This window comes from Camponotus vicinus, unplaced genomic scaffold, assembly GCF_025532165.1.
Source record: "Camponotus vicinus isolate PSW18456_S1 unplaced genomic scaffold, iyCamVici1.0 SCAF_10, whole genome shotgun sequence".
Lineage (NCBI taxonomy): Eukaryota > Metazoa > Arthropoda > Insecta > Hymenoptera > Formicidae > Camponotus > Camponotus vicinus.
In genome coordinates this window covers 12395942-12468030 of record NW_028141946.1, presented here as the reverse complement: position 1 = coordinate 12468030, position 72089 = coordinate 12395942, and the positions used below count along the sequence as shown (strand labels likewise).

At 42.5% G+C, this 72089-nt stretch overlaps 6 protein-coding genes, 1 long non-coding RNA gene and 2 pseudogenes across 7 annotated transcripts; 4 read left to right on the top strand and 5 right to left on the bottom strand.

The window, feature by feature from the left end:
• Positions 1-5956: 5956 nt before the first annotated feature.
• Positions 5957-11218, bottom strand: LOC145960063 (uncharacterized). Its single transcript, XM_083079334.1, has one exon. The coding sequence runs from the start codon at positions 11216-11218 to the stop codon at positions 5957-5959; it is 5262 nt and encodes a 1753-aa protein (XP_082935460.1).
• A 4202-nt stretch (positions 11219-15420) lies between these two features.
• LOC145960062 (ATP-dependent DNA helicase PIF1-like) lies at positions 15421-23045 on the top strand. The gene is made up of 5 exons (XM_083079333.1): positions 15421-15430; positions 17991-18155; positions 18246-19094; positions 22691-22885; positions 23002-23045. Exons 1-5 carry the CDS (start codon positions 15421-15423, stop codon positions 23043-23045), a joined length of 1263 nt encoding a protein of 420 aa, XP_082935459.1.
• A 12429-nt stretch (positions 23046-35474) lies between these two features.
• LOC145960061 (histone-lysine N-methyltransferase SETMAR-like) lies at positions 35475-36050 on the top strand. The gene has a single exon (XM_083079332.1). The coding sequence runs from the start codon at positions 35475-35477 to the stop codon at positions 36048-36050; it is 576 nt and encodes a 191-aa protein (XP_082935458.1).
• A 7090-nt stretch (positions 36051-43140) lies between these two features.
• LOC145960060 (uncharacterized) lies at positions 43141-44660 on the bottom strand (annotated as a pseudogene).
• A 116-nt stretch (positions 44661-44776) lies between these two features.
• On the bottom strand, positions 44777-45964 carry LOC145960059 (matrilysin-like). Its single transcript, XM_083079331.1, has one exon. The coding sequence runs from the start codon at positions 45962-45964 to the stop codon at positions 44777-44779; it is 1188 nt and encodes a 395-aa protein (XP_082935457.1).
• A 4983-nt stretch (positions 45965-50947) lies between these two features.
• On the bottom strand, positions 50948-55078 carry LOC145960058 (uncharacterized). Its single transcript, XM_083079329.1, has one exon. The coding sequence runs from the start codon at positions 55076-55078 to the stop codon at positions 52271-52273; it is 2808 nt and encodes a 935-aa protein (XP_082935455.1). The 3' UTR covers positions 50948-52270.
• A 1403-nt stretch (positions 55079-56481) lies between these two features.
• On the top strand, positions 56482-58339 carry LOC145960791 (uncharacterized). Its single transcript, XR_014435469.1, has 3 exons — positions 56482-56635; positions 56893-57142; positions 57212-58339. It is a non-coding gene; the product is annotated as an uncharacterized LOC145960791 (long non-coding RNA).
• A 991-nt stretch (positions 58340-59330) lies between these two features.
• On the top strand, positions 59331-60520 carry LOC145960057 (uncharacterized; annotated as a pseudogene).
• A 1967-nt stretch (positions 60521-62487) lies between these two features.
• LOC145960056 (uncharacterized) lies at positions 62488-66342 on the bottom strand. The gene is made up of 4 exons (XM_083079328.1): positions 65411-66342; positions 64454-65100; positions 63105-64297; positions 62488-63039 (listed from the first exon to the last, which is right to left on the bottom strand). Exons 1-4 carry the CDS (start codon positions 66340-66342, stop codon positions 62488-62490), a joined length of 3324 nt encoding a protein of 1107 aa, XP_082935454.1.
• Positions 66343-72089: the final 5747 nt, after the last annotated feature.

The following is a 72089-nucleotide window of genomic DNA, read 5'->3' as shown; positions in this document are numbered from 1 at the left end:
CGATGCCCAATCATGGGAGAAGAGGGGGTGGGGAATTCTAACCCCCCCTCCTCACCCTTGCGCTTATTGCGCCGAGGCGGGGAGGAGGGGGTCACCTCCATAGGCGTGGAGCACGTTGGGGACGAGGGTGGCACGAACCCCTTCGAATCCGCCATGCTGGCCACCCTCCCCTTGAGCTCATCGAGCTGTCGTCGGAGCTCCTCGACCTCACCGCTCAAGCGGACGTTGTCCCCTCTTAGACGGCGGCTCTCGTCCCTCTGACCTGGGCTTCCGCCAGGCCAACATATTGCCCGGTTGTCGGGGGCCTTCCTCTCCCTCGGGAGCTCTTTTTCCCCCGAGACGCGGGATTCGCGGGCTTTGAGTGCGTGGAGGTAGCATCATCGTCCTCCCGAGCACGCTTAGATGTCGGATCGCACTCGGTGAGGTCCACCTCCATCGGAGCAACCTCCGAAGAGGATGCCACCGACGCCCCGCTCCCTCTTCTCTTGCGACCCTTCGAGCACAAAGACCCGGCACGGTCTCTGACGGGGGCAGGAACGGCAAACTCGTTGCCGCCCTCTCCCGTTTCCTTCTCCTTGAGCAGAGTCGAAAGCTCTGTGGATTTATCCGCAGAGCCGTATTCCGACCCGCTCTGGGCCGTGGTGGAACAGCCCCTGCTCCGATCGCGAGCTATGTCACCAGGTGACATCTTCCGCGACCGAGAACCCCGTAAAGAGGCTCTTCGCACCTCGTCTCGGTCCACTATGACCACCGGCTGAGACGCTCCCCCATCCTCAATAATTTTTTGGTTCCGGCAATTCATTCTTGTTTATCTCCCGGGTGCAGCGCGGCTCCATCCACCAGGGTATACCCTCACCGGCCGAGAGTGTCCCGAAACATGACCGGCAACACTCCCGACCGGGCCCCAAGTTCCCCCCCATTGTTAATTGCAAATTACATATTTTTTCTTCGAAACAACTATGTTTTCTTTACACCAATTGATTCCTCTCATTATTTTGTATATAAAAGTATTAAGGTAAGATAATCGAAAAACGAATATTTTACAAGATATTTACAAGATATTTACAATATTTTACGGTTTATGTAAAATTAGGAAATCATTTCAAGCCTCATAACTCGGAAAGTACTTAATGAAAACTAACTTAATTATAGTGTTTTGGAAAGCTCTCGAGATGAGCTACAAGAATATGTAATAAAAAATAGGAGGTACCGTTTAAAAAATTCTAGGTGACCTTGCTCTGGGAGCGGATAGGCCTAGAACATTCATAGAGTTAAAGAGACCATTTCGGTCACTGATCTGTGCCAGGTCCTTAACGATTCGCTCGACCCGATTCATATATATGCCCTAAACAAATGTGTCACGGAGTAAGTAGGCGACCTCCTTCCAGATAGCCCAACCATTTAAGGAACAGTATATTGTCTATAATTTATTGCTGATATTTATTGTTTAACATATTCCTGAAGAATTTTTTTAAATTTTAGATTTCCTTTTTCGAAAAGAAGGTACAACAAAGAAAGATTGAAAGAAATTTTTAACCATTTAGAAGAGTGTAAAATGTATCCCAAAATTTGCAGTATTATATATTACTAATGTCTTACAATAACTTATGGAGTACCAAAGAAATGGAATTGAATAGTCTTCTGCGTTCCATAGCTGGACATTCTATAATTTACTGTTTTGTCTTGGATAGTATAAATAGAATTATTTCAACACAATTACTACGGTAAAATTTAATAAACCAAATTGCCATTAACATTATAAGTTAAAGCAAAGATTGCACAATTACCATGTAAATTTTTTTCAAGCATTTCAATTTGACAAATATAAAATATAATTTTAGCCTAATTTGACAAATATTAAATATAATTTTAGCCTAATTTATCATTGGTTAAAACAGTATCGGTTAATACAAGTGTTACGTCCAGCCGACTCCACGTTTCCTTCCTTCCGCGAAGATGCACCAATGATAAAATATATTTTTTATCTCGGGCCTAATAATCCGCAAATATCCGTCATGAGAAAATTCAGAAAATATCTCTAATTGAACTCTATAATCTATTTTAGAATTTATAAGGAATAGGAAATCGATGATACAAATTTTATCATAAGCACCTAAACAAAAAAAGAACCAATAATGAAACCTACATTATCAAGAAATTAACAAATCTAATCAACAGTAGCTAGATAAATCTCACAAAAATTCGAAGCGTTAATAAGAAACTAACGATAAATAGACACCTAAACAAATTTTGTTAATTTAATCGAAGGATAAGATACGGAAAAGTAAATCAAATCGGTTATAAAAAGAGAAGCTCGCAAGGAGCATCAGTGACTTCAGATCAGTCAATTCAATCGGTCATTTTTGATCAGTCTGTTCAGTTCGTCATTGGTCCATCCTCAATTTGCATGATGCTGTCACACTTTCGATCATCGAACAAGCATCACAAGCATCCCATCATCCTCGATGCTAAAGACCAAGAGTCCACTGAGAGTCGCAATCACCACTAACGTCTTTTATTGCAAAATTGTAAGTCAATCTAATCTTTAAATTATTTCCTTTCTCTTTTCTTTACTTATATTTTTATATTTTAAAATCTGACGTTGACTCTTAATGGAATCCTCTTTCTTCCCCTCTTCTACACATATCCACAATTGATTTTGATTTGTTATTTAAAAGAGAAAAAATTATTGTAATCTCCAGTCGAGCATAAAAATAAAAATAACATCAGCCCTTATTCTGTTCGACTGATGACCTCCGGATTTATGTAACATCCGCGAGGAAACACACACACGCTCATTTCATATGATAGCATCCTTAATTATAAAATATAATTATATTCTTATTTTTATGGTTTTACTTATGTTTAAATTTAACCATTTACTTTATGAATATATTTAAGATTTTAATAACTTTTCTTTATTCTTTAACTTCCCTGCTCTCATTCTTAGCTATTAAGGATCGCACTTGGTCGCACTCCGAGTAAAAGGAATTAAATTCCCTTATCGAAAAGGGGACTACCGAACGAACGTTCGAAACAGAGTAATAGCAATTCAAAGAGAGTCGTTTCAGGCCTAAAGTCTCCGCTACAATGACTCTCAAGTGTATCTATAATTCAGTCGTACAGTCGTATCGATGGTCGCTTGAGGTGATAATTTCGGTTGCAAAACAATCGTAGTCGCAGTCATTTGAATAGGTTCAATTTCTATTCGAGCGACTGCGACTACGACTGCTTTGCGACCGAAAATAATGCGAAAATAAGGAAATAACCATCTGAAGCGACTATCGATACACTCGAGAGTCATTGTAGCGGAGGCTTAAGATTCGTTCGACCCGAGTCGTTCATTTCTTACTGTACGACTTTGGGAAAATATCATTGTTATACCCTTTCTTTGACCCATCCTTCTCCGGGCCTGGACGTAACACAAGCAAAAAACATATTTATATACATGACAAAGGAAAAGCTGCTTTTAGAAAGGCAAGTTATTATCATCGCACAATATTTTCAACCTTATGTATCTTACTCAATCATTGATACATGGTTAGATAATGTATTGTGCAAAATGTATTGTCCTGCCTTAAAAATAAAAATCCTCAGTATTCAGTATTCTCGACGTCTTCTGAGCAATTTACTTTTTGGAGAGAAAATTATATCGACGACTGTTCGAGATAGCTCGTTGTGAAAGAGCTTAGAGCACGAGGAGGCGAATGAGACGAGAGGAGTCGAGTATGGAGACAGAATAGTCAGCGGAGTCGCTTTTGCATTTAATATATATAACGTCACAGTTTAATTTAACGATAAGTATGTACAAAGAAAACTACTAATAAATCACAAGCTAAATCAGCGAGCAGTCGATTTACCACTCCGCAAGCAACGGATCAGAAAATTCGTTAAAGTCGCGAGCAACGAGAATACGTGAGCTTAGCAGCAGAACTTTTGAAAAAGGCCCCTCGATCTTTTTAACGGCGGTTTATACAGGGTGTCCCATTTTAATGTCCCACCCCAAATAACTTTCTTATTTTTAATTTTAGAAGAAGATGTTTCAGACAAAAGTTGTATGGTTTCAAGGGGGACATAAGGTGGTGTCATTAGTTTGACCTTGAATAGTTACTTGAAGGTCACGTGAAGGCCACATTCAATTTTTTAAATGGAATCGCCTACTTTTTATTACATATTCTTGCAGCTCATCTCGAGAGCTTTCCAAAACACTATAATTAAGTTAGTTTTCATTAAGTACTTTCCAAGTTATGAGGCTTGAAATCATTTCTTAATTTTACATAAACCGTAAAATATCTTGTAAAATATTCTTTTTTCGATTATCTTATCATAATACTTTCATGTACAAAATAATGAGAGAAATCAATTGGTGTAAAGAAAACACATAATTGTTTCGAAAAAAAAATGTAATTGTTAATTGCAAATTACATTTTTTCTTTCGAAACAATTATGTGTTTTCTTTACACCAATTGATTCCTCTCATTATTTTGTACATAAAAGTATTAAGGTAAGATAATCGAAAAATGAATATTTTACTAGATATTTTATGGTTTATGTAAAATTAAGAAATGATTTCAAGCCTCATAACTCGGAAAGCACTTAATGAAAACTAACTTAATTATAGTGTTTTGGAAAGCTCTCGAAATAAGCTACAAGAATATGCAATAGAAAGTAAGGGGTTTCATTTAAAAAATTGAAGGTGACCTTTACGTGACCTTGAAGCAACTATTCGAGGTCAAACTAATGACACCACTTTATGTCCCCCTTGAAACCATACAACTTTTGTCTGAAACATCTTTTTCTAAAATTAAAAATAAGAAAGTTATTTGGGGTGGGACATTAAAATGGGACACCCTGTATAGGCTCCTTCTTCGAGAAAGATCTGGATCCTTCCCGAGAGTAGCGGACGTCCTATTATAGTTTTTATTTTTATGACTTTTCGTTTTGAACATTGTCAGAGGGCAAAATTGTTATCACGGGCCTCTGTCAAGCAACTCGCGGTGGTCGCCAGCGATTGGGCGCCAGTGGCGTAGTGATGTGGCGCGATAGGCGCGAGGTGACGGCATGGATAGAGCTCGCGATTCGCCAGCGGTTTTGGCTCTCTATACGTCACTGACGCGCCAAATATGATAGTTAGTAATGCGCAATTTCTTGCTTCGGCTTAATCCTCACCATTCCGCCCGCCTTGCCAACTGCAGTTGGCGAAGTGTTAGTTGGATAAGCACCCGGGGCACGCCTGCCTACGGTACGTCCCTGCGTCTAGTCAATGAAGTGCGTCACGCCGCACGTGTTACGCTAGTATTAATAGTAATGGCGGGTTACGCAAGGCGTGTGTGAAGGATCGCCGCTGTTAATTTGACAGGCACGTATCGCGATCGGTTTTAGTGATTGTGCAGTGGGTGCCGTTGAGTGCGTGCAATCGTCCGACGTGCGGGGAGCAGAAGATCGGATAATCAAGACGGCGTAAGTACAGATTACAGCTTAACATAAATTTAATCGCCGGATTCGCGAATACGCGCGAGCTTGAGTAGGCTCGCGGGGGAAAGGGATCGCGCGAATCACGCAAAGCAAGTAACAGCTGTTCTGTTCTATTTATAGCGCGTTGACCTATATTTCCGAGAATCATTTTTCCCTTTAATAGAAGCGTTTACACTAGAAACAAGTTATTATTTGATACTTGTAATTAATTCGCGGCTATCATTCGAGATAATATTTAGCGTAAATTTGACTTGAATGATATATAGTAGCTGGTTGACGGATAATTATACAATCGAGTAGGAATGATTAACGACTTACTTTAAGCAAGAATCAAAGAGTAACGAGTAAGACAAGTTTTCAAAATTTTTTTTTTTTGAAGTAAGCGCGGATTAAGATGCAAACGAATAGTAAAATCTTTAGACGGTGGACATATTGACCTACGCAAAACAGTAGAATATTGGATTACATTTAACGCATAAATCTAATTTCCCCTTTTCTTTTGCAGGGTTTGGGACAAGTGGCCTCGCGGATGCGGCCGAGAATCGGGCACGACCGACGGACGCGGTTCTTCCTCTCCGGTTTCACAGTCAGGCAGGAGGACGATCTTGACCACGGGACGTTTGAACTCCGAGGATGCAGTTCGGACGGTGACCACTCGGATGAAGCCGTCGGTGCCGGGATGGACATCGGTGATCCTGGCGAGAGGCCAACAAGTGGGAGGCGTGTTCTCGTTCCTGACGAGGCAAAGCCGGCCGGTCCGGATCTCGCTTGTCGACGCCATCCATTTTGGCCGTTGGAGAAGGGAGTGTATATACTCCTGCGACCATCTTTCCCAGAAATGGTCGCGCATTTTCTGGAGGAGCTGCCATCTCGAGAGACGATTGACGGGTGTATCCGTCAAGTTGACCTCAGGCACGGCATTGAGTTCCGTGCCGATTAAAAAGTGTCCCGGCGTCAAGGCAGTCACGTCGTCGGGATCGTCGGACAGTGCCTGAAGCGATCTCGAATTCAAGCATGCCTCCACTTGAGCGAGTAGCGTGCTCAATTCCTCGTAAGTGAGCGAGGTCTCGCCCAGCACTCGGCGAAGGTGGTGTTTCATCGATTTGACGGCGACTTCCCAAATACCGCCGAAGTGCGGAGCAGAGGGAGGATTAAAGCGCCAGAGGATCCTCTCGTTGGCGAGCTGGTCGGCGACCAGTCGCAGCTCCGGGTTGCTGGCGGAGAAGAACTCTCGGAGCTGCTTGTCTGCACCTATGAAGTTGGTGCCGCAGTCACTTGTGATGCTGCTGCATAGACCTCGGCGAGCAGTGAACCGTCTCAGCGCGGCAAGGAAGGCATCGGCAGTATAATCCGAGACCACCTCCAAATGAACGGCTCTTGTGCTTAAACAGACGAAGATAGCGAGGAAGCCCTTGTACGCGCGGTGGCCTCGACCCTTCGACGTCCTCAACATCAGAGGTCCAGCGTAGTCGACGCCTGTGTTGAGGAATGGCCTCGCAGGAGTCACTCTTCGGGAAGGCAGGTCATCCATCAGCTGTTGCGGTGTTGCCGCCCGCCATCGCACACAGGAAATGCAGCGATGCAGCACGGACTTGACTAAAGCTCGACCTCGAGGAATCCAGTAGAGTTGGCGGATGGAGCCGAGTGTTAGCTGCACTCCACCATGCAACGTCCGTCGATGGAAGTCCTCGACGAGGAGCCTCGTTAGGTGCGAGCCGTGCGGTAGGATCACCGGGTGCTTCGCGTCGTAGGCCATCAGGGAGTGCTTCAGCCGTCCGCCGACTCTAAGGATGCCCTGTGTATCTAAGAAAGGGATAAGTTTAATTAAAAGGCTTCCCTTTGACATAGCCTCGCCCTTAGAGAGAGAGTTTAATTCTCGTTTCCAATGTGCAGCTTGAACTGCCCGGATCAAGGATCGACGAGCTTCGTCCAATTCCATTGCGGATAGACTGCCCAGAAAAGCCGTGTGCTGCGGTGCGCCGATGTTGGACCGAGACTCCCTGACTCGGCGTTGCCAGCGAAGGCACCAAGCTGTCACCCGAGTCAGACGAGTGAAGGAGGAGAATCTAGTGATCTCCTCTGGTTCGATAAGTAGCTGCCGAGCGGCGGCGGCCTGAACCCGAGACCGCGCTTCAGGGAGCTCATCCTCCTCCAAATCGGCCTCTGTCGTCCGAGGTAGGGTTCCGGTTTTCAACCAGGGAGGTCCTTGCCACCAGAGCGGATGAGCGACTAGTTCGCTTGCAGAGATACCCCGCGAGGCACAGTCGGCAGGGTTATCAGTTCCAGAGAGGTGATGCCACAATGCCTCCGGCAGGGTCGTCTGAATTTCGGTGACCCGATTGGCCACGTAAGTTTTCCACCGAGAAGGATGCCTTCGGATCCAATTCAGGACGATGGTGGAATCTGACCATAGGTGTACTGGCGCCTCCTCAGCAAGTATCCGACGGACGTGAGCCATTAGACGGACGAGGAGAGTGGCGGCGCTTAACTCCAGGCGAGGTAAGGTTATCTGTTTGATAGGCGCTACTTTAGTCTTAGCAGTCACAAGTCTCACCTGATTCTCCTGGTTTACAGTTGTTGACCGCAGGTAGACGACGGCGGCATACGCTCGCTCTGAGGCATCAGCGAAGCCGTGCAGTTCTATGGCGGTTTTTCGGGGCTCCATCGGCAAGTAGCGAGGCACGCGAATCTCAGCCAGTCGAGGCAGATCTCTTTTGTAGTCGCTCCAGAAGCGGGAATAGTGCTCATCCAGCGGAGTGTCCCAATCCACTCCCATCAGCCAAGTAGACTGGAAGAGGATTTTCGCTCGCACGACCACAGGAGCTAGCCATCCCAATGGATCGAACAGGCGCGCTGTCAACGAGAGGACTGTTCGTTTGGTCGCTATAGGCATCTCGACGGCCGGGATGGAGAATGAGAAGGCATCGGTGCTAGGATGCCATTGAAGACCCAGCGTAGCGTGGCTCTCGGGGGGTTGCCACGAGCGCGAATCGCGCTGCAACCGGTGCTCCGCCAGGATATCTTGAAGAAGACGGTCATGGTTGGCCGACCACTTGCGCAACGGGAAGCCGCCCGCCTTGCACAATTCGACCAATTGTCTTTGGAGCTCCCTCGCTTCTTGGAGGGAAGAGGCTGGTGCCTCTTCCCTCCAAGTAAGCACGTCGTCCATGTAGGTATCCTGACGCAGAGCGACAGCTCCCAAAGGATACTTATCCCCTTCGTCGACGGTGAGCTGCTGTAGAGTCCTCATGGCTAGAAACGGTGCACATGTGAGTCCGTAAGTTACGGAGTTACTCTGTAAGTTATTTAACTCGTAGTCTTTAGCCTCTTCCGTGGTGTCGTAACGCCAGACGAGCCTTTGCAGGTGGCGATCTTCTGGGTTCACCAGGATTTGGCGGTACATTTTCTCTATGTCCGTGGCCAGGACATAGAGATGCCGGCGCCAGCGGAGAAGCACGTCCCCCAATGCAGGCAAGAGATTCAGGCCGACCAAAAGATGGCGATTGAGGCTGTCTCCGGTGGCCGTGGTCGCAGAGCCGTTGAAAACGACCCGCAACTTCGTCGTTGAGCTGCCTTCGCGTAACACGCCATGATGCGGAAGGAAGCAGCTCTGGTCATCTTCCTGGTTGGTCCTGGCAGTTGCCGACATGTGACCAAGGTCCTCGTACTGCTGCATGAAGTCGGCGTACAATTCCTGGAGTCGAGTGTCGCGCCCAAAGCGGCGCTCCATGTTGTTGAGAAGATGCACGGCCGTGCATCTCGTCCTCGAGAAATCCGGGAGTGGTCTTACCACCGGAAGGCGTACCACGTATCGACCATCGCCGCCTCTCTGGTGCGTGAGAGCGAAGTAGTCTTCGCATTTTTGTTCGTCGGTGGAAAACGGGACTGGCACAGTCACGACTTCCTCCTGCTGCCAGAAACGCTGCACTAAGCCGGCAAGTTGATCGTCTACGCGGCACACGTAAGTATGTGACTGCTTGGTGACAATCGTTGTTCCGACAGTCCCCGACAATATCCAACCCCAGGTCGTCTGTTGTCCTACAGGTTCCTGCGGTCCGCCTCGACGTAATCCAGGAAGGAGGATAGCAGCGTAGACATCCGCGCCGAGCAACAAATCCACCCGATCGGTGGCGAGGAAGTCAGGATCGGCCAACTCTAAGCCAGCGAGGTGACTCCACGGACGCTTCTCAGCTCGACTGCAGCCGTCGTAAATGGTGAGCTGAGGTAAGATGAGCGCCGACACCAGTAGGGGCGATCTACCGTTCTTCGAGGAGACCTCCAAGTTAAGCAGGCCACGGGCGACGCCTGTCATTTTTCCGCCGACTCCGAACACGGAAATGGAGGTATGTTTCCGCGGCAATTTCAGTCGCTGAGCAAGCGACTCAGAAATTAGAGACGACTCGGAGCCCTGATCGATTAACGCGCGCGCGGTATGCAAGGTTCCATGCCGATCGGCGACGCAAACGCGGGCAGTGACTAGGAGCACTGCTGTTGGAGGCTTCTTGACCGGCTGATAAGAAACGTGCGAGGACTTCACGGTCGCGGCGGTCAAACACGCATCGTGCAGTGACGTGTGGTGCTGAGCGTTGCACACCGAGCACTTTTTTGAAGTGCAGTCGCGGAGCTGGTGTTTGCCAAGACAATTGAGGCACAGTCCATTGGCCTCGACGTGGCTTTTCCTTTCGTCAGCGCTCTTAGCTTTGTACGTGTCGCACAGCATAATAAAATGGTCGCGCTGGCACATAGTACAGCGGCCTTGCTTGCCTTCCTGCTTGCGAGCATGCAGCGAACGCGTTGGCTTGATGGCAGGACTGGAGTTCGTTTTTGACGGACTGGCCTCCGCTTTAATAGGCTGCAACGACTCGAGCGTGCGTAACCGGCGATCTAAGAACTCCTTGAGTTCGTCGTACGTAGGCGGCTCCAGGTTGTCGCCCAGAGAGTTCTCCCACTCGCGTCGCGACCGAGGGTCCAAAAGTTCGACCACGAGGTGAACGAATAAGTCTTCACCTTTCGTTATCGGTCGGCCGATACTCTCAAGCGAGCCGACGGTATTTTTCACTCCGTGGTATAATTTTCTCCGATCAACAACTGACTCACCCTTTAATTTCTGGAGCGAAGTAAAACTCGAGATGTAGCTTCTTACGAGGAGACGCTTGTTCTCGTAACAGTCGACGAGGGTTTTCCAAGCGCGTTCAAAGTTCTCACTCGTCGTTGGCAAACTGCGTATCAGTAGTTCTGCTTCTCCTTTCAGGCAGGCCTTCAGGTAGTGCAGCTTCTCCACCTGAGTCGTCGAGGCATCCTTCCCGATCAGAGACTGGAATAGGTCGCGAAAAGAGGGCCAGTCCTCATACTTCTCCGTAAAGGTCGGCAGCTGGATCCGAGGCAGCGTCGTGCGGGGAGCGGGTGCTCCAAGAATGGCTGCCGATGGTCCCGCTTCTTTGGCCTTGGAGGAGTGCATCAAGTCAAGGAGCGTCGCCTTTTGAACCAAGTAAGCCTCCTCGGTCAGGGTGGATACTTCTTGCTTGAAGTATTCGTGCCCCGCTAGCGCTTCCCGATGAGCGAACAGCCTGTCGTTCTGGGCATCGAATTTTGTCCAAAGAGTCTCCAGGTTCTGAAGGCGAGACTCGACAGCTCCAAGCGTGATCTTGGTGGACCCCAGCTTCCGCAGATTCTCCACCGTGCGGGAGATTTTGCCATACAGCTCCATTTGCACGCTCGCCAGCACTTCCATTTCGCGACTCATTTTTTCGTCCTGTCCTTTAGGTGGTCACACTTCGGAGCACAGAGGAAGCACACCACTTAACTTCGAGGTCACTATCGTCACTCACCCACTGATTGCACCGATCACCAGGATTGGAAAGATCCGGCTCGAAGGACCACTCAATGTTCGAGATAGCTCGTTGTGAAAGAGCTTAGAGCACGAGGAGGCGAATGAGACGAGAGGAGTCGAGTATGGAGACAGAATAGTCAGCGGAGTCGCTTTTGCATTTAATATATATAACGTCACAGTTTAATTTAACGATAAGTATGTACAAAGAAAACTACTAATAAATCACAAGCTAAATCAGCGAGCAGTCGATTTACCACTCCGCAAGCAACGGATCAGAAAATTCGTTAAAGTCGCGAGCAACGAGAATACGTGAGCTTAGCAGCAGAACTTTTGAAAAAGGCCCCTCGATCTTTTTGACGGCGGTTTATATAGGCTCCTTCTTCGAGAAAGATCTGGATCCTTTCCGAGAGTAGCGGACGTCCTATTATAGTTTTTATTTTTATGACTTTTCGTTTTGAACATTGTCAGAGGGCAAAATTGTTATCGCGGGCCTCTGTCAAGCAACTCGCGGTGGTCGCCAGCGATTGGGTGCCAGTGGCGTAGTGATGTGGCGCGATAGGCGCGAGGTGACGGCATGGATAGAGCTCGCGATTCGCCAGCGGTTTTGGCTCTCTATACGTCACTGGCGCGCCAAATATGATAGTTAGTAATGCGCAATTTCTTGCTTCGGCTTAATCCTCAACAACGACAACTTCTGGAAACCAACAGAATTCAAACAAATTATGTATATTCTTGAAGAAATTATGTTTTTTGAATTAGGTGTTCATCAATTACATCAATTATTGTTAATTATTATCAATTAACATTAGATATCAAAACTGAATATATAAATCACGTGTTATTTTATATTCTATTAAATTATAATATTTTTTTATGCATTGCGTAAACATATAACTGTTTTATATCTTATAAATGTTCAAGAGATAATTTTTTAAATAAAATTTAATGATATAGATTTTAGAATATTATCAAGGTTGTCTTCTGTCTATTGCATATCACAGCTAGAAGACTTGGTTTATGCTGCTTTCGGAACTGTAGATATGATAGAGATGGTTTTGTAACGTCAATCATATGGGAACCAAAATAGTTAGTATACAATTAGCTTGAGAGCTTTTCAATCTATCTCAGATAAATATATATGTATATATAATTATTTTTTTATTATTTTCAGTTACACAGAAAATTATCAATCGGTAGAATTTTTATATAATGTATTTTTATATGATGGAGAAATCCTTATTGTATACGTTGAACATTGCCAGAGAGAGAAAGAGAGGGAGATGTAATACTTATCCACTGCGTCCATTATATGATGTATCGATAAGCAATTTTTTATATACATATAGTTTTTCTAGTAATTTTAATAAGAAATAATTGATGAAGATAACAATCAATTATGTCTTGTAAATAATACGTTAATAAATAAGTTAATATTTTATAAGTGTTCAGATATTTTCGTGATGTAGCGTGTCAGGTATGCGAACACGCGCCCCTCACGTGATCGCGGCAATCGTTCGACAGCAACAGGCCAGCGCGATCGCTCCTCATTTTGATATCGGTGGTGTCATCCCAGCGCGTCCCTTCGAACTTATCTTATTCCACACTGCCCCGCATTCCCTCAAGTACGTGGTGATAGACAATTGCGACACATATGATTCTAGGATCATAGACTAATCAAAGGATTGCGTGATCCTGCGTGTCGATGATTGATTGGCTTTGATGATCGAATGTTTGCGAACTGTATCGCACCCCCGAAAGTCTAAGGGTCCGGCAGCCAGAGACCGTTGAGACATTTGAGCGCACGTGTTCGCGACAATCTTCCAATATATCCGGCTGATTAACATAGAATCACAGACGATTATTGTTAATTATTGCATTCCGCAGTGCAAAGGCGGAATCGTGTGTGAAGTTCGGGCATCGTGTATTTCGCAACCGAGAGAGCTGGAATCGAGCTATCCGTTACGATCGATCGAACATTCTCGATCCGCGTTACTCGTACACGGAATGGTGAATCCTTGCCAACCGCGCAAGTGAGTGATGACCAGACACTGCTCCGAAGTTTAGTGCAAGACTATTCAGTTCGGCTAAATGTATGAATTATCATTAATCATATGCTCTCTCGTTCTCGCGCGCTCTCTCACTCACTCTTGTAGTGCGCTCTCACTCGCTCTTATAGCGCACTCTCACTCACAGCCGATATACATTGCATTCTTTCGCATTCGCCGAACGAGCTCTCGCCGTTAATTCATTATTAACGCGTTCTTATTGAAATACTTTCGCTCCTTTCGTTAGCATACTCGCTCGTGTCGTCGAATCGCTCTTGTCGTAAGCGCTATCACTCGCTCGTGTCGTTAGTACTTTTGTTCGTTTAGTTGTGCGCGCCTGGCGATCAACCGAAACTCGTCCCCGCGGCAATATTTATACGATTTGTCTACTTTGCATTGTGAAGCATCAACTTGCCTATAAACTGTGTACAAAATTGTGAACTCTTTTTTGTGAACATTGACTTCTTTTGTTTTGACACTGTTACCAAAGAATAAATGTCTTTGTGATTGATACGGTCTTATCTGTTTTCCGTCCGATCCACTGTATCCCTATCGGGATAGTTCCAGCCACGGGAACTTTCGCATAATCCCGCACAATAAGCAATAAGTAAAATTTCATTTCTTTTCATTTTTTTAAATTGAAATATTGTTTATGTGTCTATCGTTTTTCAACAAATACAAAAGATGATGTTTAACCTTCCGCGTAATTTCTGTGAATTGATAAATCATTGTGATATACTTTACAATTGGAAAATCAATGTGGATTTCTTATCACGATGTTTAAGAAATAATATTAAAGATATACATATCGATTATGAATACAGAAATATTACAAATTCAATAAAGGTAGTGTATATAATATACTCATTGTATACAGGGTGGTGCTGAAATCAGGATTTTTTCCTTTCATAGCCTTCCATTTTTCTGAATCAGGTATTAATAATTAAATGAGTCGTAACTCCTGCGGGATGTGTTTTTGGACTAACGTTTATGGGATCTTTTTTCATCCTTATGAAGAGCCCAATCCAATCCCTGATTTTGACTAACTATTTCGGAACTACCCTGCATAATATAATATAATGTACAGGGTGTTTCCGGACATTTGCGACAAACTTAAAGGGGTGATAGATCTCGATAAATGGAACAATTTTTGTTAAGCAACCCATGTCCGGTGATGCCTCCTTAAGGCGCCAGACTGCGATGAACATTTACGCAGTTTATGAAAGTTTAGTGTATACAACCCCTGTGGATACCCGAAATGAGCTCATTGACAGGATTGCCGTGCGCCTACACACTTATCGCTCCTCCCTTCACCAATCATCACTTCGCCGCGCACTGCCATTAAAATACAGTGACAAAATGTTGCGCCCGCGGAGCGATATATATCTAAACGCGCGCGGCACAACTATCGGCACACGCTCACACTCGCGCACTCAGGAATAAAAACACAGCCGGATGATGAATTCCAAACCCTGCGCCGTTATAGCCCAACAACCTCATGAGCATTCACATTAAACCTGTAAACTTTGAACTATAAACCCGAAAACCTGGACTGAAAACTGTATATATTTTATGGGTTTTTGGGGTCGCTGATGCTCATGAGGTTGTTGGGCTATAACGGCGCAGGGTTTGGAATTCATCATGTCATCTTAAAATGGCCGTAACTTTGCAAGGAAAAATCGTAGATGACCATTCGACAGCTCATTTTGAAGGGAAAGAGTAGTATTAAATGATGCAATTAGAAGAAAAGAGCTAAAAAATTTTGTGCGTCCTGTACATAACCTCAAAAGTAGCCCAAAAAGCCATTTTTCGAGTATATAACCTCAAATATCTCAAAATCCTGACGTGGGCCAATTCTGACCTCGGATTCGGATTCTACGCAGAAAATTACTTCGGAAATGACCCCCACCTGCCCAACAACAAAACCTTGTAGACCTGTGTTATTGTTTACTATTCATTATTATTTACAATTTTGTTTTAATTATTATTTTTTTAATTGGTTCTTTTAATAATTAAAACAAAAATGTAAGTAATAATAAAAAGTAAATAATAATTAAAGTAACAGTAATAATGACTACAAGTGAGTGAGCAAATGAGAGAGAGAGATGAAGGATGGAAAGAGAGAAGCAGAGAGAGAGAGAGAGAGAGAGAGTGTGTATGTATTCGCAAGTATGTATATCATATGTAGCGACCATTTGATTGCAGCAGGTGCCCCGCGTAAGCACTCGCGTCTGACGGTAAATCGCTCCACCCTTGCTTGCCTCTTGAAACCGACCCCTCATAAGTTAACTACTTCCTTTAATAATTTAAAAACTAAGCTTCGGACGAAATTTTGCCAAAGGAAAAATCACCTTAGAATTGATTTAAGAATGTGTCATTTCAAGGACAATAGGGTTATTTGTATTTAATCACGCTGTATACGTAATAAAAAATGTATTTATATATAATAAATATCCACTGAATGTTATATAGATATTTATAAGATTGGTTTACATATCCTATAGATATTTATGAAACCTCGAATTGCGGGCATTTGGATATTTACAGCTTCTATAATAGCTATTTTTCATATATTCGTGGATATCCTTAAACTTATGAAGAATATCTAGTGGATATCTGATACCAATTATTTTCCATTGGGAATTAAATCGATCGTTTTTGAAAAATGACATTAAAATAAAAATTTAGTAGTTAATGGACATGACATTAAATTGATTGAAAATTGACTTATAATTGCCATAAAGTTGACTTTTAAGTCCACTTATTAGCTGACAGTCGATTATATTCGAGTCATTTGTTGGCTGTTAATCGACTTTAAGTTGACATTCAGTCTGACTTTGAAGTCGACTTTAGACTTTTTCTGCCGACTGACAGTCAACTAATAGTCGACTTGGTGCTATTTGGGTATGTCTTCAGTTTTACGGCCAATTGATGAAAATATACCTGACGTTCAATCTGTTATTGAAAAAGAAAGTGTATTATACAAGATGTGTATAATACACTGAGACGAAAAACTACACAACCTGTACAAATGCATATTGAACTTCGAGCTAAAGAATTAGCTTGGTTTTCCTTCTTCCGAAAGGATGGAATGGACTTCATGAACCATCACGACAATATCCGATAACGCCATTAGATTATTGTCAAGCACGTATTATGTATCAGGATCCCAAATTTCAACTAAATGATTACTTATTCGTTATTTGTTATGGAATATTATCGAGTTCGGCAAAATGTTGGCGTCTGTCTTAGATTAAGACAAGGAAATACTATTCCTGAAGGTCTTGAGAAAAATTTACATATTAATATGAGAGCTTTACGTGGTTCTAATGCTTTTTGACAAACTGCATGTAGTGGTTTAATTGCTATGGTTCGCAACTTGGGTCCACCACAACGGTTTTTAACATTAAGTTGCAACGATCTTAAGAATATCCATAGAATAATTTCAAATACATGCTTTCAACAAGAACGTTATCGTATGTTACGTTGCGATGGCTATATTAATAATTTATATGCAAATATATTTGATCGCTATTGTTTACGTTCGGAAAATTTGGATGATCTCAGTTTAGCTGAATTTGCTGTTACGTATGAATGTGTATCACGATTCAATAATTATGAAGAAGATGGAGATATAGAAGTTTATGATGAAGAAAATGATGTAGTTCCAATTAAGTACATCCGTTTACAAGATAGTACAAGAATGAAACGGCGTACACGGCCTGCAGTGTTAAAACGCGATATTACACTCAGATTAGTAATCGCGAAGCATACTAATTTAAAAATACTTTTATAGTTATTTAGTAGCTTACGTTCCTTTCAGAAATGAAGAATTATTTCAGGGATATGAATCAGCAGAACAAGCATTTAATGCAAAGCGTCATTTATTAAAACCTCTACGCGCGCATGTAGAGGACAAAATATTGAGCAATTTCAATTTGTAGAACGAGAATTACAAAAAGTTATAGCTCAAATTATTGCATTTGATGACGACAATACAAATGCACAGTCTACGGTAAGAAACGAAGATCGCGTACATTGTATAATGGATGAATATAATAATGATAATATTGATTTGGATTTACATGATGAACCTAATGAAGCAAATCGCGTTATATCTGCTGAAGAATTTAAGCAAAATGTTAGAAATATGAATATAGGACAATCCAATTTATTTAATACAATTACTAATCATATTGTTACGCCCGGGGCGAGGGATTTCGAGATTTATCGAAGCGCGAATTAGCGGACTTCCGCACTCGCGGATCGCGTTAAATGACAAGACACTTTTAAGAACACAGAAGCTTTAATCAGGAACACGGAACATACAAATAACAGATTAACACAACGGATTAATAACACAATAATGACTCGTAAGAAAACGCATCCGTATAGCTTGACAGCTCGGCTCAGACTCAGCTGACTATCGTTGTTTATCAACATTCTTCTTGTCAACGGGATCCGGACAACGGCAGGGCCGTAACGACTCGGGCGCGCGCGTAACAATATTAAACAAGACATTCAAAGTCAAATTATTGAACCTTTACGATTGTTTATTACAGGAGGAGCAGGATGTGGAAAAACGTTTCTTTTAAAAATGATAGAACAACAAATTAAGTGATGTTATGCTCCTACTATAGATCACTTGCTAAAACCGACATTCGTTGAAGTGACTGCTCTAACTGGTGTCGCAGCTAGATTAATTAATGGACGTACCTTACACAATGCGTTCTTCTTGGCAATAGAAAAAGGAAAGCCTACGGTATATAAACAGTTAACGGGGCAACGTCTCGAAGATGCAAGACGTAAATGGCGACATATTAAGTGGTTAATTATTGATGAAATATCGATGGTATCGTATGAAATATTAAGATTAATTCATCTTCATCTTCAAGAATTTAAAAATAATGAATTATTTGGTGTTAATATATTGCTATTTGGAGATATTATGCAATTACCACCTGTAAAAGGAAGTTCGTGTTTTAAGCAACCTGTATGTTTTCAAGGCGAGCCACATTTATGGCGATACTTTGGTTTATGTGAACTGAAAATCAATATGCGTCAACAGAATGATACAGAATTCGTTGATTTGTTAAATAATTTGCGAGTCGGAGAAATTAATGTTGCACAATATGAAATGCTATTAAATAGGACATATGTTCCCTTAATTAACGAATTTGCTGATGGTGAAACTATTCGTATATTTCCTACTATAAAATTAGTTAATTCTTATAATAACAAAATGATTGAAGAGTTGGCAAAGACACAAAGAACTTATATTACAAACGCTCGAGATGAATCAAGAGAACCTGCAACTTATGGTCAAAAACTCCCTGACGCTGCCATTTCTACTGATCCTAATAATACAGGTGGTTTGTTACATACAATTAAACTCGCAATAGGTTCTCGTGTAATGTTACGATCTAATTTAAAAGTTAATGAAGGTTTAGTAAATGGAAGTATGGGCATTGTACGTGAATTTCAATGGCCGGCTTTACGAAAAGATCAGTTAGAAGATGGTGAATTATCTAAAAAGATATTTGTTCAATTTGATGATCCTACAATAGGAAACAGCTTAAAAGAATCTAACGGTTTCGTTGGCATTTCACCAATTATTATCGTATATCAAGGTAATAAAGGATATGGAAATGTGGAAAGAACAATGCTTCCAATTATTTTAAGTTGGGAAGTGACAGTTCATAAATTGCAGGGTGCAACAGTTAATAAAGCTGTAATATATTTAGGTAAGAAGATATTTGCTAAAGGCATATGTAGCACTTAGTCGCGTAAGATCTTTACAAGGATTAGTAATTCCTGAAATAGAGCAAAAAAGATTGTTTCAACATCCATGTGATGAAAGTGCTTTAGCAGAATTATTACAACGATTACGATCTATTCATACACATCCTGTATAATAGATGTATGAAGAATTTAAGAGATGTATTTATCTATATTGATGAGTCAGTAATTCATATATGTATTCATCAGAATATGCATTAGTAAGTACACTTATTTTATCATATACATATATATTTGTCATTATGTGTGTTCTTAAATTATTATTTATTATATATATATATATATATATATATATATATAAAATTATTTTAGTTATAGGTGAGGTGCGTTATTGGTTACCTTCTCGTGGTGAACCTTGAAAACTTTGTTGAATGATCTACAATGATATATATTTTAAATATTTCAGATGTATAGTTTTCTTAATGTTCTTATTTTTTTACTAAAATTCACTTGTTATTTTATTTTCAAAATTTATTACTTTTATGTTCAACAAAGAGTGATGACAAATTTCGCCCATTTTTTGGACCTTGAATTTCAAACTTTTTTTCATGGCAAATAGTACTATTAAATGAAACATTAATTCTAGTAAAATTTCAAGATGAGCATAGGCACGGTTCCGGAGATATAAAGGGGTGAAAATGATGATTTCCAGTCAGGGTATATTGCATAAGGAAGAATGCGTGGCTGAAATTCACGTAATATTGAGGGTATTTTCTGTCGAATGGATCATCTACGATTTATTGTTCAGAGAATGAACGATCTACTATTCACCGCTATTTCATTTATCAGGGGGGGGTTTATAAAGCACCCTGAAAATACGTTCTCTATTAATCACTGACCAAGTCTTTGAAGCAATTCAATTACTGAGGAAATACTCAAATTTTTAAATAGTCTCGCTACATGACGCACTCACAAGTTCTCTCGCAGTTGAAGTACTTTACTATATCATATGAAGTATATTCTACAGATTGTATGAACAAACAACCTTATGTATTTGCGTGTCGGAAATCATCATTATATTTTCGACAAGTCTAATTGGAGTCCTTTTTCACAGTTTGTCTCGCTTAAGACTATAATATTCTCAATTGTTTTTTCGTTTATTCTGATGTTACTTGTTTCTTTGTTCTCTATTTTCTTATTTGTTTCATTTTCTTATTTTTTTCTCTTGTTTCTTCAGGTATATTTTTTCATATCTTGAAGATCGTTGATTCTTCAATGAAGCAATGCCTTTTACTAAATGTTTAGGCTGTAATGATCAAAAAAGGGTAAATGTTTACTTTAGGTTACACAGCTCAAAAAATTTTTATTTTCACATATGTTGTAGAGGATACATTCCTAAGTAATGCACCGTTTGAATTTTGCGGCGGTCTCTTTTCGTTTCTGAGATATGCACTTTTGAAGTTTCATACTTTTATGGCATCCTTTCGTTATATTCTATTTATGTGTTTACATTTTTTGTTTACATTTGCTCATCACGGTTTCATATTATATTTTACTTGCGTGTTTATATTTTTTTGTTTACGTTTGCTCGTCGCTTCCACGTCGCTAAGCTATAGAATTATTGTTTAGTTTCGCTAAATAAAAATTGTACTTTTTATTTTACCTAAACTTTTAATAAATGTTTGTATATAATTTCCTTCATTTTGCAAAGTACATGCGTGGACACCGCATGTTCCGCTCTCCCCTACGGGGAGCTCCACTTTTGGCAGATAAAACCTAACCCAACCCGTGTCTAAAGTGTGGAATATACCTGGCTTCGCATAGGAAGTTGCAAACTTATATAAACTCATGAACCATATGAACCATGTGAAGCGAAATGTCAAGGTATTTCCCATACTTCAGACACAGGTTGGGTTAGGTTATATCTTGCGAAAGTGGAGCCCCCCGTAAGGAAGGCGGAACACACGGTGTCCACGCATGTACTTTGCAAGACAAAGCAAAGTTTACAAATATATATATTCTATTAAATATATTTCTTCCTAAACATACATGATATGGTAAAATTGTATTCTATTCATGAAACTTTTTTGTTAATAACTATTTAATAAATAACAAGACTAAAACCTTCTGAAAGTTATTCAGAAAGATGACCTCGGTAAAGGTAAACATAAAAATATAAACATATTTAGAATGTAACGAAAAGATGATACAAGTAAGTATAAAAATCGCATATCTCATGAACGAAGAGAGACCGCCACAAAATTCAAACGGTGTATTACTTAGGAATGTATCCTCTACAACATATGTGAAAATAAAAATTTTTCGAGCTGTGTAACCTAAAGTAAACATTTACCCAAAAAAGATCGAAAACTGATAAGTTTTTTTCCTATCGAAGACATATCGAATTCGTTGATGGTGGTTAACAATTTGTGGAAAAATAATCCGAAGAACAGAAATTAGAAGAATTGAACCACATTCCATCACAGAGCAAAATATGCAAAAACAGTTACCAACTTAGTAATCAATCAAAAATCATCTCAAGATCCCAGGCGGATGATGATCCAGATACACCTGATCTCTCGATTTATCGTCAAGGTATTAATTCTCATTCACGATGCACTTTTGGCTGCAAAACCACCTGAAGTTGATCTCAATTCCCCGAATTATCCGTTGTAAGCTGCTCATGGATTATAAATTCTTGACCAAAAATGATGCTCGTATGTGTAGCAATCGGGAGCGCCCCATTTGACCACGTTGATATTGACCACAGTCTCGATTGATCACGGTGATATTGACCATGGTGATATTGACCACGTTGCGATTGTCCACCTTACCTACCGGCGGGGTGGTTGCGGAGGCCCCCCTTGTACCCTCCGCGCGTGCGCGCGTGTGTGTGTACATATGTGGTCAATCGGGATTGTGGTCAATCGGGACTGTGGTCGATAGGGACTGTGGTCAATCGCAACGTGGTCAATATCACCGTGGTCAATATCACCGTGGTCAATCGGGACTGTGGTCAATCGAGACTGTGGTCAATCGGGACTGTGGTCAATCGCAACGTGGTCAATATCACCGTGGTCAATCGGGACTGTGGTCAATCAGGACTGTGATCAATCGGGACTGTGGTCAATCGGGATTGTGGTCAATCGCAACGTGGTCAATATCAACGTGGTCAATATTACCGTGGTCAATATCACCGTGATCAATATCACCGTGGTCAATATTAACGTGGTCAAACGGGTCCCACTCGTAGCAATCATGTCGATAATTCTACATTTTGGCCACTTGTAAAGCAAATTACAAAAGAAGTAAGTGCTGAAGAACAAAAAACAATCAGTGATCTTATGTTTATTTACTATCAAGAGCTGAAAGGGAAAAATGAAAAGATATTCGATGTGGATAATATCGATTCTATTGATGACACGATATTCAAAAATTGGTTTGCTCTCGATAAAGAACAATTTTAAACTGTATGCAGTTTTTTCGTAACATGCCTAAGCACGTTGTTGTTTTACTTTGTAAAATGCTTCTCTTTCTGATGAACAACTTTCATTCTTATTCGATGTTTGTCGGAGGACTATTAAAAATCATATGAATTTAGGAAGAGAAGATTTGCACAAGAATCTCGTTCCACAATTCATCAATCGAAATGATCGCTCAGTATTCCTTGCTCATACGACACCAATGTCAAAAGTACTATTCGACATTCTCGACGATAAAGCCTGCAAAGAATTCGATGCCACCTATCGCCTGACTAAAAAATCTGCGAATTATGCAGAACAAAAACATCTGTGGAGTAAGCAGAAAAAAATACCGCTGGTCAAACCTATGGTAGGTTGCTCTTCAGATGGTTTCGTTCTATACATTTTTGGATCATTTGACGCAACGCATAATGATGCGACAATATTGCAGGATTGTTTCCAGAGATACGCGAACGACATGAGTACTATTCATGAGGGTGATACGATATTAGTTGATAGAGGTTTTCGTGATGTGCTGAATTCAAAGCTGCCAGATCTCCGCCGCAAGCAATATGCAACACGGCGTGGAGGGGGTAATGAGGATGCGAGCGTAAGCGTACGTGTGAGCTCGGCGCTTCGGCTAGCTTCGGATAGTAGAAGAGGACAGAATACAGTCTTCTGCCTCCTTCCTACCAAGCTGGCAACGAAAGACGGGCGACGCGCGACACTGCTCGCTTCTCGATATCTCAATGCGTGCGACAGCGTTAAATGTTTTTCCCTTATAGCTTTTTATATTATACACATATTTTTTATCTGATAAATATTAATCTATTTAATATATTTTTTAACTGATAAATATATTATACATTTATCAGTTGTAAGAAAATATCGATATATTTTTTCATGTGAAAAATTAAATGATATAATTCTTATAAACAAATGTATATATATATATATATATATATATATATATATATATATATATACAGGGTGTTTCATTTTAATCGCCCCAGGCAAATATCTCGAAAATTATGAAAAAATGTTTCCGACAAAAGTTGTATGGTTTCGAGGGGGCCATAAGATAGTAACATTGGTTTGACCTTGATTTGAACAGTCATTTGAAGGTCACATAAAGGTCACCTTAATTTTCTTAAGTGGAACCTACTATTTGTCATTGCATATTCTTGTAGCTTATCTCCAGAGCTTTCCAAAACACTATAATTAATTACCTTTTCGTTAAGTACTTTTTGAGTTATGAGGCTTGAAATAATTTCTTAATTTTACATAAACCGTAAAATATCTTGTAAAATATTCATTTTTCGATTATCTTACCTTAATACTTTTACGTACAAAATAATGAGAGGAATCAATTGGTGTAAAGAAAACACATAGTTGTTTTGAAGAAGAAATATGTAATTTGCAATTAACAATTCCATATTTTTTCTTAAAAACAACTATGTGTTTTCTTTACACCAATTGATTCCTCTCATTATTTTGTACATAAAAGTATTAAGGTAAGATAGTCGAAAAATGAATATTTTACAAGATATTTTACGGTTTATGTAAAATTAAGAAATTATTTCAAGCCTCATAACTCAAAAAGTACTTAACGAAAAGGTACTTAATTATAGTGTTTTGGAAAGCTCTCGTGATAAGCTACAAGAATGTGCAAAAATATATAGGGTATTCCGTTTAAAAAAATTGAAGTGACCTTCACGTGACATTCAAATGACTCTTCAAGGTCAAACCAATGGTACCGTCTTATGTCCCCCTCGAAACCATACAACTTTTGTCCGAAACATTTTTTCATAATTTCCATATTTTTCGAGATATTTGCCTGGGGCGATTAAAATGAAACACCCTTATATATACATTTTTAAGAATTATACGATTTGATTTTTTAATATGAAAAGATATAATATTTTCTTACGATTAGCAAATATATATAATATATTTACCAGTTATAAAAATATCTAATATAACAAGCAAAAAGAGAAAAACATTTAACGCTGTCATACGTATCGAGATATCGAGACGCAAGCAGCGTCGAAAATTTATATGCTCGTTATGTATCGAGCGAAAAGAACGAATTGTCAACTAACAGCGTAGCGCAGTGGGTAAGGCGCCTGATTAGTACGCTGCATGTCGCTGGTTCAAATCTTACCTTTGAGTTTTTTTTATCTTATTGTTGTGCTATATATTTTTATTATTTTAACAGACAAATTAGTATTATAATTGTCACGGTCGATTTCCGCTTAAATCGCCGTCGGATAGACGGAGTCGAGATCATAGTCCGGTTATCGCAGAAAGAAAAGCGAGAGCGTGTGTGAATGTAAAAAAAAATAAAGATGTTTATTGTCACTCGTACAATGTATGTGTGTGGTGTTATAATGCGCACGTGTGTTGTGGTTCGTGATGTATAAAATGCGCGAAATACGTGATGGGGTATCGCACGGTATAATTGCACGTGGCGTATATAAGGAGGCGCAAAGCGCGTGGTGTTGTATTGCACGGTATAAATGTGTGTGGCGTCCCTCCATCTGGACAAAATACAGATGAATGGGTTTACGAACGCACTAACGCCATCACATACCTCGCCCCGATCCACCAAAGACATAGAGGCACTCACTCTAGTGTGTCTCGTCGTCCGAAGCGGACGTAAGTTACCAAAGACTGAAACCATAGTTGTAAATTCCTTTGTTGTAAAATATATTTTTATAAAGACAAGCTGAATGTGTCAATCCACCCGGCATCGAACGACAGTTAATAGGAGGTCTTTAATAACCTGACTCCCTATAGTGGTAACCACCGACGTGAGATATATTTTTTTTTTCCCGCCTCGCACCACATGGCGAACGAAGACACGTGGCGATATTTAGGCAAGAGGTATGCCGATTGAACATTCACCAACAAGACTAGTCAAAGGAAGCAACACAGAGCATACGACGTCCGTCGAGGAAAAACCATTCGACAACCCTTATCCGAAAGCTATGAATAACGACGGAGAGGGATCAAAAAGCGCAAACATCGACGCAGTCCAGGCAGTGCGCTTACCACCATTTTGGAAAGACAATCCGGCATTATGGTTCGCACAAGCCGAAGCAGCTTTTGCAATACACCGAATAACAAGTGACGAATCAAAATTTCGCTACATAGTACTCAATGCTGATCAACTCGTTCTTCCCTTCGTGGCGGATTTGATAACTAACCCACTTGAGCAAGACAAATATCAAACCTTGAAAGATCGCATATGCTCGATTCTGGGAGAGACAAGTGCAACGAAGATCAGAAAACTTTTAGGCTCACATGAACTAGGAGACGAGAAACCCTCCATCTTCCTACAACGTCTACGGAATTTGGCAGCAGGTCAGGTAACGGATGAAATTCTAAAATCTATATTTATGGAACAACTCCCAGAAAGTGTGCGTACCATCCTGGCAATTAGCGAAGTTCAAGATTTAGCAAAGCTAGCGGCCCAGGCAGATAAGGTGGTAGAAATGGCCAGACCAGCAGCGACAGCAATCCAGACTATCACCGAAAAACAGACAGACGCAGACAACCAGATCCTGCAGGAGATTGCGGAACTGAGGAAACAAGTCAAGAAACTCTCCGTAAGAGATAAATATAGGCGACGCAGTAAATCGCGAGGACATTCCAGCGGCCGAGAACGAGCAGACAACCGCGAACGTTCACATCACCGTCAAGACCGCGAAGATAACGCCGAGTACTGCTATTATCACAACAGATTCGGCGACAAAGCGTTTAGATGCGCACAACCTTGCACATTTAATAAGCCGAAGGCGGTGGAAAACTAAACCCGCCGTCGCGAGTACAGGCGGTCGTCGACGGGGTGGTTAGAAATAATAAACGCCTAGCAATAACCGACAAGAAGAATGGCATTACGTACCTTATAGATACGGGAGCAGACATCTCAGTAATCCCGAAGAGGATGATGAGAGGAAAGCTCACACCCGTAGATTTTCAACTGTTCGCAGCAAACAACACAATCATAAATACTTACGGCAGCAGCTCACGAGTAGTGGATTTAGGACTACGACGCTCATTTAGATGGCAGTTCATCATAGCTGATGTCCGACAGCCGATCATAGGCGCAGACTTCCTGGCGCACCACGGGATTCTACCGGATTTAAAGAACAGAAGACTGGTCGACGAACAGACTCTACTGAGTACCAAGGCAAGGATAACCACAGGGAAACAGCCCACCGTTGCCACAATAGACAAAGGATGCAAAGTCAAGGAACTCTTACGCAGGTACATCGAAATCACACGTCCTACAGCGCTCAAGAAGACCGTACACGATGTGAGACATCACATTGTGACCAAGGGACCACCATTGGCAGAAAGACCACGCAGACTGCCCCCAGAAAAGTACGCAGCCGCGAAACGAGAGTTCGAGACGATGTTGGCACAAGGAATATGTTGCCCCTCTTCATCACAATGGGCAAGTCCGTTACACCTAGTACGTAAAAGCAACGGAGAATGGAGACCGTGCGGAGATTTTCGTAAATTGAACAGTGTGACGATCATGGATAAGTATCCTCTACCTCACATACAGGACTTTACATACCACTTAGCTGGATGCACCGTTTTCTCCAAAATAGATCTTGTGAAAGCATACTTTCAGATTCCAGTAGCGGAAGAAGATTGCCATAAAACTGCAATAACTACACCATTCGGATTGTATGAATTTTACAGAATGCCATTTGGTTTGCGAAACGCAACGCAAACTTTCCAAAGATTTATTGACGCAGTTCTAAGAGGACTCGACTTTTGTCACGGCTATATCGACGATCTGTTGGTAGCATCAAGAGACGAAGAGGAACACCGAAAACATCTCGAGCAAATATTTCAACGTTTAAAGGAGCACGGACTATCTATCAACGTGACAAAAAGCGAATTTGCGGAAAAAGAGGTCGAATATCTTGGATACACAGTCAACAAAGAAGGAATACGTCCGACGAACGATAGAGTAAAAACCATCGTTGATTTCAAGAAGCCGAACAATATAAAAGAGCTTAGGAGATATCTTGGGATCATCAACTTCTATCACAGATTCATCAAAAATGCAGCAGCCATTCTAGCTCCATTAAATGGGTACCTGACAGGAGCGAAGAAACGCGACAAGCGGCCAATAGAGTGGACTACACAAGCAGAGGAAGCCTTTCATGAAAGTAAAAGACGTTTAGCAGAGACTACCCTACTGGTTCATCCACGAGGAAACGCCAAACTACTCCTCAGAACAGACGCTTCCAACGTAGCCATGGGAGCGGTATTGGAGCAGTATCAAGAGGGAGAATACAAGCCATTAGGATTCTTCTCTAAGAAGTTATCTGAGGCACAACAAAACTATAGCACATACGACAGAGAACTCCTAGCAATTTATTCCGTATTAAAATTCTTTCAACACATGGCAGAAGGACGAAACGTAGTTGTGTTAACGGATCACAAACCACTACAATACGCGTTCTCACAAGCTTCTAATAAAGCCTCTGAACGGCAGAGGAGACAATTAGACTTTATAAGTCAGATTACTACTAATATTGTCCATATTGCAGGGCATGAAAACCAGGTAGCGGATGCACTGTCACAAGTAGAAGCAGTCAACCTACCAGTTATCGTCACAACAAACGAACTTTACGAGGAACAGCAGAAAGACGAAGAACTCAGAGCTCTACTGGAGACTGAGACATCACTCTCACTAAGGCCACTACGGTTAGACGGAGGAGACAAAACCATATACTGCAGTGTCGACAAGGAAATTCGAATATGCGTATCGAGAGTATTACGGAAGCAAATTTTCGACAACATACATAATCTGTCACACCCAAGTGGAAGGACAACAAAGAAAACAATCGCACAAAGATTCGTTTGGCCAGGTATGCAGAAAGATATTGCTAACTGGGCCAAGACATGCTTACCGTGTCAGAAAGCGAAAGTCCACAGACACAATCACAGAATTCCAGAGCGAATTCCAGTCCCGGACGATAGGTTCCAACACGTACACCTAGACATCGTAGGACCGCTACCCAACTCTAAAGGAATGAGGTACTGTTTAACCATGATCGACAGGACAACAAGATGGCCGGAAGCTACACCAATAGCGGACACATCAGCGGACACTGTAACAGACGCATTTTTTAATACATGGATCGCACGATTCGGAGCACCATACATGATTACAACCGACAGAGGAGCGCAGTTCGAGTCAGCAATATTTGAAGCGATGGTCAAGCTAATAGGAAGTCGGAGAATCCGAACGACAGCGTATCACCCGCAGGCAAATGGGATGATCGAGCGATGGCACCGATCGCTCAAGGCAGCAATCATGTGTCACGGCACCACGGATTGGACTAATGTACTTCCTATGGTACTTTTAGGATTGCGAAACAGTTACAAGGACGACATTAAGACATCCGCAGCAGAGATGGTCTACGGAAAAACACTACAGGTACCCGGTGAATATTTCGCAGCCGAGGAGCCCACTGGATGCCCGGACATGTTCCTGCAGAAACTACGCGAGCGAATGCGGCGAGTAGGACCGAAGCCCACAGCACATCACATCAAACAAAAGACCTTTGTTCACAAGGAGTTGGAGGACTGTACACATGTCTTCGTCAGGGTCGATCGAGCGACCAGATCCCTAGAACAACCATATGAAGGACCTTTTCCCATAATCAAAAGACTGACTGATTTTTTGTACAGGATCAACTACAAGGACCGACCGACTGAGATCAACATTGACAGATTGAAGCCGGCGTTCATTGAAAGGGCTAGGGAGAACCAACAACTATCCGAGGATAATTCCCTTCCAGAACCTTCGCCAGCTGAGACAGAGAAAGGACATCTTGCACGAAAAATTAGATTCGCGACTCCATGAACGGAGTCACTAAGGGGGGAGTGATTGTGGCGTCCCTCCATCTGGACAAAATACAGATGAATGGGTTTACGAACGCACTAGCGCCATCACATACCTCGCCCCGATCCACCAAAGACATAGAGGCACTCACCCTAGTGTGTCTCGTCGTCCGAAGCGGACGTAAGTTACCAAAGACTGAAACCATAGTTGTAAATTCCTTTGTTGTAAAATATATTTTTATAAAGACAAACTGAATGTATCAATCCACCCGGCATCGAACGACAGTTAATAGGAGGTCTTTAATAACCTGACTCCCTATATGTGTATGCATTTGTATGCAATAAAGGCGTTGTTCGGAAATGCAGAGTGAGTTTCGTATAATTCGCTAAAAGCGTTGCTTTCGTAATGCAAGACGCTTCGTATATCGCGCGTGTTTACGATCGCGTCGGTTCAATGACCGTTTGACGTAGCGCGACTAGTTTTTCAGTATACGCGTCTGGGCGGTCGGTCTAGCCCCGTTTTTCTGTACACGTTTTTGTAGGCGCGTGATTCCGTGAATCGGCTGGTTATTTCGGAATAAGCCTATTTCTTGTTAACGCAGAAATAATTCCCGGTATGGCTGGAAGTTTTCTCGGGAGCGCCGTGCCGACGAGAATACTCGTCCGATGTAGCTCTCCACTCTACCTCGAGATTTAATGCACCGGCGTTAGATGGTCGGATTTTGGACCGATGATCGAGATCCCTCGATCGAACCGGAGTGCGCTCTGGTTCGCTTATACGGTCAGAATGTGTCTAGATGGATTAGCCGAATCAAGTATCGAGAGAGCTCGAAGGAGGAAGAGTTCGCTCTACCTCCGTGACTTGAAGCTGGGCTAGTTTTCTAGGAGCGGTCTAGGTTTCCTTGGTGTGCTTCACCTGAGTGAGCGGACTAGGAAAAAGGTGTCTAATTTGCCGAATGCGGCCTTTTTATACCGGCTAATTACCCGCGTCGGCGCGCGGTGATATTACCCCTTCCGAACGGGTTTCGGGAAGCGGTACGGTCGGGCCCGTTCGGAGGGGTTCGGGAGATGCGCCGAACGCGGGTTTTCGCCGGTCGGCGGTTCGGGCCGCATCGGTGACGCTCGGTGGTTTTCGGCTAACGGCTAAAAGCCGTTTTCGGTTGTTTTAAAAATGTGGGCGCACCGCGCCCCTGCCTCTGCCCGGCGGATGTTCTGCCGGGCGGCAGCTTCCGGCGGATCGCATGCCGGGAAACGATGCATCTCAGGGGGTGCACGGGGTGCATCGTTACATAATTATAAAATATATTTAAAAATCATTGAATTAATATTTTTTTATGAAATAAACATTTATTTATAATTCTCATTGCATAGCAAATAAATTAATTCAATGATTTTTAAATATATTTTATAATTAAAATACTAATTTGTCTGTTAAAATAATAAAAATATATAGCACAATAATAAGATAAAAAAAACTCAAAGGTAAGATTTGAACCAGCCACCAATTCGTTCTTTCCGCTCGATACATAACGAGCATATAAATTTTCGACGCTGCTTGCGTCTCGATATCTCGATACGTACGACAGCGTTAAACGTTTTTCTCTGTTAGCTTGTTATATTAGATATTTTTATAACTGCTAAATATATTATATATATTTGCTAATCGTAAGAAAATATTATGATATATCTTTTTATATTAAAAAATCAAATCGTATAATTTTCAAAAATAAATATATATACATACATATATGAGTCATTCTTTTACAAACCGAACGGTTTTTGACCGACCCATTGCTAAATCGCTTCATAATTTTTTGACGTGTTCTAGATACAAAATGAGTGAACACGTGTATCGGGATTTTTTTTTTTAATTTTTTTCGAAAAATATCGGGATTTTAAATTTTAACGCGATACATTTCATAATCATTTTCAAATCGCCGTATCTCCGGTAAATTTTAACGAAACAAAAAGGTTTTTTTTTTATTTTAAAGCTAAAAACATCAGTTTTCTCGTAAAATTGATGTCCCTGATGTAATTTGAAAAATCACTATTGTTTATAACAAATAAATTGTTTAAAGTTAGTTTAAACAACCGCACGCCATAGATACGAAATTGTAAAAAATACCATTGAATTCCTCGTCAAATTTCCTAAAAGAAAAGTATTTTTCGAGAATGGACACTTTATTTTTACTATCCCAAATAAAATAAAACTTCCGCTGCGCGACGCCCCGCTGAGCCGTGCCGCGCCGCCGCCGCGCCGAACCGGCCGGCGGGCGCGTGACAAGTACCGCACCAACATTTTTGCTTTATCTGTGATATATACTATAACGATTGTTATTTGGTCAATTTCAATATTTGTCAAGAAATAAGAAACAATTATTAATTATTAATATCTCTCATACTTTTTTCAGTGCTTTATAAAAAAACATATATTAATTAAAGGTTTTTAGTTATTGTCGTTTGGATTCTTGAATGATTTTATATATAGAATATCTTTATCTTTAAATATATTTAAAATAAGTTTCGTTTACTGCAATAATTCGTATATGAAGTTAATAAATTGTTTTAAAGGAGTGTTACGCATTTAGTTTTTGGATCAATAATTAAGGTAATGAAAAAATAATTATTGCTTAAAATTTATGTTATTTGTTGTGTCATTTATTTCATGATTTTTACAACTGTAACTTTTTCAGAAAGTGAAAATAATTTGACATGTAATGTTGTTAATGTTGCGGGAATGACGCAGTGATAATTTAATGTCCCTTTCACTGTTTTTGATAACTGAAAACGTGGTGTTAATTTTTCTTCTTTCTGGTTGTATTGATTAGTTGTGAAGTAATTACAGTGAATATTCGGTAAAGCTTCCGTTGCCCAAAGGAATAGTTCTTTGGGTGTTTGAATGGGATTATCGATTCGTTGTAAGCTTGCTCGGGCAGCGAGCCTTTTTAAGGTTCCACCTAATCCATCACATGGTCCTTTTCCATGCGATGTGGGGAAAAAATGCCACTCTGCTGCGATGTTAAAATCCTGCATGTGATGACTTAGATTTATGAAGTTTTGTCGGTTTTTATACTGAGCACTTGCTCCATCCGAGAAGTATATAATTTTTTTAACTGTTGGTAGGTTCTGTTTTATAAATTCTACAATTTTCGACTGAAAAAGATGTACCGCAATGGTGTCATGGTTCAAACATTCTGATATTGATACAAGGCTTTTCATTTTCAATTTATTTTTTTCGTTTTTATAATAGATGGCAGTGGGATGAACGGTGGCCTGGTCATTGTTCCAATGAACACCTTGTATTGCGTTTTGCACTACGAATGCGTAATTCTCCGAGAAGTCTAAAATTACGATGCATTCGTTTGACTTTAAATTTTCTTTTTTAGAATTTAAAAATTCGTTTTGTTTTTTTACTACATAGGAATGACGTAATAATTTCTTAAGTCCATCTGTTAAAATCTGTAAGAATTCATCAACAGGCGATACTACAGTTTGTAGTGTAGTTCGGTCGACGTGTGTCCATTGCTTGTAACTTACGGAGTCGATATAATTTTCATCAAAAATGTTTTCCAACTCTTGTATTAAATCATTTGTTTCCGGACATGCGGAGCAGGTACCCATGTAGCAGTTAGTAGATGGAGGGTTGCATATAATTTTATTTAAGCAATCATGATAAGTTTGAATGGGTTGCGGACAATCAACTGTAAGCCGTTTAAAATTTGCACCGTCAATTAATAATTTTACATTTTCATGTATGGAACACACACAGACTGAATGCGTGCCACTTGCTCCGGCTAAGATGCATTGTTTTGGCTGTAAAGATGCAAATTTCGAAAAGCTGCACTTCACTTCATAATTACTTTCTTTAAATGCACGATGCAATTCTTTTAAATTATTTAAAAGTAATCTTTTTTGAATGTGATGTCTTGTTCCATCTATTTTCACCGATACGTAATCCTTTAGTCCTGGCATTATTCGACTGAATTCGTCCGATTGATAAAAGGCAATTATTCTATTAATTACGTTCTCTTTTAATGTCGGATGACTTTTTGGATTTGGTCCTTCTAAAATATCTTTTTGTACGGCAATCGTCTTTGCTACTTCAATCATATGCCTTGTAGCAGTTGGAAAATATTCTTTAATTTTCAGATAAGACCATTGGTGAACTATGGTTAAAATTTTTACTTTCATTGTTCGGTCTGATGTTGAAGTAAATTTTTCTTGTATAACTTTTAACATACATGTTTTTTCATCATCTTTATTATCGGAGCCTTCATCAAATACGTGAAAAATGTTGTTTATTATGGCATTTGATATGCTGTCTATTTTTTGTTTACAGTATTTTGTTTGGTGAATTTTTCTCATTTTGATAGGGAATGATCCAACAAAACTTATTCCTTTATTTACTCCAGCAATTACTTCTGAAATAATGCGTACTTTCTTTCCTTCAGAAGTGTCGCTGCTTTTAACACTTTTTTCACTTGATTCGTCGGTGAGTGATACAACATCATGAACGTATGGACCTGCCTGTTTTAAAAAGAATAAATACTTATAATTTGTAGCAAAAACATTAACAATAATTACAATTTTTAATTAACATTTTTAATTGTAATTAACATAAGAATTATACACACCTCTTGACGTTGACGACTCTCTTCATTTGCATTGCTAGTAGATGGTTCATTTACAGTGCTAGTAGCTGGTAATGAAGGTCGAAGACGACAGGAATTACAGATCCTCATCTGTAAATTTTCATCATTTACTGGAATGTTCCATGCACGCAGCTGCCTCTTCGTGATTTGTCTCAGCGTTGATCCTTTCTTCTTACCGTGATTAGGCAAATTAAACGGATTAGAGCACTGGTCTGTACGCCAATGTACAGTTTTCTTTTTCCTCGCAACTTTCGGCATTGTGCTAAAAGTTTGTATATATTTAATAAACTTTTCAAATAATATTAAACTATATACTTTAAATAATTTACTTACTTTTTCTAAGTTCACAATTCTCGTAAAACGTACGTAAAACGAAATATTATACAAACAATAAAACACAAACGCATACACCGAATATTTTAACACGTCTATTCGTTCCAACGATCAAAATAGGACTGAAAACAGACGTGTCTAAACCAGTTATAAAACGAGAGTTGCTAACTCCCCACTACCGGCCCGGTCCGGCCCGGTTCGGCGCGGCGGTGGCGCGGCACGGCTCAGCGGGGCGTCGCGCAGCGGAAGTTTTATTTTATTTGGGATAGTAAAAATAAAGTGTCCATTCTCGAAAAATACTTTTCTTTTAGGAAATTTGACGAGGAATTCAATGGTATTTTTTACAATTTCGTATCTATGGCGAGCGGTTGTTTAAACTAACTTTAAACAATTTATTTGTTATAAACAATAGTGATTTTTCAAATTACATCAGGGACATCAATTTTACGAGAAAACTGATGTTTTTAGCTTTAAAATAAAAAAAAAACCTTTTTGTTTCGTTAAAATTTACCGGAGATACGGCGATTTGAAAATGATCATGAAATGTATCGCGTTAAAATTTAAAATCCCGATATTTTTCGAAAAAAATTAAAAAAAAAAATCCCGATACACGTGTTCACTCATTTTGTATCTAGAACACGTCAAAAAATTATGAAGCGATTTAGCAATGGGTCGGTCAAAAACCGTTCGGTTTGTAAAAGAATGACTCATATATTAGATGATTGCATAAGTTCGTGCCCGATTTTCATAGATGGCATTAAGTTATTGCATGGCGGAGTTCTATTGTTTTCGTTTGGTAATGTTGCTTGCACCGAATAGGTGACAGTGTCTTGTGTCACTTTAGCATCAGGCATTGTTCAGATAAGTCCATTTGTGCATAAGAGAAATTATTAAAAATGGAGAACGAAAAGGTGCATTTGCGGCATGTAATGCTATATGAATTTCGAAAAGGCGTAAGTGTTGGGACTGCACAAAGAACATTCAGAGCGTTTATTTGGACCGTGCTCCTGCTCTCCGGACAGTCAAAAAGTGGTTTGGCAGATTTCGAAATGGTGATTTCAACATGGAAGATCAACCCCGCTCTGGACGGCCTTCTGGCATTGATGACGACATTGTGTGTGCCTTAGTGGAAAAAAACCCAAGGATTATAACTGAGGATATTGCTGAGAGGCTGAACATTGATAATTCAACCGCTTTTCGCCATTTAAAAAAGCTTGGATACATTTCCAAGCTCGATACGTGGGTGCCGCATCTCTTGACTGAAAGGAATAAGCTGAACCGCATGACTGTGGCCCTTTCCCTTCTCGAGCGTAACAAAAAAGAGCCATTTTTGGATCGAATGATAACAGGCGAAGAGAAGTGGATTCTCTACAACAACGTACAGCGGAAGAGGACATGGAAAAAAGCAGCTGAAGGAGCAGAACCCGTCGCAAAAGCTGGCCTGCATCCGATGAAGGTGTTGCTGTGTGTTTGGTGGGATTGCAGGGGAATTATTCACTTCGAGCTGCTCCGACGCGGCGAAACAATCACGGCGGACAAGTACTGTGAGCAACTCACTAGACTCGATGCAGCTATTCGAGAAAAACGTCCGGTTTTAGCCAATCGAAAAGGCATCATCTTCCACCACGACAAGTGCTAGGCCACACGTCGCCCAACAGACGCTGCGAAAACTGCAGGAGTTGCAATGGGAAATTCTGCAACACCCGCCATATTCTCCAGATATTGCGCCTTCAGATTTTCATCTGTTCCGGTCTTTGCAGAATAGTTTGAATGGCAAGAATCTCAGTTCCGAGGAAGCTGTCGAAAACCATCTTACAAACTTTTTTCAAGAAAAACCAAGTTTTTTTTTCAAAAATGGAATCGACAAGCTTGTAGATCGTTGGAAAACCATTGTAGAGGAGAATAGAGACTATATAATTGATTAATAAAAGTGTATTCTTTAAAATATAACCTATTGAAGTTTAAATCGGGCACGAACTTATGCAATCATCCAATATACAGGGTGAGCCATTTTAATTAACGCACGCAATTATTTCGGAAACAAAGCATTTTAGAGAAAAATGTTTCAGACAAAAGTTTTATGGTTTCGAGGGGGCCATAAGATGGTATCATTGGTTTGACACTGAAGAGTCATTTGAAGGTCACGTGAAGGTCAATTCAATTTTTTTAAACGGAACACCCTATATATTTTTACACACTCTTGTAGCTTATCTCGAGAGCTTTCCAAAACACTATAATTAAGTACCTTTTCGTTAAGTACTTTTTGAGTTATGAGGCTTGAAATAATTTCTTAATTTTACATAAACCGTAAAATATCTTGTAAAATATTCATTTTTCGATTATCTTACCTTAATACTTTTACGTACAAAATAATGAGAGGAATCAATTGGTGTAAAGAAAACACATAGTTGTTTTTTAAAAAAAATATGGAATTGTTAATTGCAAATTACATATTTTTTCTTCAAAACAACTATGTGTTTTTTTAGACCAATTGATTCCTCTCATTATTTTGTACGTAAAAGTATTAAGGTAAGATAATCGAAAAATGAATATTTTACAAGATATTTTACGGTTTATGTAAAATTAAGAAATTATTTCAAGCCTCATAACTCAAAAAGTACTTAACGAAAAGGTACTTAATTATAGTGTTTTAGAAAGCTCTCGAGATAAGCTACAAGAGTGTGCAAAAATATATAGGGTGTTCCATTTAAAAAAATTGAAGTGACCTTCACGTGACCTTCAAGTGACTCTTCAGTGTCAAACCAATGATACCATCTTATGGCCCCCTCGAAATCATAAAACTTTTGTCTGAAACATTTTTCTCTAAAATGCTTTGTTTCCGAAATAATTGCGTGCGTTAATTAAAATGGCTCACCCTGTATATATATATATGTGTGTGTGTGTGTGTGTGTGTGTGTGTGTGTGTGTGTGTGTGTGTGTGTGTGTGTGTATATATACATATATATACATTTGTTTATAAGAATTATGTCATTTAATTTTTCACATGAAAAAATATATCGATATTTTCTTACAACTGATAAATGTATAATATATTTATCAGTTAAAAAATATATTAAATAGATTAATATTTATCAGTTAAAAAATATGTGTGTAATATAAAAAGCTATAAGGGGAAAACATTTAACGCTGTCGCACGCATTGAGATATCGAAAAGCGAGCTGAGTTGCGCGTCGCCCGTTTTTTGTTGCCAGCTTGGTAGGAAGGAGACAGAAGACTGTATTCTGTCCTCTTCTACTGTCCGAAGCTAGCCAAAGCGCCGAGCTCACACGTACGCTTACGCTCACATCCTCATTACCCCCTCCACGCCGTGTTGCTTGCGGCGGAGATCTGGCAGCTTTGGCTGAATTTCCTAACTGAAGAGAAGAATTTGGAAGCTTATTGTCCAGAACTCGGTCAACTTAATACCGCAGAAGCAAATGCTTCAAGATGTGTAACCAAATGTCGCTGGGTGATAGAGCAAGTCTTCGGTCGCCTCAAGAAGAAATTCAAGATTTTTTCTTTGCCAGCGTTTAATAAAACTTTCAAACACGATCTTGACTCTCTCTATATCGCTTTTGCTCTCTTGAATTATTCCACAAACCAATTCTGAGTGATGTCATGCATGAAGGCATAGCACAGACTCTCGACTTAACGTCCCTAATCGTTTGCAAATCATCGTCCAAGAATTCAATCTTCCTCAACTGAAAGCACCATTCCTTGGAGTCGAGTATACATCACTCGATAATGAAGAAAATAATCGACTCATTGAATTTCCTGAACTTTCGATGGATGATCTGTACTACTTGAGTCTTGGATCTTATCAAATATGCAATGCGATTTCATACTATGCAGAGCATCAGAAAGAAGAAATATTCTTGGTACAGAAGTTCAATCCAAGGCCGAAGCACCCGTCAGCAGCTTTGAACTGTGAGAAGTATGGCATCTCAGTTGAAGAACCTACATTGATTAAGGCACATATGAAATCTCGTTACCATGGTAGTAAGTGTCACTACATTTTTGTTTTGATAGATAAAGCAAAAACTGGACGGGGGATATTCGTGAGTACTATTGTACTTGTGAAAGTGGTGCTCCGACTGCAGGTTGTTGCAGTCATGTAATGACAATTGTGTGGTTCCTTGCATTTGCTCAATACCATGGGATACAAATACCCAATCCTGAAATATGCAATGTATTTATCACGATTCACAAAACAACTCTACATAGTGAGAGGTAAAGGGACTCACATTAGAAAAGCACCCTAATCTGTGAGAGACGGAGTCTCACATTTCAGCCCGATCCGTGAGAGGCGGTGTCAAGTTTCACTTCAACTCCATCTATCTCGGGGAATTTTCATGTTAGATGAAATCTAAGGTCATATTTGAATCCGGCGTAAAAAAATCCATAAGAAACGATATGTTTCACTTTGTTATATATATATTTTATTCCTTGGTATGGACACTTGAAGAATTTCGTGGTTACTTTCATGGATTATGAGAAACCATCACTTTCACCCCTTCATATTTCCGGAACCGTGCCTATGCTCATCTTAAAATTTCTCTAGGATTAATGTTCGAACATATAGTACTATTTGGCATAAAAAAAATTTGAAATTCGAGGTCCAAAAAATGGGCGAAAAACAGGTCTTTTTGCCATCACTCTTTGGCTAAAAACCAATAAAAATTATTATATATATATATACAGGGTGTCCCATTTTAAAAGTTCCATCCTCATAACTTTTCAGGATCAACGTTTGAAGGAAAACGACTCGGATAAAAGTTGTAGGGAACAAAGGGGGCTATCTAATAGTGACCTTGGATTCGACATTAAAGGTCATTTTCAAGGTCATTTGAAGGTCAACTTCCGTTCTTTAAATGGGAACCCCTATTTTTTATTAATTATTCTTGTAGGTTATCTCGAGAGCTTTCCAAAACAATATAATAAAGTATTTCTTCATTCAGTACTTTCCGAGTTATGAGGCTTGAAATCATTTCTTAATTTTACATAAACCATAAAATATCTAGTAAAATATTCATTTTTCGATTATCTTACCTTAATACTTTTATGTACAAAATAATGAGAGGAATCAATTGGTGTAAAGAAAAAACATAGTTGTTTTTAAGAAAAAATATGTTAATTGCAAATTACATATTTTATATATATACAGGGTGAGCCATTTTAATTAACGCACGCAATTATTTCGGAAACAAAGCATTTTAGAGAAAAATGTTTCAGACAAAAGTTTTATGGTTTCGAGGGGGCCATAAGATGGTATCATTGGTTTGACACTGAAGAGTCATTTGAAGGTCACGTGAAGGTCACTTCAATTTTTTTAAATGGAACACCCTATATATTTTTGCACACTCTTGTAGCTTATCTCGAGAGCTTTCCAAAACACTATAATTAAGTACCTTTTCGTTAAGTATTTTTTGAGTTATGAGGCTTGAAATAATTTCTTAATTTTACATAAACCGTAAAATATCTTGTAAAATATTCATTTTTCGATTATCTTACCTTAATACTTTTATGTACTAAATAATGAGAGGAATCAATTGGTGTAAAGAAAACACATAGTTGTTTTTAAGAAAAAATATGGAATTGTTAATTGCAAATTACATATTTTTTCTTCAAAACAACTATGTGTTTTTTTTACACCAGTTGATTCCTCTCATTATTTTGTACGTAAAAGTATTAAGGTAAGATAATCGAAAAATGAATATTTTACAAGATATTTTACGGTTTATGTAAAATTAAGAAATTATTTCAAGCCTCATAACTCAAAAAGTACTTAACGAAAAGGTACTTAATTATAGTGTTTTGGAAAGCTATCGAGATAAGCTACAAGAATATGCAATGACAAATAGTAGGTTCCATTTAAGAAATTGAAGGTGACCTTCATGTGACCTTCAACTAACTCTTCAAGGTCAAACCAATAATACCATCTTATGGCCCCCTCGAAACCAAACAACTTTTGTCTGAAACATTTTTCTCTAAAATGCTTTGTTTCCGAAATAATTGCGTGCGTTAATTAAAATGGCTCACCCTGTATATATAGGGTGTCCCATTTTAAATAATACGCTCAAATATCTCCGAAACGGCGCGTTAAAAAAATGTTTCAAACAAAAGTTGTATGGCTTGAAGGGGACCATCAGATGGTGGCAATGATTTGACCTTGAAAAGTCGTTTGAAGATCACCGTCAATTTCTTAAATGGAATCCTATTTTTTATTACATAAGATATGCGTTTTAAGCCAGCGATAGCAATCACACAAGAAATTAGTACTAAAACTGTTTGGAACACATACCTGAAAAATATTGAAATAAAAAGTTCATTTTGCGACATACTTTTGAGGAATATTTTATGTCCCAAAATAAACGTCTCAATGTGTTTTAGATACATTTCAAACCGTTTTAGTACTAATTTCTTATGTTGAACATATTTTTTGAGTCTACCTAAAAGAGAAATTATATATTGTGAACTCAAAAGTATTAAGGTAATATTTTTAATTTGAAGATATATTTATATATTTCAATCAATTGTACAATTTCTCAGACAGTTCTCCACCAATGTCTTTGTTTCAAAATTTACAGCGGTTCAATTCGTCCTAAAGATCATGTAACAACCGACATTCTCATATCGCCACGCGTTTATTCTCGCGCAAATAGATCGAATTTTTAAAATTAATTTTTATCAATTATTTCGAAACTTCACAGTATTTTTCTACTTGATTCAATCTATTTACATAAATGGTGATTCAGTTATCTGGACATCTTATATACAAGGTGTCTGTATAAGTTGTATACCGAAAATATACAAGCAGACCTTAATAACTGAACTAAGAAGTCATATACCATTTTGCAAATAACGCAAAAATTTCGAGATATAAATTAAAAATCTCTAAAACACAGTAGAGCGGCTCGCGGCGCTTCAGCATGATACGTTTTGGTGAGATCTCCTCTCACAGCTTCGCCGCGCGCCTAGTATCAGGTTACAATATTACGGCTTTTGTTGTCGCGCACTTGTACTTTGGCTAATCTTTTTTAATGAATATCTCGAAATTTTACATGATTGTTTGCAAAATGGTATAGGATTCTTTTTTAGTTTAGTTCCTGAAACGAGTTCCACTTATATATTTTCGGTGGAACACTTTGTCATATACAAATGAACATGTTTTCAAATATTCTCTCACTTATATTTACTCGCATCTTACAAACATTATATTGGAAATTTTGTTTATAGAGTAATGAATAAAAAATATTGTCAATTTTGTAGTGTTTGTATACTTTGAGACATTGATTGGAAAGTGTCTTTAAGTTATAAAATCGATATACGCGGAAATGTCCTCAAATTCAACATTTCATCTTAATACACTTTTAAAGCATATTTTATGTCTTAAAATAAATGTTTTACGTCGATGTTTTTTAGGCATATTTCAAACGGTTTTAGTAACTAATTTCATTTATTGAACGTATCTTTTGAGTCCAATTTTTTAAAACAACAATTAAATATTGTGAATTCTTAATTGAGTTCCATAAAACTTTAAGACAATTTTTTTTCATAATTAAATATATTACTTTATAAATATCACATAAATAATACATGAGGAAGATCGCAATTGAGAGAATTATAACTACAATAGTCTGTTCTAAAAGAATTTGAGTATGTATATAATAATATAATACGTGCGTATAATAATATGTACGAGTGTCAGCCTCCCGGAGCCTTTACGTGCAATCGTAACCGTCTCAACAGTTCTTCCTCTCGTAGTCTTCTTTGTTCCACGAGTTCCGCTATTATTCTTCTTTCCTCTTCTTCCTCTCTCCTTCGTCTCTCCTCGTATTGAATGTTCTCTATTTCTAATATTTCCTCGTACAGATCTCGCATCTCGAAGAGGCCTCGTAGATTGAAGATGTCGTGGTACTTCCATCCGTTTATCTCGTTATCTCGGCGGCTTTCCGGAGTGTCGCCCCATTCCTCCTCGAGATCGTGTCGCGCGTTCCATCGCTCCGCTCGTATTTCGCGCCGATGTTCGATATTCACGAATTTTGGAATTTCAACGTCGACGGAGGACTTTAAAAAAATGATATATATTATATACGCGCGTATATTTTCTTTCGTACAAAAAACATTATTTACCTTCCAGAAGAACATCACTTTTGCTACGATGCAAAACAATAGATTCACGAAGTCTTTCTTCCATAGAGAGTAGAGATTATTGTTAATGTTATCCATTTCGGTTTGTTATACGAAACGTACGTTCTTTCTCTATCGAATAAAACTCGAATGAAACTGGAGAACGATTTAATCGCAGGATTAATATATATCCTCCTGAAAGCATCGCGCATTAATGCATTAACGCATTAGCGCGGTTAGATTAAGGGGAGAGCGATAAGCGGTCGCGAACGGATTTCCGCTCCGTATTTCCTCGTTTTAATCTAAGCGGTATTTTTTTCCCATTTATGAATGAATGAATGAATGAATGAAAACTCGATGTATCGGGAGAATATGTCACGCGTAGAGGTGTTCGTCTTTAAGGAGGAGGAGGAGGAAAGATGACGAATTTCGTGTAAAATATTTTATTATTTATTCGATTAACGTTACATGTGTGTGTGTGAGTACATAAGTCGTTAATGGGATTGCGTTAGCGACGCATATTTTTTTTCATTCGAATTTATATGCGCGGATACATAAATTGTCGATAACGATATATATCTTTTTGTTACGAGAATTTTTTACAAACTGTAGTAGAGTCTGAAAAGGAGAGCGTGTAATTCGCAATCGATTAAATCGTTCGCGTCGAAGTGTTTGTGTTGACGAATTCCTTCCGGAATATCATTCGGGTGATCGATTTGCGTCGCGATATCGATGAAATTCGATAGTTTGTTGTCGACGGTTTCGAGCACGCCGGTTAGCGTCGCGACGATGCGATTCACGCATAATTCGAGATCGAACAGCGCTTTTACCGTGGCTTGTGACATGGATATGCGATTCTTTCCCGATTCGAATCGTAGTGTCTTGAGGTTGTTTATCTTGCCGAATCGAATCGTCGCGGTTCCGATTATCGCGAACGTTGGAGCATGCGGATCTTCGGAGTCGTTCTCGAAGTACCGTAGTATATCGTTGCGTAGAGCGAGCAGATCTCTCCACATATCTGCCGTCAACGAGATCTCTTTTCCGTGACAGTCTCCTAGAGCGATATCGACGTATGATTCTCGCTTTACGACGATAGCGATGTCGATGTACTTGTAAGACGTTTTAGTCAGCGCGTATCGTCTTCCTAATATGCGAATCGGATGTTTCGCGAAATTGATCTCGCGTTTAAACATCCAATTTCTCATCCATCTGTTGAAAAAAAATTAGAGAGAGATAATCGAAAACGTTCCCGTGAGATAATTCGCGAGGTGTACACTTATTCGTTTTCGGTGTACAATTTGGCTTTTTTTTCCGCGGGCGGAGTGTCGCAGCGGTCTTGGGTATCGTCCTCGTCTCGACGCAAAGGCGCGACGAAGGGATTGGACATTGCTGCTGATGTCGTCATCGTCGTCGTCGTCGTTTGCGGCGCCGATTGATTTGCGAGGACTCGGCGATATTCCTGTCCGATTCCCGCGAACATGATCGGTCTCGCGAAGAAGGATTCGATGCTCGTTGGAAACACCTCGACGTTGAGAGATGCGCGTTAATCTCGAGCACTGCGAAAAATGTTGCTCGTCGCGATCGAGATGCGCCTTATATACTCATTGTTTTTTTTCGATTAACGGAAGTGCGGTTTGGAAACGATGCGTTAAATATAGCAATTTTCAATTTCTAGGCTGATGCGCATTTCAGACGAGGAAGCGGTTTAGAACGACGCGAAAGATATAATAATCTTAAAACATTAAGTGTCAAAGTTTCCCGCATAATTGTCGTTGTAGTCATCATTATCGTCATCGTCATCATTATCGTCATCATTATCATTATCATTCTCCGGTCTGTTGACGGATACGTATTTTAGACGATATATCTTGGAAACGAGTTCCTGTAATTGATCTAGAATGCCTTCAGCGGGACATTTTATTCCGAGTATATTGAGATCGAAAGGACCGGCTGAGGTTATCGCGTCGATGAATTCGTTGTACGCGTAATAATCGTGTTTTTTGAGGAAATAGAGATTACCGTCAATGTGACGAAAAGTCGCCGTTATCGCGGACGGTATCCCGGAAAACGTATCCCATAGAGAGCCGTGTCTCATAATTGTCGTCGCGCAATCGTTCATCTCGGCTATCTTATCATCGTTATATATAACGTAACTGCGCCCCGCGTGTGTGTTTATCGCAGCGTTTATTTTAGCCTCGTGCGGAAATCCGATGTGCTCGATAGATCTCGGCCATCCTATTTGAGTTGAAAATTCGAATCGGTGAGATAAACAGAGCCGTTCGCGAATATCACGATGTCTCCCGAGGGTTTCTGATACACGGTTGATATACGTGCGATATCGCGAGGGAAAAATTTAAAATAGTCGGCGAATGAGAAGGGCGAGCCGTAACGTTTTCTCTTTATATCGATCGACCATACGTTGCGTTTACGCGCGACGTATAAGCGATGATTCATAATTAATGCTCCGTCTATACGCTTCAAGGCGCATAGATCAATGGTATTGGTAGGAGCCGTCGTTGTCGTCCTCACGGTCGTTGGCGTTATTGTAGTTGTCGGTGCTACTGTAGTTGTAGTTGTCGTTGTCGTTGTTGATGGAGTCGAAGTTTTCCACGATCCGTAGAGATTTCGTATACTTATGATATCCTCTATGCTCAATCTGAGCGGAAATTGTTTGTCTTCCGTAGGCGTATAAGCGTACATGACTGAATCTTCTCTCAGACTGTGAGTTAGACCTAAAGTGTGACCGATTTCATGCGTCAGCGTCTGAAGGAGATACAATCTATTCGACGGAGGTCTCGTTAGCGCGATGTGCCACGGTTCCGATTCATCGACGTGTACCTCGGTTACGTAATCGATCGTTCCCGTTGGAAAGAATGCGTGAGCGACGGCCGCCCCCGGACCCGTGAACGGTGACGGGCACGAGTCTCCATTCTTATCGTTCTCATACGCGTGTGCGCCAGATTGATACGATATCAGTATATCGGGCCGTAACGTGTCGCGCGAAAACGTTAGCGAAGAATGCTTGGACCATAGAGCGAACGCCATTTGAGTCGTGCGTAAAGTTTCTCTATTTGCTAGTTTAAAGTTCCACGTGAGATGCGTCTTCGGCCACTTTCGCGTTAATGGGCTGTGATTGTGAATGTCCGCGACGCCGCATCGCGGTTTGCGCATTACGCGAATTGTTTCCACGTTTAGAATTCCATTTCCAGATAGACCGTAGTACTCTTGAAATAATGTCAATGCATCGCTCAGAAGGGTTGCGTTATCCAATGATTGTTGATTTTCATCGTTCTCCAGATAGCCGTAAATTCGCAGATAATGAAACGCTTCCGCGATATCGCTATCGGTTAGCGACGTAGCGGCGACAAACGGAAGTGTCGATAGCGCGAACGATAACACGAACGATATCGCGACGCGCGTCATGACTCTCGCGAGCGCGCGCACGGAAGCGAGTCGCTCGAATTCGCGAAAGCGCGATGGAGCATCGATCGATCGATCGATGAGAGAGGAAAAAGGAGGGGGAGAAAGAGAAGGGCGACGTGCATATATGGGTGCGTGAGAATCACGTTTAATTGTACAATTTTTTATTATAACATAATACATTTGATTGGAATTATCAATTGGAGTCAGCCGGTGGCTGAAATCCTTGATAGTCGACGTATTAAACTAGCGATCGAGGAGTGAACGCTTAATCGTAACACATATACGCCAAGTTAAAGATAATGCGTTAGATGAGTAAATATTATATTTAATTATTTAGTTAATGTGGAAAGAATATTATATACTAAAGATAAACGCGTTTGAAGAAGGACGATGTGCGTATGAACGCTTAATCGTAATACGTTAGATGAGTAAATATTATATATTTAACTATTTAGTTAATGTAGAAAGAATAATACATTAAAGATTAATTGCCGATATAAAAAAATATTGTATATAAATATATATCGTTATTTACATATCGTGTAATTGACTACGTCTCTCCAACCACCAATTATGTAGTTTACAGACGTTTTCTAAGGCGCAATTTTTCGTGTGGTAAGCGCAACGATAGGTGTGTGACGTGGCCAGCATTCGTAAAGGTTCGATGTCCTCGTAATCGGCGTCGATAGTTTCGATTGTTATATCGCGTTGCTCCGCAACTTCTCCCGCAATGTCGACCAACCATTTCTTCTTTTCATGACCCTTGACATAAATTGTCGTAGTAGTGTCCGCGTTAAGATCCTTCGACGCGCGACATATCGCGTCGCGGATGATCTGTCTAACACATTTATATTCCACGTATTCGTCGGTCCAATGGAATCCGTGATGATTCAAAGTTAACCAACAGGCTTGCGATTTTTCACCTTTCGTCAATAAATTCCATGACATCGGAGCGCGAAAGACGTGATGCGTTAGATTTCTACCGTTCGCGAGTATCGCCACTTCTTTCGTCACGAATCGTTCGTTGACGATAAAACCTTGCAGATCGATGAAAATTGGTATCGCGATATTACTCGTAACCGTCGTCGCCGCTAGTCGAAAGAGAGATCAACGTTTATTTATTCCACAATCTTATATATATAAAGACCGCGGTTTTTATTCGTTTCACCGCTTCCGTCTCATTATCCCCTCTCTCTCTTTCAATTCGACGACAGTTTACGCGTCGTTTTATAGAATTTTACGCACAACATTCGTCAGCGGATTATATTCCACCACGCGATCGTGAATGATGAGACAATACGCCGTGGTGTTGGGTGGAACATTTTCTTTGCAGTCGAATTCTAGACGAACGTCCACGGTGGCGCTCTTAATCGCCTCGTTTTGACGGGAACAATCTATTACTGCGAGCGGGCCGCAATATAAAAATTTATTCATAGTTAGGATTGTCCCGTCGTTTTTGGATCCGTAATATGTTCGTCGAAATCGCGTATACGCGTCATATAGTATTGCGATTCTATTTTTATCGAAATCCAAATTCATATCGTCGTATGGATAGAAATCGGAATTAAGATACAATTTTACATTAGTTAGATTGCACGCGTCAAATCTGGAAATGTCCTGCGATAGAATATTTTTCTTTCCGGTTTGTAACGCGAAAATGCGTAACGCGGTTTTTCTAGTTGCGTAGCCGCTTTTACGGCCCACGAGTGTTTGGTCGTGCTTTGCAATAGCGGAAATTCGTAAAGATCCCACGAGCGAAAGGGCATACTTAGATATCGACCGCTATCTAATGTGCGCAATAACGACAATTTATTAATGTCATTTAACACTACGTGCGGCATACGCCATTGTATCTTCGTCAGTTCCACTCTTGGCTCGTTTTCCTCGTGCGATATCAGACAATTGTGGTCATTTCGCGCTCGTATCAAAATCAATTCGTGACGCGCATTAATAACAATACGTTTGTAATCCTCACAGAAACTTAATAGCGTGTTGAGAGGAACACAGAAGTTGAAGTCGTCCGTTGCTGCGACGCCACTTGATCCGATTGCGAAATCCCATCCGGCATTCTTCAAGATATTTCCTCGTTCGCTTGTCAATGATACGTAATTCTTAATTGTACTTGTTATTCCGACATTGCGACTACGGTCAATTTCCACGCCGTCGAGTTCGTAGCGTATTTCTTCGAACATAAAGGCCACGCAGTTGTTTACCAACCGTGGCGGTATCGAGGGGGTGACCGATTTACCCGATGCCGGCGGTTGTCGATCCGATGGAGCATTTTTCGTTAGTAGTCTGCCCTCAATATAGAGAAAACTCTCGCACGGCAACGTATACAGATCCTGTTGTTGAATGGGTATTCGTATCTCGTCACTGTATCCGAAAGTGGTGTTGGCGTACGGATTATACGTGTGACTCTCAATCTTCACGATGCGATCGTCGAAGATGGATTCTCCGCCGATATTCAAAATGTCACGCATAATGTCGAACTATCGCGCGATTTTCGGTACAACGAAACCCATAGATCGTAGAAAAGCGATATTGGAGGTGGACAATCCTTTAACATTCTTCTCCCCCCCCCCGAACGTTCGATTCGAGTTTCGACGATACGATTATGGTTGCCGATGCCGCGACGCGCCTTCACAGCATTAAATTCACTCACGACGAGCATCGTGCGAATCGTTATGTCTCTCTCTCTCCCCTCCTTTCCCGTTTTCATATCTTACTCGCTCGCGTTCGTTTTATCGTCTGCGCCGTACGTGCAGACTAATCGTGATCTCTTCACCGCGAAAATCGATCAATCGATCATTCTGATCGACGACGCGCAACGATATATCGATTACGAGTCGCGCGATAACCGGTAGATAAATGATCTGCGTTGGAATCTCCGACACTTTATATCCCGGTGGAACGTTCGGCGCGAATTCGTGTATCGTATGCGCAGATTTTCCATTTACATACGCGCCCGTCGTCAAGTTGCATTCAACGCGAATCGTGTTAACCGCAATAATGCTCACAGGCTTATCGGACGCGTACCATTTATTCGGCTGTAATACGCGAGACGAGGAAAAACCTAATAACGAGCCGATATTATTCGGTTTGTCGAAATTAACTCGATACACGCATTTAATTTCACTTCTCATGGTATTGTCGTTACCGCGTAGCGAGAAAATGCGCTCGCTTCCGCCGCCATCGCTACCGTCGACACTCTCATTCTCCTCTTCGTACTCGATATCATACAGATATTCGCTGTCGCTGTCGCTGTCGTTTTTTCTCTTAGATTTATCTTCCGGTCGTCGTCGTCGTCGTTTGTGAAGAATTGCCGCTTTCAAATACGCGCCTATGTCGCGCAACTCGTATGATCCTACGGGAATCGAGATCATTTCGTCGTTATCGTCGAAATAAAATTTATTATTCGAGACATTCACATTCGGTATTGTATTGTAGGTTTCAAAATTAGTTAAACCGAGCTCGTAATCGTTGTCGCTCAAATCTAAAGGTGGAAAGTAGTTCACCGTGAGAACGCTGCTTCTCCCAGTTAATGTAAGAATCAACGACATAGTGACGCACGTTATTATTATAATTAGATACCGAAAGGTTTTTTTTCTCCCCTCCAATCGATTTGTCGGAGAAAACGCAGGCACAATTGTCCGCAAACACTCTGATCATAAGTTTGTTGAGAGTCACGATTATATACGCGTATCGCATTCGAGATAACGTTCTAGTTCTCGCGGCGGTCGAAGATTGCCGAAAGCGTCGAAGTAGATCGCCTCTTTTCCCTTTTTAGCATACGCCACCCAATGCGTACCTGGTCCCGAAGTGTCATCCAGATTCACAATACCGCTCTCATTGCGACGAACTCGCGCGGGCAGTGCGTCACGCATAAATACACCTCTGAAGTGACGCACACGAACGCGCAAGGCCGCGCGATTCAATTGTTCATTCGTCGTAACGCCAATTGGAATTACAACGTTACTCAATGTTTGCGCGATTTTTTTTTTCTTAACCACGCGTTTTCTCTTTCTCGTGACGCTTCCGCCACGCTTGTAAGGCGCGAGATATAAACCGCGACCTTCCATTGCTCGATTGTGTCGTTGCAGCTCCTCCAATTGTCGACGCGACGCTTTGCCGTCGCTCATTATTTTCGCCACACCGGCCGCTCCACCGATTAACGATCCTAACGCCCCGAGTGCGGGTAACAGCGGTAAGAAGCCGCCGCGTTTCGCTATAGGGAGAATTCGGCTCCTCGTTCTCTTTCTCGTACTCGTTTTCCTCTTGCCGCCACTTCTTCGCGTTCCAGTCATACCCATTCCTAATTTCGTTTTCGCCTTCATAGCTGCCCATACGGCCGATGCCGCTAATCTTTCTCCGAAAGTCGAATCTCCGGCTCGGATACGCTCGAACGCTCTCGCTCCGAGCGTTCGATCCGCGATGTGCCGATCGGCAAGATCGTCGCTTTGCGAATAAGCGATATCGTGCTCGCGACAAGCCGCGTCCAACGGATTAATCCCTCGATCGCCTCGCGCGAGCCGCTTCGCGAGACGAGTACCAGGACCGCAAAACTGATATCCAGGTATATGTAGTTCGAATGGAAGAGTATTTATAGCTTTATTGAGTAAACCTCTACCACCGATGTCCTTCGCGTAATTCATACGATCGTCGTCTTATTTTCTATGCACGCGTAACAATCTTTAATCATCGGTGGCGGACCATCAATGTGATCTCGTTGCCACGGTTGATTATGATGTTTATGACAAAGCCGATATTGCTCCATATCGGGATCGTTCTTCAAATGTACGGGCAATTTTTCCCACAGTTGATCGACGAAGCGGCCATATTTGTCTAGTAAGAGTTTTTTCGGAACGTATTGTAACTGATCGACACTGAGTCCGAGAATATCGGAATCGTTCACCAATAGAATAAACATATCGATTCGTTGTGCGCAGATAACGAATAAATCTATATACCGTTAGTATACTGTTCGCGAGCGAATCCGACAGTGCGTTGATAGGACCGGAAGGTCGTTAAGCGAAAAAAGTGCGCCTCGTTCACACAAAAGACTGACGTTTATTGAAGTCAAAATTAAAAGACAAGTGTTTAGTGCAGTGATTTCGATTATCGAAACAGCGGTGTAACAAAGTGAGCGCGGTTTCGCGAGCGGTATCGCGAGCGGTGTAGAGACACAAGAGCGAGAAAAATGCGTTGTCCAAAGTCGTAAGCGGTCGTGTAATGCGGTTGATCAGCGGTTTGATACAAAGATTGCGGAAAGTCCAAGAGAATAAGCGGTCGTTATAAGCGGTTTTTACTATGCGGAGCGGTTTTAACTGAGCGGTTTGACAAAAAGTGCGAGACTTCGGCTTGCTCGCGTGCGGTGCCCGTTATAAAGGCGAGCGGAATTTTGGGCCCGTTGCGACGTGGCCCAATAAATTTGATTGTTTAGCGGTGACCTCATGGCGCCGCGCGTAATTGGCCGCCGATGAGGCCTGACGTCGGCTTTTTCGCGGTTGCCATGCGCGCAGTCTTTTTAGAACAGCTGATTGGCAATCAGCTGTTCGTGACGTATGGGCGCGCATGCCCGTGCGTCGCGCTGATTTTGTCGACGGTTGACGTTGTTATTGTCACTGTTTATGACACGCGTTTCTTATGCTCCAAAAAAATTGGAGATAATACGAACGATCGAGTTTTTCTGAAAAATAGACATCTCGAGAAGTTTCTCGACGCCCGTTAAATTCGAATTTGCGAATTTACAACATATTGAAAAATGCGGATTTTACTTGCGAATAATTTTTAAGCGAAATGATATTTCGGTTTTCGAACATCCCGCCCGCCTCGTCAGTACGTGACGAAATTTGCGAATGTGTTCGGGCGCGGGCAGGTGTCGCGAACGGTCCGATTGATGAGTTGGTGATAGTGATCATGAATGGAATGCGTGACGTAGTACAAAGACACGTGTCGTTCAGTTTATTCGTGTCTTTCGCGAGAATAGTATCGTGTGAAGTAAAGAGATTTATACAGTGATGAATGATGAGAAAATGTACAGTGAATTTGAGAATAATCTCGCGAGTGCAGTGAAATGTTAACGTGAACGTGAAATTGTGGTGCAAGAGAGAGAACAGAGAAATCAGAGAAAAAAAAAGGACTGATGACGCGGCTCGCGGATCTCGCATAATATCGAATGTGCCTTAATATAATTACATGTGATTAAGCGCGTACGATTCCCGGAATTATGATACCGTGAAACATGATGTGAGTGAATATTATACAATGTGGATGAGACATGAAAGAAAGTTCGGGTTTCGTGAGAGCTCACGAATCCGAGTGCGTTGGAGATGCTGCGGTGTCAGTTCCTGGCAAGAGGATGATCTTCGCGAGTGGCCGAACGAACTCCGAGGATGCTGTGCGCACGGTGACCACGCGTGTCACGCCGTCGTCTCCCGGGTGCAGTGCCGTGATTCGGGCGAGTGGCCACCTGGTTGGAGGTGTTGTCTCCGCCCGCAGGAGGCACAGGTCGCCGACGCTTGGGCCGGTCTCGCTCCTCTGCCATTTCGGTCTGCAGGCCAGCGTCTGAAGATATTCGCGCGACCACCGTTCCCAAAAGTGATCGCGCATTTTTTGAAGAAGCTGCCATCGTGACAGCGTGTTCTCTCTCTCGGTGGCAAGCGACGGCTCGGGGACGGCCAGAAGGGGAGCTCCGATCAGGAAGTGACCGGGTGTGAGTGCCGCCAAGTCGTCCGGATCGTCGGTCAGCGGCTGAAGCGGGCGCGAATTGAGGCACGCCTCCACCTGTGCGAGGAGAGTCGTCATCTCCTCGAAGGTGAGCGTTGCCTCGCCGATAACCCTTCGAAGGTGGTGCTTCGTTGACTTGACGGCTGCCTCCCAGAGCCCGCCAAAGTGAGGAGCTGCGGGCGGGTTAAACCGCCACCTAATGCCGTCTGAAGCTGCTACCTGCGCGATGCGACGGCCGTCGGTAGTTGAGGCTCGGAACATCTCCCGGAGTTCTCGGCTTGCTCCGATGAAGTTGGTCCCGCAGTCCGAGAACACCTCGTGACAGAGACCTCGCCTGGACACGAAGCGACGGAAGGCAGCCAGGAACGCCTCAGCCGTGTAGTCGGAGACGACCTCGAGGTGAACAGCCTTGGAACTAAGACAAACAAATACAGAGATGAAGCCTTTGTTTGCTCGATGGCCGCGCCCCTTGCTGGTCCGGATGAGGATCGGACCGGCGTAGTCGACTCCGGTACGCAAAAATGGACGCGCCGGAGTCACTCGCTCCTGGGGGAGGTTGCCCATCAGTGGCTGCGGTGCGGTGGCTCGCCATCGGGTGCACGTGACGCATCGCTGGATGGACTTCTTGACGATGGCTCGACCTCGCGGGATCCAAAACCGTTGGCGCAGTAGCCCGAGGGTGAGCTGCACTCCTCCATGTAGAGTCCTACGATGGCAGGAGTCCACCAGGAGCCCAGCCATCCAGGAGTCCGGCGGAATGATGATTGGGTGCCGTTCATCGTGAGACAGGACGGCGTGTTTGAGACGGCCTCCGACTCGCATTGTGCCGCTGTCGTCCAGATAGGGGCTCAGCTTGGTGAGCGGACTCCGTGGTGACAAAGCACGTCCTCTGCTCAGTGATGAGACCTCGGTTGTGTAGTGCAGTGCCTGCGAAGTTCGAGCCCATCGTAAAAGTGCGTCTTCGATTTCGCGTGGCTCCAGAGTTTGTGCGACGTCTGTGACGTTGTGCATTTTCCGTGCGATTTTGCGCCAACGAAGACACCAGGCCGTCACCCTGAGTAGCCGGTGCAAGGACGAGAAACGGAGAATGAGTTCTGGCTCGGTGATGGCCTTGACGGAGGTATTGAGCGAGCCGGCGGCTCGTTGCTCCGGCACCTCCAAGTTTGGCAAGACGCAGTCGTTGCTCGGCCAAAGTGCCTTGTCACTCCGCAGCCAGGATGGTCCGGTCCACCAGAGCGGATGGCCGATCAAGTCACCCGGTTGGATTCCTCGGGAGGCGCAGTCGGCCGGATTGTCCTTTCCCGGCACATGCCGCCATCGAGCGTCGGGCAGTTGGACCTGGATCTGTGACACCCTGTTGGCCACGTAGGTCTTCCAGCGGGAGGCATGCCCCTGGATCCAGCTCAGCGCTACCCTGGAGTCAGACCACAGGAAGACTGGCGCTGTGGGCAAACCCAGGAGAGTGCGCGTGTGAGCAGTGAGATTCGTCAGGAGGGTGGCCGCGCACAACTCGAGTCGAGGCAAGGACACCGGCTTCACGGGGGCGACCTTGCCTTTGGCAGCCAGCAGGTGAACTGCGGTGTGCCATTCGGTGGCGGAGCGGAGGTACACCACCGCGGCGTATCCTCGCTCCGAGGCGTCGGCGAACCCATGGAGTTCGGTTTGTGTGTGTGGTCCGTCACTGCCTAACCAGCGAGATACCCTGATCTCGTTCAGGCGCGGAAGATCAGAGAGGAGGTTCTTCCAGGACAGGGCGTCTGCCGACGGAAGAGGAGCGTCCCAGTCCAGCTTCTTCAGCCAGGCGGACTGGATCAAAATTTTAGCTCGCATTGTGACCGGAGTGAGCCACCCTAGAGGATCAAACAGCCGTGCGGTCTCGGACAGAACGCGTCTTTTTGTGAACTCGGTGAAGTGACGCGCTTGCACCGAGAAAGTGAAGTGATCACTGGCCGGGTGCCAGTGGAGGCCCAGTGTAGCGTGGCTTTCGTGGGACCACGAGTGCGGTGAGCTGGTGATCCGGTGTTCTGGTGGGACTCCAGACAGGATACCGAGGTTGTTGGCCCCCCACTTCCTGAGCGGAAACCCGCCCGCCGTGCAAAGACCGCGTAGCTCCCGCTGCAACGTGGTGGCCTCCGAGATGGTGCTTGCTCCGGTGACGACGTCGTCCACGTAAGTATCGCGGCGTAGTGCTACCGCTCTGCGCGGAAATCGCGAACCCTCGTCGTCAGCTAGCTGGTGTAGGGTCCGTATGGCGAGAAATGGCGCGCACGCCAAGCCATACGTGACCGTTCGTAGGCGGTACTCGCGGACGTCGTCGGTGACTCGGTGCCGCCAGAGTATCCGCTGGTGGTCGCGGTCCTCCTGATGGATAAGGATTTGGCGGTACATCTTTTCGATGTCCGTCACAAAGACATAGCGGTGCCAACGCCAACGAAGGAGCACGTCGGCGAGGACTGGCAGGAGGTTGGCGCCCGTCAACAAGTTGACGTTGAGGGACGCGCCCGAGATCGAGAGCTGCGAGCCGTTGAAGACGACCCTGAGCTTCGTTGATGTGCTCGTTTCCCGCAGCACTCCGTGATGCGGTAAGTAGCACTTAGCGGTGTTTTCTTGTTCGGATGAGGTGTTTACGACTTCCATATGTTGCAGGTCTTCATACTCCTGCATGAAGCTGCGGTAAAGATCGCCGAATCGAGCGTCCTTGGAGCAGCGGCGCTCCCTGGCGTTGAGCAGACGTTCGGCCGGCTTGCGGGTCTCGGTGAGAGAGGGCGGTGCTCCAGCGAACGGCAGTCTCACAACGTACCGTCCGGTGCTGGTGCGTGCGTGCTCACGGGTGAAGAGGTCTTCGCACCTCTTCTCTTCGGCGGTGAGAGCGACGGGAGCGGCGGTCTCTTTTTCTTGCTCCCAAAACAGCTGCACCAGGTCGTTCAACTCGTGGTCGATGGAGCACTGGTGCGAGGTATGGCTGCTCTGGAGCGTGGCCTTGTGACCTCCAGACAAGATCCAGCCGAGCGAGGTCCGCTGAGCGATGGGCTCGTCCTTGCGTCCCTTGCGGAGCCCATCTTGAAGTACGGCGGAGTATACGTCTGCGCCGAGCAGTATTTCTATCGGATCTCGATCGAGATACTGCGGATCCGCCAGGGAAAGGCCGCGAATGTGTGGCCAAGTGAAGCTGCTTCGCAAGATGGGTCCCTGGTACGACGAGAGGCGCGGAAGAACGTACGCTAGTACCTGAAGGGTTGCTCCGGTCACCCCAGAGGAGAGGCTCAAGGATAACTTTCCACGCGTTGCTCCGGATGCTCCTCCAATGCCGGCGACGGACATTGAAGAGTGACTTCGCGGCAGACGCAAGCGTTGCGCCAGAGCTTCTGAGACCAGGGAAACTTCTGACCCCTGGTCGATCAGCGCACGGACGGCGTGAGGTCTTCCCAAGTGGTCCGTGATGTTGACGCGTGCGGTGGCGAGAAGGATCGCCTTGCGATCCGATGCGAGTCGCGTGGTGGACAGAGAACTCGCTCCGTCGGATTGTGCGTACGCGTCGTGGAGTAGCGTATGGTGTCGTGACTTGCACGTGAAGCAAGTCTTCACCGACTGACACTTGGCGAGGAAGTGATTGCCAAGGCAGTTGAAGCACAGTTTGTTTGCTTCCACGAAGTTCTTTCTGTCGCTCGCGGTTTTCGACCTGAATTCCGTGCATTGCATAAGGGAGTGCTTGCCCTTGCATGCTGCGCACGTCGAGGAGTCGGATGTGCGCTTCACGAAATGCGATTTCGCGGATTTGGAAGTTCCTCCGGATTTCGCAACGGAGTTCGGATGCACGGCGTTGAGTGTGAGGATCTGCTCGGACATGAAACCCATCAGGACGGCATTACTCGGCGGATCGACGGAACCGCGTATGGAGGACTCCCATTCCATCCGAGTTTGCGGATCGAATCGATCGACGAGCAGGTGATTGAAAAGGTCCATCCCGTGCGTGGCAATGGGCCTATCGATGCTCTCCTGAGCGTTGATGGCAGTCGTGGCGGCGTTATAGAGGCGACTTAGCTCGTCGGCGGTTGCGGCTTTCATCTTTGGCACGGCGGTATAAGCGGTGAAGTTAGCGCGAATGAGTTCCCGTTTGTTCTCGTAATGCGAGCTCAGAATCGTCCACGCCCGCTCATAATTGCCCCCGACAATCGGTAATGACCGGATTAATTTTTCCGCAGGACCTTGTAAGCTGGTACGGAGGTAGTGGAGCTTTTCCACGTCAGAGATAGACGGATTGTCTCCTATAATGGACAGGAAGATGTCGCGAAACGCTGGCCAGTCTCCGTACGCGCCAGAGAACGTCTGGAGCTTTATCCGCGGCAACGATGTCTTGAGCGCGTGCTCCTGGTAAGCCTCGGTCTTCGGCACGCTGGGCGGCTCGCTTTTTAGTTTGTTCGCGTATCCGACTAACGTGCTCCGCTGTGTCACGTAAGTTGACTCCGCAATGTCAATAAAATCAGCTTTTGCGTACTCACTCTCGAGATATTTATCTTTCAGCGCTGTCCTGATGAGTTCGTGCTGGGCCTCAAACTTGTTCCACAGCGTCTCGAGGAGGTGGAGGCGAGCTTGGATGGCTTCGGCGGTGATGTTTGAGACTCCCATCTTGCGCAGATTGTCCACGGAGCGAGACATTCGCCCGTGGACATCATTCTGCGCCTCCAGCAACGCCTTCAAATCGGCACTCATCTTCACTAATTGTCTTTCTGTTCAGGTTCGCGCACTGGACGACACACGTGAATTTCACCCACGAACTGCGGAGGCGGATGTTAATCCGGCTCGAAGGACCAGAAATGTTCGCGAGCGAATCCGACAGTGCGTTGATAGGACCGGAAGGTCGTTAAGCGAAAAAAGTGCGCCTCGTTCACACAAAAGACTGACGTTTATTGAAGTCAAAATTAAAAGACAAGTGTTTAGTGCAGTGATTTCGATTATCGAAACAGCGGTGTAACAAAGTGAGCGCGGTTTCGCGAGCGGTATCGCGAGCGGTGTAGAGACACAAGAGCGAGAAAAATGCGTTGTCCAAAGTCGTAAGCGGTCGTGTAATGCGGTTGATCAGCGGTTTGATACAAAGATTGCGGAAAGTCCAAGAGAATAAGCGGTCGTTATAAGCGGTTTTTACTATGCGGAGCGGTTTTAACTGAGCGGTTTGACAAAAAGTGCGAGACTTCGGCTTGCTCGCGTGCGGTGCCCGTTATAAAGGCGAGCGGAATTTTGGGCCCGTTGCGACGTGGCCCAATAAATTTGATTGTTTAGCGGTGACCTCATGGCGCCGCGCGTAATTGGCCGCCGATGAGGCCTGACGTCGGCTTTTTCGCGGTTGCCATGCGCGCAGTCTTTTTAGAACAGCTGATTGGCAATCAGCTGTTCGTGACGTATGGGCGCGCATGCCCGTGCGTCGCGCTGATTTTGTCGACGGTTGACGTTGTTATTGTCACTGTTTATGACACGCGTTTCTTATGCTCCAAAAAAATTGGAGATAATACGAACGATCGAGTTTTTCTGAAAAATAGACATCTCGAGAAGTTTCTCGACGCCCGTTAAATTCGAATTTGCGAATTTACAACATATTGAAAAATGCGGATTTTACTTGCGAATAATTTTTAAGCGAAATGATATTTCGGTTTTCGAACAATACCGTTTCACAATTTGTCGAGCGCGGACGTCAAAAGTGCGCGATTTTATCACGTCATCGCTGCCGTCATCAATCGAACTAACAACGCGACCGTTCTTCTCTCTTTTTTATCCGTTGTGCGCGCGCGAGTCTGCGCACTGGAGTCGCTCGCGACAACGGATGAAAAATCGTAAAAAAGAGAGAGAGAAACGATGCGTTTCGTGCGTCAATCGATCGCGATAAGAGTGTCGAATATCGACGGTAAAACGAGTTCGATGAATGAGAAACAACGGAAACACGGTTATTTATTACCAACCGCAATTCGTTGCGTAATCTGCGGTCCGTCTAATTGCGGTAAAACAAACGTGTTGATAAGTCTTCTGGAGAGTCCTCACGGCGTGAGATTCGAGAATGTATATGTTTACTCAAAATCGTTACATCAGCCCAAGTATCGATATTTAGAAAAATTATTGAAACCGATGGAAGATATCGGTTATTTTACGTATTCGAACAATACCGACGTCATTTTACCGAGCGAGGCGCTACCGAATTCGATATTCGTGTTCGACGACGTGGCTTGTGATAAACAGGACGCTGTAAGGGAATACTTTGCTATGGGGCGACATGCCAACGTTGATTGTTTCTATCTGTGCCAGTCGTATGCTAAAATACCGAAACATTTGATACGCGATAATGCGAATCTGTTAATACTTTTTAAACAAGATGGCACTAATCTTAAACACATATATAACGATCACGTAAATACCGATATGTCGTATGATGATTTTTACGCGCTGTGTCGCGCGTGTTGGAAATACCGATACGGTTTTCTAGTGATCGACAAAGATAGCGCGTTACGTAACGGTAGATACAGGCGAGGATTCAATGATTACATCGTGCCGTAAGACGTTATAATTATCGCCGTTGTCGTCGCGGCTATCATAGAGAGGGAAAGGGAAAGGAAAAGAGAGAGAAAGAAGGCGAGACGTTGACGAACAACGCGCGATGACGGATGTGGATAGGCGTGAGAAAACCGCGAAAGAGATAGCGAGAACGCGCGCGTCAATTCGCAAGAAGCGCAGAGCATTGAAGACCGGTAAAATGGAGAGTGAGACGGCTTTAGAAACGCGATTCAAACCGATTGTCGAACCGTTGCGTCATATCGCCGAGCGTATGGGAGACGATTCCGCGCGAAAGGAATTGGTGAAACGCGAAATTGTGAGGAAGAACGAGATTGATAACGACAATGGCGAATATGACGATGACGCATTTGCGCAAAGTGTCGGGAAAACGACGATGCGAGAGGAAGAGGAGAACGAAGAAGAAACGGAGAGAGACGCATTACCGTTGCTATCCGCGAAAAATTTGAAGGCTAAACGATTTCAACGTTTGGGCGGTACGTCGGGCGATTCGCCTGTGGCGACTTCCACACCCGCAGGAGCGTCAAATATATCGCCTGCAAAACGGCTTAAGTTCGCAGGAGAAGAATCTTTCGCGGAGCCGCTTGTCGAAGAGGCGTTCGAGACGAGCGACGACGTCTTCGATTCACCCCCCGCAGTATTCGAAACGTCAATCAGACAGTCTCTGCGATCTCCTCGAGGACGGGATCTCTTACGCAGTCAATTAGGTCCGTTGGCGCGAAGATACGTAGGTACACTTCTCAGCGGTATATCGAGCGAATTCGATCACGTTTACGGGGTTTACTTTTCCGACACCGGCACTATGCTTGGAAATAAACGATTCGACGTAGGCGCGATGCGATATTTATAGATGGAGTCAAATATGTCGGTACTCCTGGTCTGTTCGAATTGATCTTCAAGAGAATTCCCGACGATCTCAAGTATACAGAGAGAGACAAAGCGGCGTATAAGAGTATACTGCTGCAAACTAATGCTCATAGACGCGAACATAATACTCGTTTGCCGGTATTAGGAAATAAGGGATACAAATACAAGCATGTTATAGCGCCGATTTTACAAATGGACAATCCGAGAAAAAGAATCGGCGGAGGTCGCGTACCATCCGTCATGCGCGTGACAAACGATACCGTGGATTATGTTCATTGGGACAATCCGAATGAATTGGTGGATCGTCTTCGATTGCTAGACGCTTCTCGTCGAGCTGGCAACAACGCTCACGACAACGAAATCTTATCGATAATCGAGGAGCTTCGCGAAGCGGGCGCGATACTGTGAGATATTACGTCGAGACAGCGGCAAGCGCGCACGCGTACAACAACGAAATTTTATCGATAATCGAGGAGCTTCGCGAAGCGGGTGCAATACTGTGAGATATCACGTCGAGACAGCGGCAAGCGCGCACGCGTTATTCGACCGCGCGATGCCTGTAAACAAATTCGGCGTATCATTACAAAAAAAACGCGAACACGGTTATAGCGGTAAATTACGCGCGAGTGTAGAATCTCTACGAAATTACGTGCGCAATAACGCGCTGTGTCTGAGCATTTCCAACAACGACGCCTCTTCCTCCACGCATTACGACGCTCGAAATTTCAAGATACAGCGAGTAGCCTGGCCGATCGATGACGACGACGTGACGAGCAAGAAATACGTCGCGCGTATTATACGCGACGCGCAAACGGAAGAAGGAAAACAGCGCGAGAATATAAGATCTCTAATAACGAAACCAGAGAACAGCGCGAACTCGTCAACGAAGGATCTGTACGCGAAGATCGACACTGTTCAGAATGCCGCGAATGAAAGTACGCGTTCTCTGAAAAACGAAATTTCTCAAATTTTCACGAAAGAGAACGCTCTCGAGAGTCGACTACAAACGCTCGAGAATTTGCAGGCGCTCGTCGCGACGAAAATCGAGGTCGCTAAGCGAATAAGCGATTTAGAAAAGTTTGTCGAGACGACTAAAAACTCGTTAAATAAAGCATCGCAGGATCTGAAGATTTCGACGACGCAAATGGTGCGGAACGAAGTATTGCATCTAAAGAAAAACATAAACAAATTAGCGCGAAAAATAACTACGACGACGACGATTCCTAAAACGAGCAAATCAAGCGCGATAGTTATTAAAGAGGATGATAACATTACGAATAAAGGTCAACAGTCTAAAAAAGGGTAACAAAAAAGAGAGAGAGAGAGTTAATGAAATGAGTGCCGCGAAACGAAAACTCGTAAATGAACTGCACGCACCTGCGAGAAAGAACTTCCCCCGCCGACGCGTCATCGTACGCGAATACGATGATTTGTGGCAAGCGGATGTCGTCGAAATGCGTCCTTACGCTAGACACAATAGAGGTTACAATTACATACTCACTATTATCGACGTTCTAAGTAAATATGCGTGGGCGATACCACTTAAGAAAAAAAGCGGCATCGAAGTTACTCGAGCTCTCTCAAGTGTAACACGTGCTTCCAAACGCTATCCGAGAAACCTGCAAACTGACAAAGGAAAGGAGTTCTATAACGCTGAGATGCGCGGATTCATAGAAAAACATGGAATCAATCACTACTCAACTTCGGTGCTAAAAGCCTCGATCGTCGAACGTTTCAATCGCACACTCAAAAATTCCATGTGGAAGTATTTCACGTTGAACGGAACGTACAAGTGGCTCGACGCGCTACCGCATCTAATATCTGAGTACAACGCTCGTAAACATCGAACTATTGGGATGCGTCCAATCGACGTGACGCCCGCTCGAGTGTCGAAACTCCTATCGACGGTGTACAGCCGCCCGAAGATCGCCGCTCCGGAAAAATTTCGACCGAACGATCCCGTGCGCGTGAGCAAGTACAAAACACTTTTCGAGAAGGGATACACGCCGAACTGGACCACGGAGATCTTTCGCGTAGCTGAAGTTCGAAAGACGAATCCTGTGACGTACATGCTGACAGATTCACGCGGCGAACCGATAGCCGGAGGATTCTACGAGTACGAATTGCAACGAGTCTCCGATCCCGACGTGTATCTCGTCGAAAGAATATTACGTCAGAAGGGTAATATGGCGCTCGTAAAGTGGTTGGGAATGGACAAATCGCATAATTCTTGGATAAATAAAACTAACATATTGTAATACGTTATAATAATAAATATACTTTATGTGCAAATAGTGAAATAAAAGAAAAAAGATACATTGTGTATATATTTACAAACTATCAACTCGCTCGCTCGCTCGCGATCATTTTTTTTCTTACAGAGGTATCTTATAATGTCCCCACGGTAAAGTGTCGACTGAATCGGGTATAACATAACGTTTATCGTCATACGGGCTGAGCGCAATTTTCGTCTCGCGGACAGTATACATCTCGTGTAATTTCGATCTCAAACACGACTGTTCGCGAATCATTTCGATCTCGCGTTTCAAACAGCGCGTATAATCGTCAAATGTCAACGTTTTCACAACGACGCCTCTCTTCACTCCTTTACTCTTTTTAGTATCGCTTTTACCCTCGACTCGCAACGCATACATTTTCGCTCTGAGTCCTACGAATTCTAACATGAGAGCGCCGTTATTCTCATCTTTCATCAAACCGAGAACCTTCTTATTCGCGCGCGGCATACCGTAAGGATTGTCGTCGACATAATCGCTCGTATCGAATTTATCAATGTCGTATCTCATTTGTTCGTACGCGTCTTCGCATTCGATACTATACACGAAACTATCCGTATCGGTATATAATATTCTACACTTATCGCCGTAGAGCGGCAACATGTATTCGTAGTGAAAAGCATACAAGCGAATCTTAGATATATCGAGAATAGACATGCCGACGTAAATCGGTTTGTTAATTTTCGCTTACAATTTACGCAATTCCAGCATGAGGCCATGAGAGTCTCCGAGAATACGCTTCTACTGTGAAAATTCGGTTTAGAGATCAACGCTTCGGCTCCATATCGCCCATCCCATTTAGTCACAAGTCTAACATCCACGCGATTACGCACGTTCTCCATAGTTTTACCGAAGACGGCGTTGTTCATCAACTTGTATAAATTTTTCTCAAAATCGTTACTCGCATTAGTACGTAAACGCGTATTAAATTCCACGTATCCGCGTAACCACGGCGACTGTAAAAAACGCAACGCTCGATGAATCTTTGTCAAATGCAGACCGTGACGAATGCACTGCTGCAAATTACGATAATGCGTGATGTATCGACGCTTATCGTATAGCGTAGCTAGAAGCTTGCTCCGCCGCTTTCCGGGCGGCGTGTCGCGTATCGAACAAAACGGTAAATCGGCGTGGGTGTCGTGCGCATTAGTCGGATAATCTAGATCGACCTCCAGAATATAACCAACGGGCGAATCCTCCGCTATAGAGTTTACATCGAGATTCTCAAAATCTCTAACCCACTCGAATTGCTTATAGGGTAACGATTGACACATCGCCCAACCGTACAAATTATTAATATCTAAATACATCAGATAGATCGACGGTTGCGACAAATCGAACGCGCTCATGTATTTGTTGTTCGCGCGAGCGTACCTATTCGAACACTGACTGAGACCGCCGCGTATTCCGCGCTCCACAAACATCATCATGTCAATATCGGTGAGTAGCTCGAAACGGATTCCGCTGTATTTCAGCATCGCATCCCACGTGTATCCCGGCAACGTGAAATAATACGCGGGATCTAAACCGTAACTCTCCAGACAAGCGGCGCGAAAATTTTCGAACACGTCTGCGAGTAAAAGAACATCGGTCTTTAGATAGAGATCGCTGTAATCGCCCAACGTTTCGATGCGAAATCGCTCCCAAACGCGAATCGCGTGGGCATAATCGTTTTCAGATACAATGTCGTCAATCAACGAGCTGTAGAAGGAATCGCGCGGCGGAAGACGCGTCTCTCGCAATCTCTCGATGCTATCGATATACTCGTACGGAAATACGCCCTTGCGCGTGAGAAGTTTAAAGTCGTCGTCGACGAGACGGTGAAATTCGCCTCGCGTGATCGTCAACTTACTCTCGTCGAGATACGACGTTAGTTTTTCGAGACTAGCGTCTAAAAATTTGAACGAATCCACAAATCGTAATTTAACGCATCTAGAACGTATAGAGCTTCCGTCGCTTCGCTTATCGGTCGTCGTCGCGGTATCTTAAACGTTCTTCGTGAAAGCTATATACGATTCCTTCGTTACCGGCAACAACTCGACGCTACCGGGATAAGCATTAGCCACATCTCTAATAATAAAATGCGCGTCGTAACCCGACAGATTATGAAAAAACACGGGTATAACATGAGAATCCTTGTAATTCAAATTACAATTAGAATGCGCCGAACCTCTGAAACGGCCGGTCAAATGACAATGAACGCGCACGCGAATGTCTCCCACCTCAAACGATCTATCGCACACGTGACAGCGTGTCGCGCTCGCGAATCTCTCGCATTCTTCGGGCGTAAGATCCACCATCGGTACCGCGGTATCGAGAATGATCTTCGCGCGCTGCGCCAATTCGTGCAACTCGCGCACGAACCACGCGACGCATCTCTCGCCGCGATAAGATCTGTACGCCGACGCGGCATCGTCGAAGGAGCAGCGCGTGTAATAACCTACACTGTGAACTTTATGATGTTGAGTGATAATCGTGTTCGCGGTTCTCCTCCTCTCACTTCCATCTTTCTTCTCCAGCACGCATTCCAAATCGGCATACACCACGAACGGAATTCGTTCCTTTCTCGAAAAATTATCGAACGTCAACCACTTATCGTCCTCGCTGGGAAGAACGATCGCGCAATCGTTCAGTTTCTCGTAGTCCGCGCTATGCGCAATCAACTTCTCGTTCGTGTAAAAATAATGCATGCACCTACGAAAGAAAAAAATACAATGAAATAGACATTAGATCGATATTTCATTACCGAACTATTTTTTACAATCAAAAAACTCACCTATCGCACACGTACGTCTTGTTTCGTCGTCTGCTCACTTGCGCGCCGACTAAACGAGAGAGATTCTTAACGCAAGCGAAATGTCCAATCTCATTGTCTTCGCGCGTCGTATCGCTCAAATACAGCAGATTAACGTGTCTCTCCCTCTATCGATTCGTCAAACGAAGAGGAACGATACAAATTCTGCTGTCACCGTTCTTCCCGCGTCTTCTCTCTCCGACGGTATACACGTTCACCGATATCTCGTTCAATCGTTCAAATCGTCCGATTCCATTTAAAGTCATAGGTAACTCGCAAGCCTCCAGTTTCAACACCGTGGAATAATGCGGATATCGCGAACTTCTCTCACTATTTCGATTAACGGGATACAAAGCGGCGATCACCGACCACGCGAAACACGCCTCATCGTTAGTTCGGACGTTAACCACCGCTCTCTTCATCTGAATTTCCCGCGGAACTCGCACGTAACAACCCGCGCGCATAGGATTATATCTATTCACGTTCACCGTTAAATCGAGTATGCGCGACAAGGCCCATCCGCTATCGCGTTCTTGAAATTCCTCCAAAGACGTCATAATATCGTCGATGACGCGATTGTCGTACCACTCGCGCAAATCCGTCGCGGGCAAAAGTGAATGATTTCTCGTGGCGATAGTCTTAACGGCGATCTCATCACCCGATACGAATTCTCCGTTAAAAATCGTATTCACTTTAACGCTATGACATCGACCCATAACGTCTCGCACGCGACGAAGCACGGTATCCCTAGCGTCCTCGAGAAATCGTAAAGGTTCAATATAATCTAGATTAATCACCGCGCCGGTCAACACGCGTCTCTTGAAAGCCGTATCGACTTCGGTCCACGTGAATCCCGCGCGCGACTCGACTTCACCGCCATCCCCGTCCTCGCTCTCGCGTCTCTCGACACCCGCGCCCTCGCGCTCGAAGCGTCTCCGCAAATGATTCCTCGCACCGATCACTCGTAGAATTCGAGCGACCAAGGAAAAAATCGCTCCCGTCGAAACTCGCCGTCGCGCATCTCGACATCTCTCGCGCAATGTCGCGAGACACTCGTCACATCGTCTCACCCACGCGCGATAATCGTCCGTCGTAGCGACTTCGCGCACGCTCTCGAGCACTCGACGTTCTTCTTCGCGCATGGCTGCGTCCTCTCCCGCAAAAATCGTCGCGTTTATTTTATACGTTCGTTCGAACGATAAAGATGACACTCGAAACCGCGAAAAAAAAAACGGAACAAATCACTCGGAACCGCGAAAAAAAAACGGAATAAATCAGCACTACGTATCCAAGGGAAAACGACTAATCTATCGACGATACCGCATTCGTCCGAGATTCACTCGTTATCGCGCACGCACGCGTATCTCGAGGAAAAAAAACAAACGGTGAATTTCAGGATGTAAGATGCATACGCGATATGATATTACTAAGAATAAGCTATATATAAGGCTTAGCGATAATAATTTCTAATTAGTAACATACGAATAACGAAAAGTGCCACTACTATTAAAGGCATGTCAATTACTTCTGAGACGGATTCCGAAAAAGACCCGTTCGACGAACATTGTACGCGTATGCATACGACGAAATTTCCATTAACCGATTTAAGCAAAAACGCGATAGGTAAAAAATTAATGGAGTCTTGTTCCACGAAAACAGCATGTAGTCCTCTCGAGAGATTAATAGTACCGAAGAGAATTTGCAATGTAACGAAATATTACCTGCATCGTCAATATCAGGATCGTCGCAACATAACGACCGAACGGATACTCGAAACGTGCATAAGCACGCACGCGAGAGCAGCGAATTACAACTTCATGCTATTGATAGATCGTCCGTATATAAGCGAGAAAAAATACGAAAATGCCGAAATTCCGTATCTACCGGAGTACGAGGACGGCGCATGGTTGTCGTGCCAGCGGGACAACAGGAAAAGCTGTATAAAAATTTAAACGTCGATCGTGAAAATCACACAGGTAAAGTAGCGCATTATTATAAAATTAACTAAAACTGTAAATACTCATATAGAGTGTTTAGATGCGGACATCGACAGCGACGACGAACCGTGAATAGATTGGACGACGAATCAAATCGCGCTGTGCGAAGAAAAAAAGTTGCAATGTGACGAAGTATTACCCGCATCGCCGATACTGGGACCGTCGCAACATAACGATCGAACGAATACTCGAGACGAGCGTAAGTGCGCGCGCGAGAATGGCGAATTACAACTTCGTGCTAATGATAGATCGTCCGTATATATAAGCGAAAAAAAAGTACGGAAAGGTAAGTAACGCATTATTATAAAAAAGGTAGATTACGCACGCAATGTCGTTCATTAACTAAAACTGTAGATACTCATATGGAGTGTTTAGACGCGGATATCGACAGCGACGACGAACCGTGGATAGATTGGACGACGAATCAAATGGTGTGGAAAAGACGTTTTCAACCATTAAACACGCTGTGCGAATTAGCGATCCACGCTTTTTTCAAGAACCGCATTGTTTTGGACGATTCGGATATCAATACTTTACCCACAATCTTACAACGAGATATATGGAACGCTTGGCGGAAGCTGCTAAACGCGGAGGTCGTACTCATGCGTACGCGAGGTTACGCTACAAATTGGGAAAGATGGTACCGCAACATCGTTCAATCGTCATTCAGGACAACGTGAAAAGACGTCTTTATTCGACAAACACGCTATGCGAATTAGCGATCCGCACTTTTTTTCAAGAACCGTATTAAATAGCTAAGAAACCGAAAGATAAAGCGAGCATTGATCTAATAAAATAATAAAAAATAAAAAAATATTTTACTCGAAATTCGTCATTCTTCTCGTATTATTATTGTCCGCTTCCATCTCTCTCCCGCTCTCAACGTGCATAAAAAAATATAATACGCACGATTCGTATCTAAGACCTAAAAAATATACTTATTGTCGAATAAATACGCCGTATTGTTATCGGCTTCCGTCTCTCTCTCTCTCCCTTCCTCTTACAGAAGTCTCTCTCGCACGCGCTAACGAACCGGCGGCGGCGGGAACTCGCCGCTCGTCGTCTCCCCCTCGCCCCACCCTTCGCCGCGCGCCCGTCCTCTCGCGCGAACCGTTCGCCCGTACCCGCCGGCTACGTAAAATTTCACTTTTTTTCTTAGGCGACAACCACGACGATGTTGGACGGGTTGCGTCCGGGCGGCGCGAGCGAGAGAGGCGCGCCCGTCGTCCTCTCGCGCGCGACGTCACGGCGTTTACCCACCCGACGGCTACGTAGAATTTTGCATTTTTATTACCAACATAGTGGATAGAGAGAAATTCCCCCCCCGCGCGGCGCATGCGCCGCGCGGTTCCCCAGCTTCGCGCTGGGGAAATCTATTTTTAGAATTAATTGAGTTAGAACCAACATAGCCCCCCTACTACTGCCGACTCCTACGCCGCCGATTCTGTCGCCCTCGATTGCGATGGCGGTTCCGACTGCTCACGCCTCTTTCTCTTCGCAGCCATCGTTGCCATCGCACAAAATCACTGCGTGTCCGTTTATCCCGGACGAGCCCCCAAAATGTTGCGTCCGCGGGGCGAGGGCTTCGAGATATATCGAAGTGCGCGTACTACGCTATCGGACACTCGCGGGTCGCGTGAAATAACTAAACACTTTTAAGAACAACGTGAAACTTTATTGCGGAACACAGAACACACACAACAACGGATTATAAGGAACACGATAACGATTAGTAAACGCGTCCACTCAGCTTAACAGCTGGCTCCAGACTCAAATGACGGCTGCTGCCATCAACAATTCCTTGGCAACGAGATCTTCCTTTTTGAAGACAGACTCTACCGCGACTTAAACCAGGGACGTAACAATACGTATTAGTTAACCATTTCTTTCTCAGTCATGTATTCATGAATAAAATTTGATAATCAAGAATGCCTCATAACTCTTTCGAAGAAAGTGAAAATTGTTCAAGGCAAAATTTGTTTGATTAAAATAAAGGGATCGTCATATCAAGGTTATTTATTAAATACTGATGGTAAGTTAATTGTAATAACCTCTAAATATAACCTATTAATAAGTTTTATAGAACATATAGTTTGAACAGATAAATATTTTTTTTAATTTTTAGTTATATTTATTATTATTATTATGCCAATATATTTTACATATACTTTCTCACTAAATTTTAATTATTAATTTTTAGATTTATATGAAACTTTGCAAAAGAAGCTGAACGATGTAAATAACGTAAATAATATAGAAACTGAATCGACATCATCGTCATCATTTGATCAAATTCGAATTTCCGATGCTGTAAAAAATACTGGTTAGTCGACCTATTTCGAAAACACCACCATCTATAGAAAATCAAATTGACAAGCGTTTAACTGCAATTCATCAAAATTCATTAACCAGTTCTAATTCATCCATTGAAAGTAGTACGCCTAGTGGTGCAACTGAAATTGTGGAATTTATCGGAGATGATTGGCTACAATTCTCAAATTAAATGTCTCAAGAAAAAATATTGCATCTAATGCTGAAGAACAAGTTATCGGAAATTTTGATGAAATAACCGAAAATGAGCAAAAATTTCGTGATTATATTGCAGATTTATCGTTACAAAAAGATATTAAATCTAGCATTCTTGAAGAAACTGTCTCTCAAGAAATCAATAACACAAAGATTAGTAATGAAAATGAAAGTAAGAATTCAGATTATATACTGAGCAGTAGTATTAGTACAATAAATAGAACAAAATCTGATGTAAGTGACAGTTTGAATCTTCCCATTAATAATGATACATTTCCGGTTGATATTCGTGACATTTACGTACCTGCTTCAAAAATCGAGAATGCAGATTATTCACTCAAACAATATTTTTGCCCGTATTGTAAAAAACTGCAAAAAAGTTTGTTCGACATTTGGAACTGAAACATAAAAATGTACCAAATGTCCAAAAATTTATACATTTTCCAAAAGGCAATCTAGAACGACGCAAAATTATTGAAAAAATTCGAAAATATGGGAATTATCTTCATAACACTGATGCTGATTTAAATACAGGAGTTCTTATAGCTTGTCGACGTCCTCAAGCAAAATTTAAAAGTACCGCCGAAAACTGCGTGTGTTGCAATCATTGCAAAGGATTTTTTTCTAAAAAGACTTTAAGGATACATTACAAAAATTGTAACCCAGTTCACGAGAAAGGTCAAAAGAGTCAACTCATAAAAGGCAAACAGTTTAATGGGATATATACATTGTCGTGCTAACAATGTGATGCGTCGAAAAGTTTTTCCATCATTTCAAGATGATGATGTTTCAAGATCAATTAAATACGATAAACTTCTCATTTTATTTGGGAATAAATTATGCAACACATACACGCTTCCTCATCAATACGATATGATTAGAAATTATTTACGGCTTCTTGGTCGTTTTAAATTAACAATCAAAAAAATTAACAAAAAAAAATTGATTTTGCATCCGTTTTTTTATGTGAGGAAGCTATGGAAATTCTTCAAAAAGGATTTGATCTTAATGCATGGAAATTAACGGAAGGCAGTCTTATTCTCGTTCAGATGTTTAATTGACGAAGAGCTGGTGAAATTGAAAGACTCTCCATGAAAACTATGAAAATCAAGAAACAATTGACAAAGTTTTTAATCCTGATATATTTGATAATATATCAAAAGAATCTCAAGAACAAACCAAGCAATTTGTTCGATTAATTATAAGAGGCAAGTTAGGAAGAATCCTGTATTATTGCATACATTTTTAATTTCATATATCGATGTTTTACTCAAATATCGTTCTGAAGCTGGAGTAGACTCAAAAAATAAATACATTTTTGCTGTACTTCATGCATGTTCTCCAAAGAAAGGTTATATTAGAGCTTGTCCTATAATGTGAAAGTTTGCTAATGACTGTAATGCATCGATCCCTACTTTTTTGCGAGGTACTATGCTGCGAAAACATATCGCTACTTACACTGCTATGCTGCGAGTAGAAGAAAATCAAGTTTCTGATCTAGCAAATTTCATGGGACATAATAAACAAATACACAAGGATGTGTATCGAATCCCTAATGGATTAATTGACATGACTGAAGTATCTCGTTTGCTACAAGCTGCAATAGGTAATAAAGATGAGAATGAAGACAGCAATGAAGAAAATGGTCAAACAAAAGATAATACCAAAGATGATCGTGTGCAAACACAAGATACTTTGATTGAGAATAATGATTTTTGTCAAAATGATAGCAATAGTCCCAATATTATTGATGAACCTCAACCACGATTTTCGACAAAACGTATTCGTACGCGTATCCATTAAATTACGATGATGATAGTAATGATAATGATGATGAAATTTTAAATTCTAGTACCCATTGTTCAAATTGTAGGTTACAAACAATTTATTATTATTATTTGTTTATTTATATTAATTTTTTATAAACTTATGCTTCTATTTTTTATCTGATAATATTAATTTTTATACTTTGGGACAAAATTTTTTTATTAATGTAAAATAAATCGAATTTTAATTACAGCTTTACAGCAAAGATCAGTAAAACGTATTAAATGGACAGAAATGGAAAAAAAAGTAATAAGGAAAAACTTGGGCGATATTCGTAAACTGCTCAAATTATCATCACTAAGCAAATGTAGAGCTTTGATTCAACAGAATAGTTGCTTAAAAAAAAGGACTCCTGAACAATTAAAATTCTGGATTGATAATCAACGTAAAGATAAAATCAGAATAAAGAAATATTTACATAATAAAAACGCTGCATCCATCCGAGAAAAGTAAAACCTATTACAGAACTTACATAAATAAGTTAAATCTTTTATTATAAAAATTTTTTATAAGTTTATTATTAACATATTAATTTTATG

Excerpts from the sequence above, each read along its gene's own strand:
- LOC145960063 (XM_083079334.1), bottom strand. The coding sequence starts at position 11,218 with ATGAGTCGCGAAATGGAAGTGCTGGCGAGCGTGCAAATGGAGCTGTAT.
- LOC145960062 (XM_083079333.1), top strand. Across the intron at positions 19,095-22,690 it reads TAAAGCTGTAATATATTTAG|GAAGAGAAGATTTGCACAAG; the intron begins GTAAGAAGATAT and ends ATATGAATTTAG. Across the intron at positions 22,886-23,001 it reads AGAACAAAAACATCTGTGGA|GATTGTTTCCAGAGATACGC; the intron begins GTAAGCAGAAAA and ends ACAATATTGCAG.
- LOC145960061 (XM_083079332.1), top strand. The coding sequence starts at position 35,475 with ATGGAAGATCAACCCCGCTCTGGACGGCCTTCTGGCATTGATGACGAC.
- LOC145960059 (XM_083079331.1), bottom strand. The coding sequence starts at position 45,964 with ATGACGCGCGTCGCGATATCGTTCGTGTTATCGTTCGCGCTATCGACA.
- LOC145960058 (XM_083079329.1), bottom strand. The coding sequence starts at position 55,078 with ATGTACCGCCAAATCCTTATCCATCAGGAGGACCGCGACCACCAGCGG.
- LOC145960056 (XM_083079328.1), bottom strand. The coding sequence starts at position 66,342 with ATGCGCGAAGAAGAACGTCGAGTGCTCGAGAGCGTGCGCGAAGTCGCT. Across the intron at positions 65,101-65,410 it reads AACGAGATATCGGTGAACGT|GTGCATGCATTATTTTTACA; the intron begins GTATACCGTCGG and ends TTTCTTTCGTAG. Across the intron at positions 64,298-64,453 it reads TGTGGCTAATGCTTATCCCG|ACGCTAGTCTCGAAAAACTA; the intron begins GTAGCGTCGAGT and ends TCAAATTTTTAG.